General features: G+C 35.8%; 3 protein-coding genes and 1 non-coding gene across 4 annotated transcripts; 2 read left to right on the forward strand and 2 right to left on the reverse strand.

Annotated features, from left to right (window-relative positions):
• Positions 1-1,839: 1,839 nt before the first annotated feature.
• LOC138877612 (uncharacterized) lies at positions 1,840-2,695 on the reverse strand. The gene is made up of 2 exons (XM_070157239.1): positions 2,527-2,695; positions 1,840-2,375 (listed from the first exon to the last, which is right to left on the reverse strand). The coding sequence occupies exons 1-2, from the start codon at positions 2,693-2,695 to the stop codon at positions 1,840-1,842; spliced, it is 705 nt and encodes a 234-aa protein (XP_070013340.1).
• A 1,230-nt stretch (positions 2,696-3,925) lies between these two features.
• LOC138882009 (small nucleolar RNA R71) lies at positions 3,926-4,032 on the forward strand. Its single transcript, XR_011403471.1, has one exon. It is a non-coding gene; the product is annotated as a small nucleolar RNA R71 (small nucleolar RNA).
• Positions 4,033-28,137: 24,105 nt separating this feature from the next.
• On the forward strand, positions 28,138-31,889 carry LOC104246456 (polyol transporter 5-like). Its single transcript, XM_009802266.2, has 3 exons — positions 28,138-28,353; positions 29,186-29,548; positions 30,641-31,889. Exons 1-3 carry the CDS (start codon positions 28,203-28,205, stop codon positions 31,729-31,731), a joined length of 1,605 nt encoding a protein of 534 aa, XP_009800568.1. The 5' UTR covers positions 28,138-28,202; the 3' UTR covers positions 31,732-31,889.
• Positions 31,890-38,160: 6,271 nt separating this feature from the next.
• LOC104246455 (BURP domain protein USPL1) lies at positions 38,161-39,905 on the reverse strand. Its single transcript, XM_009802265.2, has 2 exons — positions 39,735-39,905; positions 38,161-39,170 (listed from the first exon to the last, which is right to left on the reverse strand). The coding sequence occupies exons 1-2, from the start codon at positions 39,786-39,788 to the stop codon at positions 38,376-38,378; spliced, it is 849 nt and encodes a 282-aa protein (XP_009800567.1). The 5' UTR covers positions 39,789-39,905; the 3' UTR covers positions 38,161-38,375.
• Positions 39,906-72,089: the final 32,184 nt, after the last annotated feature.

Below are 72,089 nucleotides of genomic sequence, written 5' to 3' on the forward strand. Positions count from 1 at the left end.
TTGCAGCTTCCACCCATTTGGATACAAAATCTACTGCAACAAGTATGTACTTATTACCGTAAGAACTGACGAAGGGACCCATGAAATTAATTCCCCAGACATCGAACACCTCAACTTGCTGAATTGGATTCATGGGCATCTCATGTCTACGGGATATGTTTCCCATTCTTTGGCATTCGTTGCAGCCCTTTACCCATTGGTGAGCATCCTTAAAGATTGTTGGCAAGTAGAACCCGACCTCTAACACTTTCACTGCTGTCCGAACTCCTCAAAAATGTCTTCCATAAGGTGACGCGTGACAAGCCTGCAAAACAGAACATTTTTCTATCTCGGGGATGCATCTCTGGATCATGTTGTCAATACAAATTTTAAACAAAAGTGGTTCATCCCAGTAGTAGTTTCGGCAATCACGATAAAATCATTTCTTTTGAACATAGGAGAGTTCATATGGTTCAATGCCGCATGCCAAATAGTTTGCAATATCAGCATACCATGGCACATCGTCCACACTTGTGGCTAGCAGCTGCTCGTCTGGAAAGTTTTCCAGAATATCCTCAAACTCAATTGCATTTTCAGCACCTTCAAGGCGTGACAAATGATCAGTGACTTGGTTCTCCGTGCCCCTACGGTCATGAATCTCCAAGTCAAACTCTTGCAGAAGCAGCACCCAACGAATTAGGCACGGCTCCCATTACCTTATTCTTGTGTTGTCCCAACACGGCTCCCATAACGTAGTCACTAGCATCACACATGAGTTCAAACGGTTGCTCCCAGTCGGGAGCAATTATAATTGGTGCTATGACTAGCCGCTTCTTTAGTTCCTCAAAAGCCACCCTGCAATCATCAGAAAACACAAAATGGGTTATCTTTTTTGAGCAGCTTGCAGAAGGGATTGGCGATCTTGGAAAAATCCTTGATGAATCGCTGGTAGAAGCCAGCGTGTCCGAAGAAGCTACGAATAGCCTTGACTGATATGGGAGGTGGAAGTTTTTCTATCACGTCGACTTTGGTTCTGTCAACTTCAATCTCTTTACTCGACACTAAATGTCCCAAGACGATTCCTTCTTGTACCATGAAGTGGCACTTCTCCTAATTCAACATTAGATTCGTCTCGATGCACCTCTTCAGTACACGATTTAAATTTGTTAGGTATTCATCGAACGAATTTCCCACCCCTGAAAAATCATCCATGAAGACCTCCATAATGTCTTCCACCATGTCTGTGAAAATGGCCATCATGCATCGTTGGTATGTTGCAGGTGCATTACAAAGACCAAATGGCATTCTCCTGAAGGCAAACACTCCGTAAAGGCAAGTAAATGAAGTCTTTTACCTATTCTCTGGGGCAATAGAAATCTGGTTGTACCCCGAGTATCCATCCAGAAAACAGAAGTGTGATCTCCCTGCCAATCTATCTAACATCTGATCAATAAAAGGAAGTGGGAAATGGTCCTTCCGGGTGGCTAGATTTAGCTTTCTATAATCCATGCAGATTCTCCAGCCTGTGACGGTTCTTGTAGAGATCAATTCGTTGTTATCATTCTTAACTACCGTCATGCCACCCTTTTTAGGTACACATTGAACTGGGCTAACCCAGCTACTATAAGAAATTGGGGAAATGATTCTCGCATCTAACCACTTGATCACTTCTTTCTTCACCACATCCTTCATATTGGGGTTCAGCCTTCTTTGGTGTTCCCTGGAAGGTTTGTGTCCCTCTTCTAGTAAAATTTTGTGCATACAGTATGCAGGGCTGATCCTCTTTATGTCTGCCATGGTCCACCCAATGGCAGTCTTGCATTCCTTAAGTACCTGCAAGAGTTGTTGAGCCTGCACATCTTACAAACTAGATGAGATAATAACAGGTAATGTGGAGTCAGGTCCAAGAAACTCATACCTGAGATGGGCTGGCAATGGCTTTAACTCCAGCTTTGGTGGTTCTTCGATTGATGGCTTGGTTGGAGGAGTTTCTCTATTTTCCAGGTGCAAGGGCTCAAATTCAAGAGTTCTATCCCAGAACCCTCTACCCTCTAATGCCATCACCCATCCAGCCAGTTCTTCTCCCTTTACCTCATCTAAATTCATTAAACACGCATCAAGGGGGTCTTCAATAGTCAGCAGTTCATCATCGGTCTCTACGATTACATCCACGGCATCAATAAGAGAGCAATTGGTGAATTCACTTGATCGCCTCATAGATTTCTGCACGTTGAATGTTGTCTCTTCATCGTTCAACCTCATCTTTAACTCCCCAGTTTCACAATCAATTAAAGCTCTACCCGTGGCCAGGAATGGTCTTCCCAAAATTATGGGAATCTCTTCTTCCACTTTACAGTCTAAGATTACAAAATCTGCAGGGAACATAAATTTCCTACCTGAATCAATACATCATCCAGAATACCAGAGGGTCACTTTACCGTCCTGTCAGCCAGCTGCAACAACATAGAGGTGGGTCTAGCTCTTCCAATACTCAGCCTCTTATAAATTTCTAGGGGCATAAGATTAATGCTGGCCCCTAGATCACACAGTGCTTTAGCAAAGGCAAATCACCAATAGTGCATGTGATTGTAAAGCTCCCTGGGTCAGACAGCTTTCCCGCAATTGCTCTAGTCACCACTGCACTACAGGTCTGAGTAAGAGTAACTGTGGCCAAGTCTTGGAAATGAAATTTTTGGGACATTAAGTCTTTCATCATTTTTGCATACCCAAGCATCTTTTTCAAAGCATCAATCAAGGGACTATTTACCTGGATTTGTTTTAGCACTCCAATAACTTCTTGTATTGCCCATCTTTTTGGTACTTAGCTAGCCTCTGAGGAAAGGGCGCATGAGGTCTCTTCTTTCCAATCATTTGGCTTCGATCTTTATCAGCTGCCACATCAACCATTGGTTCCTGTGCTATCTCAGCTTCTTTCTCGGTCTCCATTTGAATGCTACTTTCTTCCTGGGCAGGCTGGACTGTCACCTCTGTCAGTTTCGTTGATTCATCCAACTCAATGGGCACTGATATGAGTGTCTCATCCTTCTTGGCTTCTCGAGACCTTTCTTGCTCGACATCCAAATCTCTGCCATTTCATAGGCTCACCGCCATCATCTGCTTCGGTACTTGATCTTTTGGATTTACCTGGGTATCTGCAGGTAGTGTTCCATGAGGGCGATTGTTCAGAGACATCGAAATTTGGCCCATCTGCATTTCAATATTTTTGATCGCTGAATCATGTGCATCTACTCTCTTGCTAATATTTGCATTAGACCCAATAACCCGTTGCATCATTGCTTCCAGTTTAGCAAACCCATCTTTCTGCCTTCCACTATATTGCTGCTGAGGAGGGTGATACCCATGCTGTTGATTCTGATTATTGTATCCATGTGGCCTTGGTTAAGGTGCTATATTGTTGTGGGGCCTCATACCTCCCACATTACCACTGTTGAACTGTGATTGGGATGGCCTATGCTGTTGATTCTGCTGGCCCCAACTCTGACTACCCTGTCTCTGGCCCCCATAATTAGTCACATAGTTCATATCTTCAGGGTAATGCTGATGATCGTGTTCTTCTTTCCACTGGTTACCAATTGGCTGACTAATGCAAGATGTGCACAAGCCCCCATTAGTAGTATCTACAATATGTACCTGCTACTTTTGCCCTGACTCTTCCACCTTTTTGGTGAATATGCTCATCTGTGTCAATAAGGTGGCCATATTTTCAGCCATTGAATTGGATGGATCTAAAGGTACTAAGTGTACCACTGGAGTGATTGGTGCATTTCTGGTTATCCATCCCAAATTCTATGCCATCTTGTCAAGCAGACCTTGACCTTTTCTCCATGTTTTACTCAAAAATGCTCCACCGGCTGAAGCATCAACAATGTTCTTCACGCTATCTAACAATCCTATGTAGAACCGCTGTCCCAACATCAAATCTGGAATGCCATGGTGCAGACATATGACCAGCATCCCTTTAACACGCTCCCATGTTTCATGCAACGGTTCCATTGGTCTCTGTTTAAAACTCAAAATGTCATCAATCTGTTGCGCGGTTTTGTTGGGGGGTGGAACTTGTTCACGAATTGCCTGACTAACTCCTCCCAAGTAGTTATGGAATTTATGGGGGTGAGTTTAACCAGGTCTGAGCAGCTCCTGTCACTGAAAATGGGAATAATAGTAACTTGATTGCTTCTGGAGTTACATTGGACTGCCTTTGGGTTTTGCAGATTGACAGAAAAATTTTCAAATGTTGTTGAGGATATTCGATTTGTGACCCCGAAAATAATCCCTTGTTTTGCAACAAATGCAGCATGTTATTCATGATTTGGAAGGATTCAGCTTGTATCTGCGGGACTAAAATCGAGGTGGCCAGATTTTCAGCTGTGGGCTGTGCCAGTCATAGAGAGCCGCCTCTGGCATAAAAGGTGCCATTGGCGCTATTGGTACAGCTGGGTGTTCTTCGTGATATCCCATTGTTGTTTCTAATGGGTCAGTTGTTTGTTGTTGTTTGTTTTTCCGGTTGGCCCGATTCAAGGCCTTGAAAAATTTCTCGGGATCTGGTAATGCTTCAAATACTTCACCAGTTCTCGATGAGTTTCTAGGCATGCACCTGTGCAACCAAGTCGACAAACGTTAAAATTTCAATGTAAAAGTTGGGTATAGAGAGAACTAACTACACTAAGAATTTTTGTACTTCTTTCAATCGTAATTGATAATACCGTTAAATCCCCGGCAACGGCGCCAAAATTTGATCACGCTCAACTGTGTCTATTAAAAGACTAAGCGGGCATTGCAAATATAATCTGGGGTATTATTCCCCGAGTCGAATCTCACAGGGAATTAACGTATCAAGAGAAGACTTTAAAGTACTAAATTCTTATGAGTCAACCTTCTCAAACTTTGTAAATAACAAGTGGTGTTATGGTCACTACTCCAACTAAAAGAATTGATAAAACGAAGATTAACTACTACGCAGTTATAGACAATTGGAATAAAGGTCTAAGGTAATGGTTTCCCCCGTTGTTGAATTCCTTAGTCGTATGTTTCTTATAGTTATGAATTAGTTGTCTCTATCGATCATGAATTCTTCAGCTATCATAACTCTCTCTCAAGTAATTATGATAATTTACTAGACGAACTCTCTCAAGCTACACTTGCTAGATTCGCATTACAGTTCACTTAGATCGCACCCGAGGTATCGTTATCTCTACTCCAACCTCTAAACCCTCGGTTATGACTCTCTCCTATACTCCGGAAGTGATGTTGTTCAAACAATTACCTAAATATGCACTCTCTCTCAAGAAGTTACATAATAAATAAGAACGGCTAATTGAGGATCCTTTCAACTAACCAAAATCAAAACGTAGTTGAACAAATAGAGATTAACAATCAATTCAAACTATATTAATATAACAACAAGTTCATCCACAACGGGTTCACCCAAAACCTTAGATTAAAAGAGTTAGCTACTCATAACAATGATGTTCATCATAATAATTAAATTCATTACAAATCATAAAAACAAAAGGAAGAAGAGAAAAACTTGATGTAGAATACTCCTCCTTGCCTCTTGCCTTTCCTTTTCTTGCTCTCAGCTATCAAAAGGTGCACACCTACTCCTTGGGCGAGCTTGACCTTCTATAGGTTAAGTGAATTTGCCCCTCAGACTTTCAAATTTATCCCTAGGAATTATTTTCCGGAAATGGGATAGCGCGGCCGCGCTAGTGGGCGCGCTAATGGCCGCGCTAGTAGCCTTACCATTCTGCCTCGACCATCTGGGCTAACGCAGTCGCGCTAGTGGACGTGCTAATGGCCGCGCTAGTCCAGGCGTTCATTTGGTCGATTCTTTTTCTCGTCGTCTCGCTTACTCAGCTCCTAGGGGTCTTTCTTGCTTCAATGCAGCTCCAATCACATCTTTAAGGCCTTATATAAGCTCCTCATTCCTGCAACACAATTTAGAGCTCATTTTTCATCATTTGATTATATTAGAGCATTGAAACATAATCAAGTTGGGGCAAAACAATCGTCAAATGACATAAATCTAGCCTAATATCAGTTCTCCTCTCTTGTTCTGCATTGTTTTAAATTACAAACAAAGCAACTGTAAGTGTGATTTGCTGCCGAACTTTGTGTTCACAGAAACATTGGGGTTTGAAGTACCGCTACACCAATGTGTAATTCGTTCTATCTTGGGAGGAAATAATCCATAACCTTGAGATACTAGGAGGAGATTAAATTCCTTAAGGAAACACTGTGAATTCAATGGGCTCGAATTAGTTACTGTTTCATTTATATTTACGTTTATACGCTAACATTCTTTTCTCCAGAATTATTATTTACAAGTATAACAAAAAAAGATAGCAGAAACCAACACATATCAGTACGAGAATTCAGTTAGATATAACAATTGAATAATTTAACCATTTTCCATTCATATTTAATATTGATTAGTTCACCAACTAATACATAATGGAACTCACTTAGCTTTTATGATTGATATATAAAATAATAGAATTAGAAAATTATCTATTTATTGAATACTAATTTTTTTGTTAGACAAAAGAATAAATATCATTTCTATTCCAAGGTGGGGAATTTTATTTTTCCCATCGACCTATTTACAAAGTTCAATTAGATTATAAATAAATCTAGAAATCTATATTTCCATAGCTATATAAGAATCGTATATAAAAATCTCTGATGTAAGTTAAGAACTCATTGACATGAATTTAAATTTCTTGTTTTTGAACTTAAATTTCTTGTATTCCTTTAATGATTGAAAATAATAAAGAATATTCATCTATAATTTGTAGCACCCCTTTACAAACGAAATTAAACAAGGAGAAAAAAAGGAAACAAGAAAAAGAAAACATAGGCAAATCTCATACGTTGACGTATATTCGTGCATTATTAGTTTTTTAGATCCCACTTGTATAATTAGCCTACTTCTTTAATTTTAAGAAGGTGGGGAGCTGATTAAGTTTAATTTTTCCGACTAAGTAAAGAAGATTCTTTCAGAGTAAAGAAGAAATACTATGGGTTGGCTGATTAAAAAATGTAACCAATATGTACCCAAACTAATTAGACGTGAATGATTGTATACTAATTATAAGATGTATATTATTCCTTATTCAGAGAGAAGTTGCGCTGTTATGAAATGTGGCCAGACACCATTTGATCAAGAGACATTCTTTCTCAGCATCAACTAAAACTGCGATCCAACGCTTCTTGATAATTAAATACTAATTTAAGAAAATTCACGCAAATGCTTCACTCAAGAGATACACTGATTTTGGCCATAGATTAAATAAATAAAAAGGAGAAATCAAGAAATGTCGTTCATCGTGATTGATTCAAAGTATTGCTCGATTTTTATGGAGAAAAAATACATCACGACAACCTACTGTTTGAATATATATTATTGCTTTAGAGCTGACATTATCAAGTGAAAGTTTTTTTTTTTTTTTTTTTGGCTGAAACAGAAATATTATTAAAAGCTAAGAAAGACATGTGGAAGTATCTTTCCTGACATTTGATTTTCATTCACCTAATCTACAAATTCAGTTATTTATTGGTAACTGAAAGGGACTCTTGGGTCCAATATTATTACCTGCAACTACCAAAATTTGAAACATATATGCATTTTTTATTTTGTTTTTTGGAATCAAATACAATTCTTGACCAAAAACTCAAATATATTCCTTTTTACTAAATTTTGGTTTCTCATTTTTGTGCAAATAAAATTTTAAAGAGAAGGGGAATAATGTATCTGAATTTGGACTTTTTCTAAATTTAAAAGGTGACGTTTGGACATGTTTTAAAATGATTTTAGGATAATTTGTTTGGGTGCATATGTCTAGAATAATATTATAAAACCAAAAACATTTTAGATAGTTGTTTTTAAGAAGTTCGCTACGACATTGGAGTTATTAACGGTCACACGTAAACTTAATATAAATAGTTTTTTAGTGGGACTCACACTACAGCACTTAGTGTGACTCACTTTGGTAGAAGCGCTTTCCCCGAATGGACCCTACACGGTGCGAATACGGATATAATTGGGCATCAATATGAGTATCGGACACCGGGTAAAAAACCAAAAAAAACTTAGTGTGACTCACACTACAACACTTAGCTCCTTGTACTATGCCACCGTAAACTTAATATAAATAGTTTCTTTTGGACCCAAAAAAAGAAAAGAAATTTAGATGTACAGCTCCAATTTCATCAACGGGGTTTCTTCCATTTCTTCCCAAATTTACGGCCTCACTCCACCTCCTTCCCCCCTAATATGTAATTTTAAAAAAAGTTTTTTGCTATATTTTTTTTTCAAAAGATGTGCTAAAACAGTTTTAAAGGTTAAAAAAAACTTTTGATTAAATCATAACAAACGCACACTGAATAATACCTGGAAAATTATATAACTTGATCTAACCAACTCGTCGTAATTTTTGTACTGTGTGAGAAAGCCTGTTTCTACGCTTGTACTGAAACAAAAAAAAAAAAAAAAAAAAAAAAAAAACAGAAAACGGAAAAAAAAAAAATTAATTGCCGTCTTTTCCTTTCCTTTTTTATTTTCTGGGCAAGCCCCACATTTTAATCAAGGAATTTTTGAGATTACTACTAACGAACTATAATAAGAAATTGTGTACGGGTAAATCGGGGGTAATGTCTATCCCGATTTCCCGATGAAAGAACGAGAGGGGAAAACGGACCCGTGAAATTGCAATCGGGGCCAGAGATTCATCGAGACTCGGAAAGAATGAACGATGTATTCGACATCGGACGCGGTAAAACAACACACCTCAGACCGAGTATGACTTCTAGACCTCGGGAGACGTGCGATGGACGGTTATTCACGACTGATAGAGGGCCGCAATACTCGCCCTCAACCGGATATCATGGCGCGAATCTCACTCGATGTCGATTATGGATCAACAATTACCGAGAAAAGAAAATTTTTACCCTTTTAGACATGTACTAGGACTGAAACTCTCCTACCATATAAATGAGAAGTTTTTCTTTAGTTTGACACACTGTAACACGCAATTCAAGGCAATAAAAGTCTACTTTTACCTTCTAGCTGCTGTTGTGAATTTTACTTACTTGTTCTGTTATTCATTTACTACTAGGCTTGAACCGAGGGTCGAATCGAGGACGAGGTCACTATTCAATCCAAGATCAGGTTTGTTCATAACATTACAAATGGTTTCATCATTTTTTTCATCTTTAGTTCATTTATCTGTTATTTTAATTATTCGTGTTGAATTAATCCATGTATCCTTTAAAACACGTACAAATTTAATTGTTATCCAATTTTGGGGAAAAGAGTTTGGTGCCCACCGTGGGGCTAAGAATAATAGTGGTGATTTTATACGAATCTCCACAATACACCCTATTTTACGATTGTTCTTTGAAACCTTAATTTTAGGTCAGCCCAAAAATGTCAAATTCTCAGTCTGCTCACTTGAACGTTGACGATGAGTCTGGCCATCATGGCGAAAATTTTTGGTGCCCAGCAACGATGTGCTTCCTGCCGTTCCCAACGGTGTCCCAGCTGCCAACCCGGTTGATGATAACTCACAGGTGTCTATCAACGTTAATTTGCCAACTGGTCTCGAAAATAATGTTCGCGGGGGACCCCGACCAACAACTCGAGAACCGCCAGAAGTCGAAGGTAATAGGGTGAACCTACTGTTGATTTTCAAAATGTTGCAGGCTCAGGAAGTGGCAATAGCACAGCTGCAGAATCAAAGCCACGTCCCCAACAAGGCCGAGCCTGAACGATCCCGAGAAAGCACCCGAAGAGACGAACAAATTACCAAGAGAACGGTGAAGTCGAGCCTAAGGTAAATCCTGAGATAATGAAAATGCTCGAAGCATTGACGAGAAGGGTAGAGTCAAGTGAGAAAAAGAATGAGGCTAATGACAAAAAGGTGAAAACATACAACTCCAGGGTCGATCAGACCCAGAGAGCACCCCGATATTGAAGGGACTAGACTCCAAAAAGTTCATTCAGAATCCTTTTCCTCCGAGCGTGACACCCAAGCCGATCCCAAAGAGGTTTTGTATGCCCGACATCCCAAAATATAATGGGTCCAAAGATCCAAATGAGCATGTGACCTCCTATACATGTACAATCAAGGGGAACGATTTGGAAGATGACGAAATCGAATCAGTGTTGCTAAAGACATTTGGGGAGATCTTGTCCAAGGGATCAATGATATGGTATCACAACTTGCCCCCAAATTCTATTAACTCGTTTGCTATGCTTGCAGATGCTTTCGTAAAGGCCTACGTCGGGGCCATCAAGGTCGAGACCAGAAAGTCATATCTTTTCAAGGTCAAATAGAGGGATAACGAGATGCTTAAGGAGTTCTTGTCAAGGTTCTAGATGGAACGGATAGACCTTCCACCGGTTGCAGATGACCGGGCCGTTCAGGCATTCACTCAGGGGCTCAATCCCAGAAGTTCCTTGGCCAGCTAAAATAGAATTTGGTATAGTACCCAACGGTAACCTTGGCCGACGTCCACAATAGGTATCAGTCGAAGATTAGGGTCGAGGACGACCAATTCGGGGCCCTTCTGGATATGTTTATCCCATCAAGGCCGATGATAGAAGAGAGTCGTTGATCAAGAGCCAAGACCAATCAGAAATCGGTATCAACCATACAGCGCAGACCGAAGGGGAAATGGATTTGGGTCTAGTGGTCTTGGCTCTTGATCAGAAGAGACCAAATGGGTTTGACAGGCCGCTCGAGAGTAGGGAATTACCGAGATTGTCGGAGTACAACTTCAACGTGGACGCTGCGAGCATCGTGTTATCCATAGGGCACATCAAAGAGACCAAATAACCCCTATTTTGTTGCAGTTCGATCCTACCTAGAGAGATCCTATTTTGATGTGTAAATATCACGGAACTCACAGTCACAAGACCGAAGATGGGTGACAGTTAAGAGAAGAAGTTGACCGGTTATTCAACAACGGGCAACTCCGAGAATTCCTGAGTGAGGTAGCCAAAACCCACTTCAAGAACAGGAATGCCAACAAACAGGTCGAACAAGAGGAGCCTCAGCACGTTATCAACATGATCATCGGAGGTGTCGATGTTCCCCAAGGGCCAATGATGAAACGCACTAAAGTATTTATAACAAGGGAAAAATGCACCCAGGATTATATTTCGGAGGGAGCAATCTCGTTTAGTGATAAAGATGTCGAGGGCATTGTACAACCTCACAACGATGCATTGGTAATATCCTTGCTTATTAATAAATCTCGATTTAAACGTGTGTTGATTGATCCATATAGCTCGACCAACATCATCAGATGAAGGATCGTGGAGCAATCAGGGTTACAGGACCAAATTGTACCGGCAGTACGGGTATTGAACAAATTTAACATGGAATGTGAGACCACGAAAGGAGAGATAATCTTGCCAGTAAACAACAGTGGGACAATCCAAGAAACGAAGTTCTACGTGATCAAAGGGGACATGAGGTACAACAATCTATTCGAAAGGCAATGTGTCCACAACATGAGGAAAGTACCCTCGACTTTGCACTAGGCATTGAAATTTCCCACGTGGGAGAGTCAAAACGATCTACGGAGAATAGTCGGTCGTAAAGGAGATGTTTGTCATCGACGAAGTAATCCCGGTGCCCTCGGTTTCGACATCAAGGAACACGGAACCAACCAAAAAGGAAGAGATTAAATAGCAATCATTGATACTGGCCTTGACCAAATCGGAGAAATAGGAAGAACGAGGAGAAGATGAGGAGGACGATTATGGCGTCCCGAGATCATTCATAGCTCCTGATGACACCGAAGCCACTAAAAAACGTATGAAGAATTGGAACAAGTCATATTAATTGAGCATTTGTCGGATCGAAAGGTATACATGGGCATGGGGTCAACCTCCTAGCTTAGAAAAACTTATTATTTTTCTTAAAGCTAATGGCGATTATTTTGCTTGGTCCAATTTTGACTTGACAGGGATCCCGCCGGAGGTAACCATTCACAAGCTAAGTTTGGACCCGAAGTTCTATCTGGTTAAGCAGAAGAGGAGACCACAGTCCGAGATGAAACATGCATTCATCAAGGATGAGGTATCCAAACTAAAAATTGGATACATCTAAAAAGTTAAATACTCGGATTGGCTGGATAACGTAGTGGTAGTACGTAAAAGGGGAAATAAACTAAGGATGTGTATAGATTATAAAGACCTAAACAAAGCGTGACCTAAGGATTCTTTCCCTTCTCTAACATCGATTGAATGATCGACGCAACGGCCGGGCACGAGATACTCAGTTTTCTCGATGCCTATTCCGGGTACAACCAAATTCGGATAGATTCAAATGACCAAGAAAAGACTTCTTTCATAACCAAATTCGGCACCTACTGCTATAATATTTGTCGTTTGGATATGTAATACCCTATATTTTTATGAGGGTATATTGATCATTACAAAATAATAAGAAGAAGAAACTAACTTTAAAAAAAAACAAATCAAAAAAAAAAAAGATAAGTAAAGAAAAGGGCTGAAGCCCCTTTCTCTGGCCAAATCAAAAAGAAAGAAAGGGAAAGGGCTGTTGGCGTAACCAAACCAGAAGCAAAAGGAAAAGGGTTAGAAAAAAAAAAGAAACCCTAGCCAACGCCAAACATCACGGCAGAAGTATCAATAGAGAAAAACGAAAAGGAGGAAGGTTTCTTGTGTTACCTTGTTGATACCCAATTTTATATATATATATTTTCAATATATAAAATACCCTTAAAATGGCATATATATGCATATGTAAGCATATCCAAATATTTTATTAATTTTCATAATTTATAAAGATTTTTAAATCAAATTATTTCCCTCCTTTATCTTTAAAACCCCAATAATTATTTTCAAAATTATTATTTGGTAATTCCTTTATTGGACTTTTATATTTATGTTGAAATATATCTAAGGTAATTTTTTACATATTTTTACAAAATTATTTAGTATTTTAAAGCTAAATTGCATATAATTACAATATTAGCCCTTTTAAGATTAAATTATATTTTATATTTATAAAATTAAGTCCAATATTTTTAAATGGTTAATTATATGTTATAAATCATTTTAGTTCTTTCAATTTATTTCCAGAAATTAATTTACTATTTTTTATAATTTAAAAAATGAAAATTGGCTATTTAAATAATAGCCCAATCTCATTCCAATTATAGCCTAATTTGAACCCCAAATCAGACCCAATTTTCTGGCCCAATTTTATTTAAACCCGATGTCACACCTCCTTTTTCACTACACCCGTAAGGGCGTAAAGGAGTTTTTCCATTTAAAGGACAATCGGAACGGGATTTAGTTATTAATTATTCAGAGTCGCCACTTGGGAGATTAATGGTGTCCCAAGTCACCGGTTGAACCCCGAACCGAGGAAAAATATGACTCTGTTACAGTCTGCGAACCAGAAATCCGATTAAGGAATCCTGTTAGCCCGGGAGAAGGTGTTAGGCATTCCCGAGTTCCGTGGTTCTAGCACGGTCGCTTAACTGTTGTATTTGATTTTATCTGATTTTAATACATGCTAGCTTATGTGCCTTTTATTCGTAAACCGTTTTTCATCATTATTTATTTTAAAAGAATTGCAACGTCGTGAAAACGCGTTTCGAACCACGTCGCAATCAATGCACCCATGGTTATCAACACATTTCGACTTCGTCGAGATTTGGATTTGGGTCGCATCAATGCGCACCCGAGTTTAAGAAGGTAATTTAATTAAAATCGCGCCTAAAGATTCTAACGTAATATTATTTTGGAGAAAGCCGTGAAGTTCGCTAAATGGCCCTCCCAAATTCTAATCATTTTTAATAACCATTTATTGAGGACCCCGCAATTTATTTTATTCGGCGAGGCTTGTCTCATCAATTTTTGTTAAAAGGGCCAACCTAAAAAAAGTGACGACAATTTTCTATTTTTTGGTTTTGTCCCTAAAAGAAAAAGAAAATCCTAATTGATTATTATCCGAACTCGGGCTTCGAATTCAAACTCGGACCCAAATATCCAACACAGAAGGAACGTACAACCGGTCTTGGGCCTCAAAGGGCCCAGCACAATTGGGAAGAAGACTCTTGTGAGTGCAAGCGTTGGGCCTGGAGTGGCCCATAGCAGTTGAGCTCGCTGAGGTCTGGGAATCGATCCCCTGAATTGACAAACCACCAATTTGGACCCATCTCTTAATTAAATCCATATTACATACCCCCCATTGAACTAACATGCTATTATACTACAAATGACGAGCTGCGGGCAACCATTTAACTATTCAATTATTGAGTCACCTTGAGCACTATCAAAATGATAAGTTAAGCCAAATGTAATCCTGAACTTGTCATACTTATTCAAATTATGTCACTAAGGTACTAGAACTCACAAACTAATCATTAACAATTACCTGTTGACATTAACAATTGCAACAGAGACATTGTTTAAAAATACTACTGTTTCTATGCCTCATTTCTTTTTCTGTAAACCATAATATACTATACTGACAGCATTCATTCTAAAACTAAAGTTAACCACCATGATGACTCAGTTACAATACACCATGTCTATATGCCATATATCAACTATACAGTTATACAGCCTAGTTAGATGTCTCGCATATACAATTCAATTAAGACAACTGTGAGTATCAAACAAACGTGGAAATATCTAAACTTAATCCTTTTTGTATTGCAATTCCAGGGCAACAATTGTATTCCATGTTCACATTACAACAAACAGGCTGAGAGCATGTACCTGAGATTTGAAAGGAAACAAAAGAAAAATGGATCAGAAGCTGCAATGCAACAGTGTAGTTCAGGAGCAAATTCAGCAATCCAAACAGAGGAATCAACAACCCAGCAACTCAGAATCCAAAATTTTGACTCAACACTGAATTTTTAAACAACCAGGACACCCCAAACTCGAAAACTCAACAAATGGAACCAAAACAGACTGACTGCAACCCCAATATTACTTGAACCAACCAGAAATTGCTCTAACTACTCAAATCACCAGAAAAGGAACTGAGATTTGTATCTCAGCTACTAAAACCAGAAAATCAATTTCGTAGTCGAATGAAACAGTACATGTTTTTTGAATTTTTATGAATCTATTTGCTTTTTTGGTTGTTGAATTTCTAACTTCTACTTTGCATGTGGAACTAGAAAGGAAAATTTCTGGAAAACTAAACTAGCTATGAAATAGTGAAATTTTTCCTCCAAAAAGAAGACCCCTCCTCAAGGCATTTGATGCCCTTTTATAGGTGCTACCAAGAGGGTTAATCAGATTTTTGGTTTTCTTTTTAGTCCCTCCCCTATTTTCAGTTTAGCCCCTCATTTCTTGACTTGTTTCCCAAGCTAATATCCTAAGTTGGCTGAAATCTACACTAAAATACCCTTCTAGAAGGCCCTAGGATGCTCTTTTACCCCTAAAATACCTATACTACCCTTACCCCTATTTTGAAATTACTATTCCCAAAGAAACCGCACTTTTCTATCCCTAAAATGCCCTTCTACTAGTCTGGAATTTACAGCCCAATGCTAACTGATCCCAATCCTTTTAACCCCAGCTAAAATCTAACTAAAGTTAACTAAAACAAAAGATTTGCTCAGCTATAACCAACCAGGTCCAACTCTAAGGCAGAATATCAAGATTGAATTAAAATACAACTTATCCTAATGCATATTCTAACAATCTATTAATCAAACGAGAGTAGCCGTCAACATTAAACTAACATCTAAACCCAGAATCATTAAACAATCAGAAAAAGAAAAACAGGGCGATCAAAACAGGTATCAGCATGAGCTAACATTAATACTAGCCATTCAAATTAATAACTACTATTATCTATGGACGACATTAAAATATGATCGATAAACAACCAATCCAACTAACCAATTAAGGTAACGATGAGTCAGAGCCTAAATCCTACTGTTAACTAAAGCGGACTTAGAAACAACGACATGAACTAAACTAACATAATGAAATTTAAGCCTGAACCAGTAATAAACCAAAATTGACTATGACTGATTTCCAGAAATCAAACAAACTGAAGGGAGAAGAAGAAGAAGGGAATATGAGACTATATTAAATACAAAACGACTCAGAGAGTTGAAGAAAAACTTACCAATGGAGCTAAACCTCCGATTAATCACTGCTTGTTCAAATCTTTCCAAATTTTTGACTCGTAACATCCCTAACCATGTGTTCTCACAATAAACGCATGGTTAAGGATAGTACGGTCCAAAATCACAAGATTTTGTGTTAGGGTTTTGACCGAAAATTTTCAGATTTGAAGTCCGAGCTACTTCACCAGGATTCGAAGGAAAATGGTCATTGATTTGGGTTGAGGGAAGTCTGAGGATGGTGTGGTATGATTTTGGGCCTGTTTGGATGAACTTGCGACTTGTCCGGAAACTTCAATCGGAGATTCGACGAGCTCCGGCAATATTCGAGGGAAACCAATGGTAGGAATGGAAAGAGGAGAGTGAGGAGGACGAGGGGTGTAAATTTGGGGGTGATTAGCGCCGCCACCGCCACCGGCGATCTAGGGTTTTCAAGGCGGCACGGCTAGGGTTTGTGGGGGTTGAGGAAGACGATGATGAATGGGGTGGGGGGGGACCTTCGGATAGTCTTATAGGACGCCTACCCCGCCTCTGAGCCGTTGATCTTGTTAACCTCGACGGCTTGGATTAATCGACGTCAAATGGCATCGTTTTGATCTTATCGAATTGGACTGGATGGGAAGAGGGTTCTAGGCCTGGGTCGGAGGCTGATTTGGGCTGAAGTTTGGGTTTAAATTTGAGATAAGCCCAATTTGTTCTTGTTTGTTTTCTTCTTTGTAATTTTGTGTTTTTTATTTATTTATTTTTTTGATTTTATACAATTGCAACAATTAAAATAAAGTCCTAATATATTTCAAAACTAAACTAATTAAATTCTAAAATTATTTAAAACCTATTTTACGCCAAATTTACAATTAAAACAATTAAAATGCGAAAGTGAGCTATTTTGTAATTTTTCATGTTTGGTTCTAAAACAAACTAACCCCTAATTGATCCTAAAAATATAAAATTATATCCTAAATGCAAATGCATAATTTTTTTTTTGTATTTTATATGAATCAACATGCACAAATAAAATGCAACCATTATAAGAAAATGATACCAAAATGCACAAAAAATTGTAAAAATAATGAAAAATTATTTTGTTGGAATTTTGGGAATTATTCATATATAAGGCAAAATCATGTGCACCCGACCCCTAACCCAACTAAACTTACCCAAACCTGGATCCCCACTTAACTCCTTTAATCCCAGCCGTTGATCATTTAAATCAATGACCACTATATGCCCTTTCCTTTTTTAACCCCAAACGACCCCTTGCCCTACTTCATTTCTCACCAACTGTCGCCTCTGAATCCCTCTTCTCTCTTAACTCTCTCTGAAACCTCACGAACCCTAGCCGCCTCCATCTATCCCCACCCTACTCTGCCCTAAACCCTACATAATCCATGGCCTGCCATGGCCATTGAAGATGTGTAATGGCCTCCTATGGCTCCTGGGTGTTTGTTTTTATGGTTTCATGGCTAGTCCTTAAAGGAATCTGGTCCAGTCCTTGCTCGATTGCTGTTCATGGCTTTTCTCCGTCCATCCACGACCTTTCTCCGGCCATCCATGGCCTTTCAAGGCAGTTCCTTGACTTTCCTGATTAGATCGGAAACTTTCAAGGCATTTCTCACCTCTTCTGGGTTTTTTGAAACCCTAATCTTTAAGATCTTTTGATTTTCTATCAGACCTACTTTAGATCTGTACTTGCTATGAATGTTTTAAGTGTTTTTCTCGAAAGTTCTTCAACTTTCCTTTCAAAATGACTTTTCGTTAAGGTTTTCCTTTAAGTTTTTCAAAAGATCTCTTCTCCAATTTTTAATGTTGTTTGTGATTTTGCTATGTTTTGCTCATGTTGTTCTTCTATCTGAGTCAGCATGTTGAAAATCCTAATTCTTTTTGGTCTCCTTCGAGCTTCGAAACTGTTTGTTTTGTGTACTAGTTTGATTAAAGTTCCTCATTCTTGTTTGACTTATTTGTTTTACCATATTTTAAACTCAATTATTGTTGAAAACCCTAGGTCTTTGGGTTTGAAATTGTTTGTTTGAATACTTGACTCGATTTAAGACTCTCTTTTTCTTTATGTGATTCATCTGATTCTGAGTTTACTATCTTTTAACTCGACCATTGTTGAAACCCTGATTTCTCGAAAGGTTTCCTCACTTGTTACTGTGAGACCTGTACTTGTTTTGACTCTCTTCTTCACTTTGGATATACGTGTGAGCCCTGACTATCTAACTTTGTTAACTACCGAATCCTATGTTTATTTCTGTTACTATTGTATGTTGTTTCTTTTGCCAATGTCTGATGTTTCTCTTCACTCTATTTATATACTGAAGTACAGAAGCATGTTTCTTCCTTGATTGACCTTGATTTTGTGACTGATTTCAAAAGCTTTTCTCATATGAGACCTGATTCTACTCGCCTGTTTAAAATTAATTGATTCCTTTCCCTTTACTGTGATGTTTTACCTTGCTGAATCCTTTTCAAAAATAAGCATGTTTTTGTAATCAGACTTGATTGCTCACTGCATGCTTTTACTATCCCTTATATAGCAATAATCAAACTGATTTCTTTCCTTATTCGAACCTGTTACTACTCGTTAAACAGTGATTCCTTAATTAAAGGAAATCACTTGTGTAATTGATTCTAACTTGTGATTATTTCTATATTTGTGTTAAGGCATTACTTATTACCTTATTCTTCACCTGTTTTCAGAACTATAAATACCCACTTTCTTTTCTTTCAAAGACGAACCATCTGAATTCAAAACACACACTTCACTCAAAAACTTTCTCTCTTTTCTCTACTACTCCTTGTGCTACTGCTTTGCCTAGCCGGCTGAAAGCCAAGGCTAGGCTGTGGAAATTTGCTCACTTTTTCTTTCTGCATTTTGCTTTTTACTAGTATGTCCTAGTTAATCTTCAAGCATCAACAACAACATGTTTCTTTAATTGTCCCAACTTCTCTTATTCTTATTTACTTTGCTTATGTTTCTGCAATCAAGTTACATTACTAGCATATGAAATATGTTCCCTGCCCCTTTTAATTAATGCTCCCCTATGTGTATGAATCCTAAACCCCACATCCTCTCTTTGTGTTTGTGTTCTCTGGCTGGTTTGTAGGCATGCCGTAATCATTTATTGATGTGCATGTCCAAACCTAACCCTTCCTGGGGTCACGTAAACACTTCTAAGTGTTTGGCCAAGCTTTAAAAAACTGCTTCTAAGTGTATTTTTTCTCAAAAGTACTTCTCAAAAAAGTGCTTTTGGAGAAAATCTACTTTTTCTGCTTCTCCAAAACTGCTTCTGCTTCTCCTCAAAACAGTTTTTTCCTTCCAGAAACTTGGCCAAACACCTCAAGTTTTTACCAAAAGTACTTTTGGCAAAAAAAAAAAGCACTTTTGGCCAAAAATAGGCTTGGCCAAACAGGCTATAAGTGGAAGAATATTTGCTTTTCAGTGGTGGACTTGGGAATAGTAAATTCCTTAATTACCCGGTCTCTCTTGGAAAGAAAGAAACATTGGAAAAACAACAAAGTGTGTTTTGCCCTAATTTTCCTATCTCACCAACCAACTTTCGTCTCTCATAATTTTGACCATACTTTTGCTATATTATATATAGTCCATTTCATTTGGCTCACTCATCATCCCAAACAATTCAACTTCTCTTCCTCATTAGCAAACTTGTGAGTTTTAGGAAATTGATCATTCTTGTAAAAATGGCACTTGTTAATCCCCAAACATTTCTCTTACTTGCAGTATTCTCATGCATGTTTGCTATGGGTTTAGCCAATTAAAGTGTAGTAAACTAGAGAGTAATAAGCGACTAAAATACGTAATCATAGTCTATCATCAATTATATAGACAAACAAGATGGTTGAGGGTGAACCGAGGTGCTTCGGTGTTGTTCACGAAGTATCGGAGGAGGATTACAATCCTCCAAATGGATGGGTGAATCTGCCCAAGGGAGACCTCATACCTTTTTTGCAGAAGTCAATAACTATGGGGTCCACCAGGGTAAGCGTGAAAGGCTAAGTGTAAACACTTAAGTTACCCTACATGTGAGTGGTGAGTCATCATCGAGACAGGGGACAACCACCTCCTTGCCCTCCCAGTTACAATCTACCTGGATTGTAGGCAGTGTTTTCTTAGTAACGGAGCATATGTACCTCCATGCTCATTTGCCTCGGTCAAGGGAGGCTCCTGGTCCACCTTAGGAATGGGCACCTCTGCGTCTGTGGCCAGGTTGAAAGATGAAGGAGCGGTTTGCTGAGGTATGGACTTGTAAGGTTTTGCCATCAGAATCTCAGAAATATAAAGGTTTGAAGAAAAAATATGAAGATTTGAAGATGAGATGAAAATATAAAGGCCTAGGTTGAATATTCAAAGAGATTGTGCGAAGATTGAGGATGGAGATTTGAAGGTATAAATAGTAGTGTATGAAGATTTGAAGGAGTTATAGGCAAGTCGGGAATTCTAGAATCGGAAAGTGGAGAAGTGAAAAAGGGGTCAGAGTTTTTATATGCGGAGAACAATCAATGTGCGGCGTTTCACATTCAAGGACAGTCAACCAACGAATGACGCGTGTCTGAAGTCAGAACGACGTGACTGATGAGACATTTCGTTGACCCAACGACTTGGTCATAACGTACGAAGGAAGAAACTAGGGTTCACTTTTCATTTCCAGTCGTTTCGATAAATCTACCCTCCGGAAAATGAGGGGATTATCTATGTATAGATAAAATCGGGGGTAATACTATCCCGATTCCCGGTGAAAGAACGAGAGAGGAACACGTACTCGCGAGATGGTAATCGGGGCCAGAGATTCGTCGAAGCCCGGGAAGGATGAACGAAGTATCCGACATCGGATGTGGTAAAACAACACACCCTGGACCGAGTATGATTTCTAGACCTTGGGAGATACGATGGACGATTATGCACGACTGGTAGGAAGCCTCAACTCTCACCCTCAACCGAATATCACGACGTGAATCTCGTTCGATGACAATTATGGATCAACAATTACCGGAAAAAGAAGATTTTTACCTTTTTAGACTTGTACTAGGACTGAAAGTCTCCTATTATATAAAGGGAAAGTTTTTCTTTAGTTTGACACATTGTAACACGCAATTCAATGCAACAAAGGTCTATTTTTACCTTCTAGCTACTGTTGTGAATTTTGCTTACTTGTTCTGTTATTCATTCACTGTTGGACTCGAACCGAGGGTCGAATCGAGGACGAGGTCACCATTCAATCCAAGATCAGGCTTGTTCATAACATTACGATTGGTTTCATCATTTATTTCATTTTTAATTCATTTATTTGTTATTCTTAATTATTCGTATTTAATTAATCTACGTATCCTTTAAACCACGTTCAAATTTAATTGTTACCTAATTTTGGGGAAAACACAAACCATTGTATTTAGATGAAAGGATAATCAAAATCTTTGCATTATTGCTTTGCAGGACGATGATTTTAACCAAAGAATTTACGTGGATTATGTTGGGCTCCCATAGCATATTATTCACATTCCAATTGGCAAGCCCGGTCGTGCGGAGCGTATTGAATATCCACACTTCTTTAGGGATGAGATGGTATCTTTATATGCAGAGGTGGACCTAGGATTTTAAGGCGACAAGGATATAATATTTTGCTCAGCCAGTATCCCTAAAGGGTTTTAGTGCTACGTGATTTAAAATAATTATTTTTAAGGTATACACGTCTGTCGAAGTTTACGGGGTCTGGCGACCCCTTAACAGTACACATAAGTCCGCCTATGTTTATATTTATGATTTTCGGCAATTCTCACTTCATAAGCTAGTTTTTGTATTGATTTAGGCCTAACTTCAAAGGTCATTTTTTTAATCATATAATATACTACGTAACAAAAATATCTTTTCCTGGTTTGTAGGCTACAAAATTTGCTCTGATGGTCAAAACTCAGTATGCAACATAGAGAAATTTCCAATTCCCTCTATGTGGATCAGCATTTTCCATGAAAGCTAACTTTGAACAATTGACACATAAGACAACAAGTCCACATTTAGTGAAATACTGATACAGATGACAGACTAGCTAGTTGTAATAATTTATAAACAAAGATATAAAATAGAGATCAGCCCTAGTAATCTTTAAACTTTGAAAAGTCCTATTATGGATTTGTCTCTCTTCATTTATTAATATAACATTTAAAAAACGTCCAATTTAAATAAGTACAATAGCCCAAATACTAGTATCTTCTTGTGGTCAGTGGTCCATATTTGATTTGCAACTCACATTATAACGTGTCTGTCGGGACTCTATCTCTGTCTGTTTATTTATATTTAAAGCAATTATTAAACTTTTGAAGAAAAAAACAATATTAAACTTAAATAATCTGTCAGGTGATTCACCAAACAGCCTAATTGATGAGGGTCAAAGAGAACTAGTAGTGGACACCCTTTAAATCTTATGATAACACACGAAAATCTTGAGATTTTCAATGATAAATCTCGTAAAGATTTTGTGAACTAAATTAAATTGAAATAAAATATCATATTGTACACTCAAGAGGCCAGAGCCCGTTAGCCGTTAGGTGGGTGGAATCAGAGTTCACTAAATAAACTATGTATCATTAAAACGTTGTTTTCGTTCATATTTTTGTTCCACACAAATAATACATTCATAATAAATTATGCGCGAATCTACAGGGTGTATGTAGAGTTCTAACGACGGGTTCAATTGAATTCATAACTTTCAACGTGGAGTAAAAATATATATATAAAAATTTATTAAAATTACAAAAATAATAGATATGAACCCATAACTTTAAAAATATTAATTAATTAAATACTAAAAACCTTAAGTGTTTAACCCATAATTATCCACATAGGCATGAATCTATGTATTTATTTTTTATGCGGAATAGAATATGAGTATTAGTAATATACGGATTATGATCTAAATGACAAAAATACCCTCACATTCTTCAGATTTATATTTTTTTTCCTTAGAAATATTATCTAACAAGAAATAATCATTGCATTACAAATTTCAACGTATATTATAATCCATACATAACTCGTCTTTGAATTATGCCTAAGAGCATTAGCCTAGTGTTTGAGCCTTGGCCCCGAGATATACAATTCAATTGAGTTTCATCCTTATGTATTAGTGAGCTGTTAATCCCGTACGTCAAATCTTCTTTCCAATTATTCATGGTCCAACCTCGATTGAAAGTATTCTTTTAAGTCAAAGGATTGAGTAAATTAGAGGAATCATATACTTGCCATCACAAGCATGCATGTTATGCTAACAAATATACAACAGAAGTACCAATTGATGCACTTGCAACATTTGTATTGCATAGTTGAGTAGCAAGTGGAGAAAATATATATAGAGAGATAAAAAGATATTGTTATAAAAATACTACTAACAAAATGCCAAATTATACCTCGATGTTTGTACTTGGTTATACCAATAATATACATGTTTCATGTGCTGTATGTCATTTATTAAAGGGATTAGTCAACTATATTCATTATTTACTTTTCTTAGCCGGTATAAACGGATTATACATTGATTATATATAGTTATACACATATTATTTATAAATTATTTATATATTATATATCCATCAGTTATTTTAAGTTTAAGAGGTTGCGTAAATAGCTATTTAGGTTAATTCTTCTTTATTTTTAAACAGGTTTACCATTATTAATGTATTTCATGAAATATTGAAACATTACTGAGACAACGATGGAATTCGGACTTTCTGTTGGAACTTATACACATCCATGTGGAATAATACAATTAGACCCTTTATATTATCTTAAATAATTCTTAATTAATAAGTTGTTTTTTGGAATTAAATTTCAATAAAATGCAAGAATGTTACATCAGTGTGAAAGGAAAGAGTCAAAGATTGGAACCAAGACTTTGTAAAGAAATGAGTGTGGGTCCTTTGTTTCGTTTACTAGTACTAGTATGCCAAGCCCATCAGTGTTGACTCCCATATATCAGCAGTTATTAGCTCCCAATACTTTCCAAATTCATTTGATGCACCTCCCCTTTTTTCTTTTTCTATCATTCTGATGCAATCACTAATTTGATTTTATTTGAATTTGGAAAGCAACTCTTTATACGCTCAAAGCCGTGCCGAAGCAAGAAATTTCTCCAAGGATGTTCAAATATTAAAAAAAATTCGATAAAAGGTGTTCAATATATTTTATATACAAACTAAAATTAATATTTTACTTATGTATATAATGTAATTTTTCGTAACATTTAGCAAAAAGATGACTTCGCCCCTGACTCAAATACTTATTTTCTTAAGTACTTTTTTTGGTTTGCGATCTGATTAAATCCAGATTTGCGACAAAAAATCTCACATTGGAGGCGTAAAATGCTCCCTAGCAAAAGTAACTTGCCGCTTCATCATAATCCTTGTTGGTTAATTTTCTCTCTACTAAACATCCTAGAGTGGACCTTTGCTTCATTTTTTAACATTTAGGTCATTGTTCTATTTCTTTTACTATCAAAGAAAACTGGTCTGGTTTTTCACACGATTATTTATTGTATGCATCACAATACGTGAATACGGAACAAAAAGGAATTATCTTACCATTTTCCTACGCATTAATTCTTAGGTGCAATAATAATAATATTATTAATAGCTGTGATATATATAATAATATTCTAGTAATTAACTTTGGCTACTTCATTCAGTTGAACATTTTCTCTAGACCCTTATCAATTATGTTGAAGAAAAAAAGATAAAAAAAGAAAAACAGGAATGCCTTTTAAGATGAAATGCACTCAAATAAAGTGGAAGCAAAATGGATATACGTGATTCATATAATCGACTTTAATTAATTTGAAACTGAGGTATAATTAATTATATAGCACGAAAATTAATGTGGCACATATAGAACAGAGTTAGATCCTTATGTGTTGACTGTAAAAAAATTATTTATGTAATCCGAAGGAAAAAGTAAAAAAAAAAAAACAAGAAGAATTTTGAAACTGAGGCAGAGGCGAACATATGTTATACCGAGAGAGGTCACCAGCACCCATAAAGTGCGGCAAAAATTCTCTCTATATATATGTGTATATATTTTTACAAAGCAGATTTTTGTTGATTCTAAAAGTGCACCCGTCGCCTTTAAATACTGGGTTTGTCTCTGATTACTGAGGTATAATTAATTATATAGCACGAAAAATTAATGTGCAGATATAGAACAGAGTTAGATCTTTATGTGTTGACTGTAAACACAGATTATTTATATATTATCATTACTCCGAAGGAAACAGAAAAAAGAAAAATAAGAAGAATTTTTGTATGTTTTTCTTGTTTCCTGGAAAACCCAAACAAACAAACAAGAATAATGGGACCGAACCAGAAGAAAAAAAAAAAGGAAAGGAAAATACAAACAAAAGCAAATTAATGCCAACTTGTTACGTCTAGATCAATATATTTTTAGTTTTTGTTTTCTCAATATGTTTTTAAGTAATGCAAATTGCAGCTAGAAATCCGCAGAAGTAATACTTTAATTTTATTTTTCTTAACATGCGTAATCCTCTTGTTTTTATGAAATGAAATCATGTGAATAGGTTTGGTATATGGTGCAAGTTATTTTCCTTAACGTCAAAATCATTGGTTTTGATATTGACTATATTATAATAATGGTATATTGCATATCATATTCATGCCAAATATATGGCATTATATTCAAAGATTATTAGAATATGACATGCAAATTCATGTTCGCCAAGCTTTAAAAGCAGTTCCCTTTTTCAGTAAAAACAATTCTAGAACTGGGAAAACTCTAATATACGTGCAAGTAGTCAAGTTTGACAAACATATACTGTTTGCTTTGCCTTTCTCCTTGTGGAAAATAAAGAACTTTATACTTTAGGATTTGCAAATTCCAATTTAAAGATTGCATCATATAGCTTAACTACGTCCTATAATAAGCACATGGATTTGACTGTTTTCTAGTTTAATAGCTTTAGTGCTTACAACATCTAAAGAAACTCCTAAAGAGCTTATGTGTTTTGTGCAATTATTGGGTAATTTTGATTAAGTTAGCCGACAATATAAAATTTAGAAATATCTTGGTTGCGCAGTTCAGTTAATGTTCGGACTCCAAAAAAAATAATTTTCTTCATTAAGAGGCCTTAATTAGTGAGCGCTTGGACATAAGAATGGTAAATTTTCAAAAAAAAAGTGAGAAATTTTTTGTAAGTGAATATGGTATTTGAAAATTAGAGTTGTGTTTGGACATGAATACAATTTTGGGTTGTTTTTTGAATTTTAAGAGTGATCTGAAGTGAAAATTTGGAAATATAGCTTTTTAGATTTTTTTAAATTTTCGAAAAATTCCGAAATTCATCCTCAACTGAAATTGAGAACTTCATGGATAAACATTGATTTGAAAAAAAAGTGAAAAAAATTCGAATTTACCAAACGAGCCCTTAGAATATAATATCGCATCATTCTAAACTACCAAAAATTAATGTTTGATCTAGCGATATATGAGTAATTAACTACAATAATTGACAGAAGGAACCAGCTAACCTAAATGGAGCAACTGGATAGGGTTCATTGGATCCCACAAATTTTTAAATAAAAATGTCCTCCTAGGTATGGCCGATAATCTCGTTGACTTTTCTCATCTAGCAAATGACCAACAGATCAAGGAAAGATTCTTTTTTCCTACTACTCATTAAAAATGGACGTTTGGACATAAGAATTACTCCCTCCGTCCAAAAAAGTAATTTTTTTTGGTTGTTTTAATACAAAATTTATCTTTTAACATTAATTAGTAATGAAATTGACCGTATTAATCTTTATTATCTCTTCAGATAAACACTCCTAACACATACTCCAACATTAATTACTCCAAGGGCAATGTAGGAAAAAATAATTAATTCATTCTTGAAATCTGAAAAAATCACTTATTTTAAACCACAAGAAAAAAGCCAAAAAATCACTTATTTTGGACCGAAGGGAGTATAAAATTTTGAAAAAAAGAGAAAAAATTAACCCTATTTAGTATGAAAATGGTATTTGAAAATTAGAATTGTGCTTGTATATAAATATAATTTTGGGTTATTTTTGAATTTTTGTGAGTGATCTGAGTGAAAATTTTAAAAAATAATTTTTTGGAGTTTTTTTAATTTTCTAAAAATTCTAAAATTCATTTTCAAGTGAAAATTGAAAAGATTTAAAAAAAAGTAAAAAAAAATCGTAAAAAGTGAAAAAATTCATGGCCAAACGGCTCTAAATTTGATTCAATGGTAAATGGTAGGTTCCCATTTGTTTGGATGAGTTCATGTGTTCAATCTTTTCTGAAACAGACTAATTCCTGTAATTATATAGATTCACTTTGTGATCTAATAGTGGGTATTATTATCCGCATCATTTCTATGATAGAAAAAAAAAAATGAGTTTAGTTTGACTAGATCTTTAATTTCTATATTTGAAAAACTTTTGGATAACAATTCTAAAGAGGATTATAAACTTAGCAACCACTGCAAATACACCAAATAAAAGAGCTTTTAGTAGTAGTTCCTAATGCTTCGGAATAAAATATTTACCCATAACGAGTGTGTACATCAACTAAATAAATATATGACACATATATATCCTATCTTATTTTATTAATTACTTAACAATCATAAATTAATATAACTTCTTAGTTTAAAACCCGATGCGATTAAATTTTTACCATAGTTCTTCTGCTCAATGGTAGAAGATAATTAAGTCATGGATTGAGGTAAACTATATGGTATCAAGTTGTACATGGTTAAGTGTATAGTAGCAATAAAACTAGATGTCGGCATCAGAAAAACGAGCAAAAATATGCAATGAGCTAGTTAGAGTTAAATGTGAAAAGAAAATGTCCACATCAGAAAAACGAGTCAAGTAAAGATTCAATAAACAAAATAAAAAAGGACCACCAAAAGCTCCATAATTTATCATATTGGGTCAAATTTAGGGGCCCTTTTCTATATAAAGCTCAGTGATAAACACAAGAAAATTAAACCATACACTCTTGTGTGACTCTCTACTATCTTCTCTCTATCTATTTTTCTCTCATGGCAGAAGAAAAACTAGCCAGTAATAATGGCCAACCTCAGATAGTTACAAGTATTCAGGATTTTGATCCTCCAAAGAAACCAAAAAGAAACAAATATGCAATAGCTTGTTCTTTCTTAGCTTCTTTGGCTTCAATCTTGCTTGGTTATGGTAAGAATTCTCTCCCTTTTCATCTATCTACATCTCTATTTTGTAAGACAAAAACAATTAATTTTCCATTGGACAAAGCTTTCTTTAATTTGTAAGACTAGCATTCTCTTTTATTCTTTTTTAGTTAAAGAAAGTTTTCTAATTCGTTTTCATGCACAAGAGATATTGTGATAAAGCATAAAAAGGAAACGTACAAAATATTGTGAAAACTTTAGTGGCGTTTGGACATAAGAATGGTAAAATTGCGGAAAAAAGTGATTTTTTTTTAAAGTAAAAATAATATTTGAAAGCTAGAATTGTGTTTGGACATGAATATAATTTTTGACTGCTTTTGAATTTTTTATGAGTGATTTGAAGTAGAAGTTTTGAAAAATAGCCTTTTGGAGTTTTTTAATTTTTAAAAAATTTCAAAATTCATCTTTAAGTGAAAATTTCATGGCCAAATGTTAGATTAAAAAAATAGTAATTTTTTTTTTAAAAAAAAGTGAAAAAATCTTTATTGCCAAACGGCCCCTTAAGCTGCTCTCGCAGAAACAAACATTTCAAGCGCGCGCCTTCCTTCCTTGCGGATGCATGTGGCACATAATTAACCAATTCCATTAAATCTAGCATTTTCAACACAGAATATCAATATATATACGCGAAAAATTAGTAAAATACTAAGTATTAAACTTTTAACTTATAAGTTTAAAAAACATGTAATGAACTTTTTTTTTAGAATTTAATTTCATGTAATGAAGTTAATGTTAAAATTTAAAGATTGAAGTTATCAAATTTAAATTTTATAAATATTTGCTTTATGGTTAATTATTTAATGGTTTGGTTCATGTAGATATTGGAGTAATGAGTGGAGCCATAATCTACATTAAGAAAGACCTCCATATCACCGATACCCAAGTAGAGATTCTAGTAGGAATCCTCAATATCTACTCTCTCTTTGGTTCTGCCGCCGCCGGCCGTACATCCGACTGGATTGGCCGCCGGTACACTATGGTGGTTGCTGCCGCAATCTTCTTTGCCGGAGCTCTTCTGATGGGTTTTGCTACCACATATGCATTTCTCATGGTGGGTCGTTTCGTTGCCGGAGTCGGAGTCGGGTACGCACTCATGGTTGCTCCAGTTTACACAGCCGAAGTCTCGCCGGCGTCTTCTCGCGGATTTCTAACCTCCTTCCCGGAAGTTTTCATTAATGGAGGTACGTGGTAATTTTAATTAACTCTCTTGTTTCGTCCCTACCACTTGGGACTTTGAGTTCTACGTTGAAATTGTCGTTTTCTTTCGTCAATAATGACAAACAACAACATGTGTTAATAATAAATGTAACCTGACAGCAGAATCCGGGAAGACAAGAAAAAGATCAGGGAGAGACTAGGGAGGGAGAGATTTCCTCGAATATGCCAGCTTAATTTATTATTCCATTATATTTTAATTCAAAATTATATGTTATAATATCGTAAAAATGATTTGTACTTTATTCAGTTGTAGTAATAGATTACGTGCCATCATCAACTAATATTTTCTATAAATCTGTTTTTTAAATAATTTCATAATGTGAATATAAGAATTAAACTATGTTCATTTTTGCCAAGTTAAGATTGAAATTTCTACTTCTGGTTGGAAACGTAAAGGCGTCATGATAATCTCTGTTAGGAGTGAAATTCAAATGGTCAAATATGAGTGTGACAAGTTAATGTAAGTCTAAATTATTGCGATAGCGATAACCTAAGTTGACAGTATAAACTCAATAAGTTCCTATAAATGAATCAAGTTGTCCCCTGTAAAAAGTTGTCTGAAAAATTACTTTCAGCTAATTAATGGTACCATGTGATTTTATCAGACTTATATATTTTGATAATAGGAAATTATGCAAATGATGAATTGACTAAAGCTTAATATACTACTAAGAATTTAACTATATACACTTACAGTTTATTTACGTTATGCATTATGATTTAATTATAGTATATCATTGGTCTTATTTTCAAGATTATTAGAAATTATATGTAATTACCATTTAGTTGACTATACTGCAAACCTCAAATATTCATTGTACATTTCCTCTTTATTTTGTAAGTGTACTTATGCATTATTTCAAAGACTTTTTCGCGTTTAGCATGTGCCATAAATTATTCATATTTAATAGCCGAAAAAATATATAAAATTTGCATAATTTTTATATATAACATATAGAATATATATGTATAAAAAAAAATTTACTATTATTTTAAAAGCGATTATACAATATTCAACATGCTATTAAAATCGTGCTTAAATTTGTTAATGGCAGGTATATTGCTGGGTTACGTGTCTAACTTCGCGTTTTCAAGACTTCCAACTAACTTGAGTTGGCGATTCATGCTTGGAATCGGAGCAGTCCCATCAGTATTCTTAGCCGTAAGTGTACTCGCCATGCCTGAGTCACCTCGTTGGCTCGTGATGCAGGGTCGACTCGGCGATGCAAGGCGAGTTCTGAACAAAACCTCCGATTCCTTAGAAGAAGCTCAGTTAAGACTCGCCGATATTAAAGCAGCCGCCGGCATACCGGAACACTGCAACGACGACATCGTCGAGGTACCCAAACGCCCTAAAGGCGACAACGTATGGCGCGAATTGATCTTCTCACCAACGCCGGCCGTCCGTCACATACTACTCACCGGCGTCGGAATTCATTTCTTTCAGCAAGCAAGTGGAATCGACGCCGTCGTTTTGTACAGCCCGAGGATTTTTGAAAAAGCAGGGATTAAATCCGATCACGACAAGTTGCTCGCCACCGTAGCCGTCGGATTCGTCAAAACAATTTTCATACTCGTAGCCACATTCATGCTCGACAAATCCGGCCGGCGGCCATTGCTGTTAACCAGTGTCGCCGGAATGGTGTTGTCGTTGTTGCTACTCGCCACCGGACTTACAATCATTGACCAATCTGAACAAAAAGTAGTTTGGGCAATTGCACTTAGTATAACAATGGTGTTGGCTTACGTGGCACTTTTCTCAATCGGGATGGGTCCAATAACGTGGGTTTACAGTTCGGAGATTTTTCCGTTGAGGCTACGGGCAACTGGATGCAGTATAGGTGTGGCGGTAAACAGGGTAACAAGTGGAGTAGTGTCAATGACGTTTTTGTCCCTGGTAAAGTCGATAACAATTGGCGGTGCGTTCTTTTTGTACTTCGGATTGGCGGCGGTGGCGTTTGTGTTTTTCTTTACGTTGATGCCGGAAACACAAGGGAAGACTCTAGAAGAAATGGAGGCATTGTTTGGATCTTTCTGGGACTGGAGAAAAACGGCTAGAGAGCTGAAAGAAGCCAAGATAACGGAGAAGAACAGCAACGATAACGGCCAAATTCAGATGGGTACTGCACCGGCTATTAGCAGTTAAAGTGGGTGATATTGTTAATATGGGTTTTACTTGAGGGGAAAAAAGTTAGCACAACTTTGGTACTTAGTAGATAAAGTACCAATTGGGGAAAGGAAATTGTATGTATTTATTTTGATAAGAGAAATAGCATTATATGAAAGGAGACAGCAATTTCCCAATTTCATGCATGTAAATTCGAAAGTCCTACTGTGCTACTCAATGCTCTTTACTCATTATTTAGAACAAATGAAAAAGTCGCAGGTCTTAATACTACGTCAATCTTTGTGGTAGTTTGGGTAACAAACTACTATAAGTATGATAATTTTTATTCACACTATACGATTATTTTAAAAATACTATCTACAAATTACAGTACGTACTGAAAAGTGGAAGCATGTTACCTGCTACAAATATTTATCAAAACCAATAGAAGTAATAAGTAAACATACCGTCCATTTTGAACTACCAAATATGAAGATTCATACATCTATAAAATATTAGAAAAAATGGGTAAGTTCTCTGTCGGGATAAAACAAAACATGAAAATATAGGTGCAAATTGAATACGCTACTTTTGTCGTTTCTTCATATTTATAGAGAGGAAAATGAGTTTTTTTTTTTTTTTTTTGAAGAGTTGCCCCTTTTTAAGAATAGCCATAACTTTTATGTTAATTCAAAATTTAAATTTTTAAATTAAAAAAAGTTGTTCCAAAATAAAATACGAAAATAAGATCTTTATCTAAATAATTTAGATATATAATTATGTTCAAGTCCAAGTCATTTAGATATGAATACACATATTATTCTAAATATGTCAATTGTTTATTTTATTGAATTTAATGGGCTAAGCTTTATAAAGCCATTGATGTGGGACTCACTACTCTAACATAAAATGCCTCAATGTGATTTAAAGTATTTATTTGTTTTCTTAATAGCTGACAATCTCTGTTTAATATGATAGTTCACGTTGACCTAATGATATGATGAGATGAATGAGCTTTTATTCAGGGATAAATATTACAATATCACTGTATATTTCACGCCGACGTATTATGCTCATGCCGATTTAGGCAAACGTGTCTCTTTGTCAAGTGCGATAAACACATGTTAAGTTGGAATGAAACAGAACTACTAACACTAAATTAAGTCTATAATGATCCTAAACTGCCTTCAAAATCAATCAAGCTTGTCTCATTATCCAAAAGACTAATAAAGTTTTCAAATTAAACTCGACTTAAAATGATATTCACTAGTTTCTCTCAACAAATCAGTTGAACCTACTTTCAAACAAAGAAGATGTAAAGTGGCAAATTATATCTTAAAAATTCTAATTGGTTTACTTAGCAAAACATTCTTCTGATTCAATTACAACTATACAGAAGAGGTAAAGGAAAATCAACATTCTTTTGAACAAATTACCAAACTCAGTAACACATATCAATTCTTTCCTGATTTAATTATCAAGTTTTGTTAATTATCATAGTACTCAATTGCACTAAATAGTTTAGATCCTTTTAAGTTAAAGGGGACACGTTTTCAATTTCTTTGTAAATTTTTTAGGAGAGAAATGACCTTATAAATAAAGGAGTTTCTTTTTTAAAGAGATTTGAATCTTTCACTTAAGTCATGAAGATTAAAACTGCAATGTCATGTACAATTCAGATCTCAACTATCCACATTTCTTCCTCTCAAATCTCAACTATTTGCAATTTTCTTTATTTTTAAATTGCATTATACAGTATAAACCTAAATCAATCGACGCAATAAATTTGGAATACGAGATGGTTAAACGAAAAAAATTGTCTACGTCTTCTCCCACCAAAAGATGTGTAGTCTTTTTCAAGATATAAGAAGAAGAATTTTAGGCCGTAACTATATATTTGTGGAATGTCATTTTGTGCTTGAACTTATATGGGATTCCTAACATATTCTAAAAAGTTATTTTGCCTTCGTGTCATTCTGTTAAATATGAAAGTAGCAGCACACTACTCCAGACAAAAATCTGCTTTGATATGATTGTTGAAATGAATTTTTAACTCGGCAAAGGTTAACACCTTATTTATTTTAAATAAATATCATTTAAAAAAATTATATTCTATAGATACATTTTAAGGTTTATAACAAAATATTTAATTTTGGTTACCTCTTAGCCCTAAGCCACTAAATACGTTAATCAGTTACACTATTTTCTTTTTCTCTCTACTTTGATACATCTCATTCTCTTCCCTCATCCCATTAAAATTTCCGATCTCCTCCTTCTTCCACCGAATTTGTGCAAAGTCCACTTCAAAGATGCTGATTTCGAATTGTTTAGTTCGTATGATACTTTTTCTGAAGTTGCTATTACTATGATTTAAGGGTTTGGGGAGTATAAATTGCCGCATACAATTCGATGTGCATGAAGAAGAGAAAGAAGATGATCGTGAAACGGAAAACAAACAAGAAAGAGATCGACGAAGAAATTGATAGGGAAAATTGGTTTATTACATCCAAGAAACAGAAAACTCATGATGTTTTCGGGGTTCCTCCTCTTAGAGAATTCAGAGATTTTAGCTTTCAATTAAATGTCAAAGAGAGGAAATTTCCTGATTTCCTATCCTCAGTTCAAGATTATCCATTTTCAGTAGAAAGTAAATACCGTATACCAAGTCCAAGATCCCATCTTTTTCCTGAGTACTCATTCAAATTGAGGAAGATCAATGTATGATGCTCGACATTTAATTGATTTTCTGTTAATATATTTCAATGTATTTTCATATATTTTATTGTATTCATTGTCTTTTTTTTCATTGTAATTCAATGTATCTCGTTATATTCCATGTATTTCATTGTATTCATTGTCTTTTTTTCCATTGTATTTCAATCTATCCCGTTGTATTCTATGTATTTCATTATATTCACTGTCTCGCTATGTGCCATGAATGTATTCATATGTTTTTTTTTAATTAATATAATTTATGTATTCAGATGTATTATATAATTTCTCTGAAGATTGCTATATTTTTTGGGTATTTTTCGGTTGAGAATCTTTTTTATAACTGAAAATACAAATTTTGTTTGTTATAATTGAGTTTTTTGAGTTATATAGGAGTTTATTATGTTAATTGATTCACTTTCCGTTTTAAAAATAGTGTAATCCCCTATTTAACGCCGTCAATACAGTCGAATACAATAATCTGTCCGGCTGTAATCCCATGTTTCACTCCATGAATACAGTCGAATACACTCGAATACAACAACTGATTAGCTGGACTTCTCTGATTCACACATATTTTTGTTACTGTATTCATGAATACAATAGCTTAAATACATTAAATATATCTTATAACCACAAAAAAGGTATCTATAATCCGTAATATAGCAAATGGTATCTATAGATGATTAATTACTACTAAATGATAGTGCTTTATGAAAATTTCTGTTCCTGAAAAGGCCCAGGCCTTAAAATTGTTGGTGGTCCTGATCTAGTCCTTTACTCTTGCCATGTGCTTGTATTTTAGCCCAAGTGCTAAAATGTGGCCCAAATTTCATGGTCCAATTACGCTACCCTCTTTGTTTCTCTTTTCTCTTTTTGTTCTTTTTTGGCTAAGCATTAGTAGCAAGTGTATGGCCACTGATTTGAAGGTTGAACGTGATTGAGTGATTGTAAGGAGAGTGCTTTTTTGGTTTTCCCTCGTGAAATTAAGGCCCTCTTTGTGCTTAATTTTTTTTCCCTTTTCTCAAAAAATTTTAAAAATGTGTTCGTCCATGAAATTTTATATTTTTTGGATCTTTTTCAAAAATGAGTTTTTTAAAAATTCAAAATTTTCAAAAGTTTTCTTTTCCATTCACAAAATTATAATATTTTTTCAAGTGAAATACATGTCCAAACATAATTTCAAATTTTAAATATTATTTTTTAACTTAATTTCAAATACTTTTTTTTTCTTCAAAAATTATAATTTTTATGTCCAAACGCCCACTTTGTGTTCTTGAAATGAATTTTCTTCTCACTTTATAGATAATGTTATAGTTATGTGTAAGAGGATCTTCGTAATTTAAATAAGAGCTTATTAGTGATTTTCCTTTCCATTTTACGACAACTTGATTAGCATACAAATTAAAAACGAGCTCGGATTAGCTAAATTCGTGAAAATAGCACTGGCTAGCCAGTTTTCGATAAAATAGTGAGCGTTTGTAGAGTCATTGAAAAATAGTCACTATTTTGTTGTAAAATAGAAAGTTCCGGCATAATATACTAGAGATTGGCGCACCTGTGTATGAACTTCCAGCATACGAAAAGGTCCGGCATAATACACAAGAGATTGGAGTACCGGTGTATGAACTCTAGTATATTATGCTGGAAGTTCATATGTAAAAAATTCGAACTCCAGTATATTATGCTGGAATATTTTTCGAATTTTTAACAGTGTTTTTGTTCATATTTATTTTTATATCAAAAGTGGCTAAATTTCGATTACTTTTAAAACTGTGATTATTTTTCAATTACCATTTGTAGATCTAGCTATTTATGAATTTCGCGCTAAATTCGCCTCGTAGTGCTAGAATTTGGACTAGCAATAACCCCCAACATTAGTACGATCCATATTAGAATCGCATGTGTTTAAGGACTTCAAGATGGCCACATATTTAAATAGCTCAATCTGTTAAATTATCTATGTTTCTTTTGCAAGTTAGATAATAAGATATAATCATTTATTTGGATGATAAGAAAGTTGTTGGTGATGCTATCTTATCATTTATCTTGTGCATGCTATTCTGCAACTTCATCCAAGGGAAACAATATATAGGGAGAAATTCAAAAATAATCAAATTTATAAGTGGTCATTCAAAAATAGTTACAGTTTCAAAAGTAATCGAAATTTAGCCACTTTTCACGTAAAGATAAATCTGAACGAAAACACTGTTCAAAATCCGAAAAAATACTCCAGCATAATATACTAGAGTATTATACTGGAACTCCAGTATAATATACTGGAGCTCCAATATACCGGTCCAACATAATATACTAGAGTTTGGAGCATCGGTGCTCCAGTCTCCAGTATATTATACTGGAGCTAGCAAAGTATATCGCTCCAGCATAATATACTAGAAGTTCATACACAGGTGCACCGAACTCCAGTATATTATACTGGACCGGTCTCTGTTGCAGCAAAATATAGCTATTTCTTAGTGACTTGGCAAACGCTGGCTATTTTTGAATGACCAATCCAAAAACTGATTAGACCGTGCTATTTTAACCAATATATAGGCTCAAAAATTAAGAAAATTTTGGGCTTCTTATGGGTCGTGAGCCCACACCCAATTCTGCCTTTAGCCTTATTTACGCTTCTTAACGCACGCACCATAAAACAAAAGGAAAAATAACACTGTATAACCGCTATAAAAATAATAACCGAATATATATATATATATATATATACACACACACATTCTGTAGTTTTGTTTTTTCTGTATATAAAAAAGTTTTTGGCGTAGGCTAAAAGTGACAATACTCCAAAAAATACGACAACACTCATTCCTTAAGATAAAATTCATAAATAGCCATTATTTGGTCCTGTAATTGTAAATTAGCCATTGTAATGGAGTCTTACATGTGGAATTTGAAAGGAATTATTACATAATAGCGGGCTAGATTTAAAATTTACTTTTTCTAACCGATATACATAGATTATACATAGTTATACATATATTATATATGAATTATGCATATATTATACATTCACCTACTAATTTTAGTTTAAGAGATAAGGTGGTTAATTCTTCAATTTGGGCACTCCATGATGATTACTATTTTTCAAACTATAGAGCTGAAAAAGTGACTACCCGCGCTATTACTACTATTTATAGTTGGAGTTTTTTCTTTTAGGTGTTTGAGTTTCAATTAGAAGGAAAATGCTGACTCGAAATTACTTCTTCGAGGTGATTCCAAAAAATTTAATCGTGTCCAAAAAAAGAGATAGTAACAATTTAAAATCCTCCGAGTCCAGGCCGATCCCTGAGCTTTTGGGCTAATAACAAGATGAGAGGGCCCAAAATCGTAGGATTACTCCAGAAGCAATTTGGGCATTTTCTAGCGTTACAAAATGGGAAAAACTATTTCATTACAAATTTTATGATTCTAACTTCATAGGAGTATTAGTTACTTGTAACTATTATAGTTACTCTTCATCAACATTTTAACACGGTATATCACGTACCGTAGAAACATCCTATTGTAGAAATGCAGGGTAAGGCTGCGTATAATAGATCCTTCTGGTCCGTCCCTTCCCCGGATCCCGCGCATAGCGGGAGCTTAGTGCACTGGGCTGCCCTTTTTAATGGAAACAGCCTCTTGCAGAAATGCAGGTAAGACTGCGTACGATAGATCCTTGTAGTCCGGCCTTTCTCCGGACCTCGCGCATAGCGGGAGCTTGTACACCGAGCTGCCCTTTTTATATCACATACCGTCTTACCAACACATCAAGTGCTTATTACAAATTTCAAACAACTTTATCTAAACACGTAGTAATACTTATTTATAACATTAGTTTAAGCACTTGATACTTATGAAATAGTCTCAATCAGTTAAGCCAAAAGAGCTCTTAACCTGAACAAGAACAGATACAAATCTATATGGATTGTCTTTGATTTAAACAAGAGTACCACAAAATACTAGACAATAATTTACATAGATGAAGATGGAACCCAAACAAGATTATCTGCAGGAAAAAAGTGACAAACAGGAGAACTTCCAGGTTGAACTTTCAATACACGAAAAGCAACATGGTCATGATTCCATTGTTTTGTATCCATATGACAAATTGCAGCTGCTTCAATTCTGTCTCCATTTTCTCCCAACAATGAAATCTTAAATAACTTATTTTCTCCCTTTTGCATATGGCAATAGAATACAGCATAAGGATAAGGCAAAGTGTGACAAGCAACAATTTTAGGTGCTAAAATCTCCTTTGGTTTTTGTAAAATTGTGTAATTTTGTAAAGTAACAGGGGACTTTTTTATAAAATCAGTGGTGTAGACCTTTAATTGAGTGTTATATCCTAAGATTTCTTTAGCCCAATCAAGCATAGATTCTAAGGAAGTAGCACAGAATTTAGATTCTCCTTTCATTGCTGAGATTTCACAGTGGAAAAATGTATCTTCTATTGCTTTTGCTTGTGGTGATTCTTTAGAAAATGAGAAGAATTCAAGAAGATAAGGAAGATTTGTTGAAGAAAATGGGATAGAATCTGCTTCTTCTCTAGAAAGTAATTGAGGAGAAGTTGAAGGATTTTTTATAGCAAAAAAAAGTGGCATCTTTTTTCCAATATTTAAATCTTTAGGAGTGAAGAAAATATTGAGTTGGGGATTTAGAGATTCCATTGGAGAAATTGATGTTTGCTCCTTCTCTTGTATTTTTAGCATCCCATGCATGTTGTCACAGTCTTTGGCTATGTCTCTGGCTCTGCTTTCACTCAAAAACTGCAAAAATACACCATTTTTTTTTCATGTTAGTGTAAATAATAACTCCAACTTGTTTAGAATTGAAGAACAAATAAAATAGGAATTCTCTACAATTATACTGTGTACCAGTATATCGCTTATACTGTAGAGACAAGAAATAGAGGACATCAATTATCTTCATAGACCAAGAATTACGAGATCATTATTCCGAATGAAGTACGAAATCCATCGTTTTGCAAAAGCAGATGCACGGTTCAACTGGATCCAATATTTTTTTTTATAAAATAGAGGTATATATACGAAAAATCACTAAAAAAGCAACAAATATCTAGGTTTGTACTCAAAATTACAAAAGAGGTTTATTGACGAGAACATAGAAGTTACAACAACAACAACAAACCTAGTTTGATCCCATAAATGGGATTTGGGGAGGGTAGTGTATACACAGACCTTAACCCTGCCTCATAGAGATAGAGATGTTATTTCCGATAGACCCTCGGCTCAAGAGACGAGAACATAAAAGTTGAACTGATCAAATTTAAATTATGAATTCACTTCTATTTTCGATGCATGAATTATTACCTGGAACAGGAGAAGTGCATGAAGTAAGATGGAAAGAGTGGGTCTAAACTCCATGATTGATCAGTTCTCTGCTTGAAGCTCCCTCTACTTGATGTCTGATTATCTGTTTCTAAAATAGATAGAAAGTGAAACTATGTACTAAGAAGAGTTCTTTTCTCTTCTGTCATGGTCATCTCTTGGTCATTCTCATTCAGTATATATAAATATAAATTTGTTTTCAAATTCGTTATTTTCCCTTTTACTTTTGGGTTATTTTATTTTAAAAGAGTAAATGAGATTAGTAATTTGAAAGGACAGCCCAGTGCACTAAGCGGCACGAGGTCTGGAAACACGGTTCGAACCCGTAACCTTCTGATCACATGGCAGCAACTTTACCAATTACCCCAAGGCTCCCTTTTAGAATAAAAATATAACCAAATACAATATGTTAACATAAGAAAAAATCTTTGTACGACCAATATATAAGTGTCGGAGTTTATTTCTTATAAAAAAAAAAACTATTGAAAAATAAGCCAATGGGAGGAGGAACATGGCAACTTGAGTCACTTGACAGCAAAACTTGCTAAATACAATAATATAAGTAGTAATCTAAGATTAATGTACCCAATCACATTACTATCCAACAAGTCAGCGTTACGAAGGAAATAATACTATTTCTGAAAACCTACTTTTTTAATTATCAGAGCATAAGGTCAACTGAACAGTTCAGTTTGCAATCATGATGCTGAAATTTTAAAATAAAGATGTGTATCTGCCACTGTTTACTACTACTAGTTCATAAAATTACTATAGGACAAACGAATAGAAAATACTAAAGGACAGAGATCCTCTTTTTTATTTTAGGATATAAATTATAAAAGCTGCGAGATCGGATTAATTCGCATTCGCACCAGGAAATTTTTTTACTTCATGAGTTAAGTCTTTTCTACTAAAACTAATATTTGATTAAGAATAGAGGAATACTTACTACTCGACTACAATCTTTAATGATAATGATAGATTAAATTACATTAATTTGAATTGACAAAAGAACTCATAATTAATCTACCACCACCAGTGGTAGGAGAAATAATTAACTAATAGTACTTATGAAATTGAGAAGAACTTATACATACAGAGTACAGACAATAACCTTTTGAATTATGTCTAGTTGGTACTAAACGACAAGTTGATTAGCTTGTTCATTAAATTTGGAGTAGGGTTTTTTGATGATTTTAGATCATTTAGAAATTTTTATTGCCCATCAATTAATAAAGTTAAGGACAAAGTTTTAGAACTTATCAATCAGATCTTGGCTATAAATCTGTCTTAAATTAGTGAATAACCCCCCACCCCTTTCCCAAGGTCTGATCAATTGCCATTGCCATAATGGTTTCATATTTTTGTTGCTAATCTTTTTTTTCAGTGATAAACTAATAAGTTGACTATACATTCCGTATATATATAATGTAACAGGTATTTTCAAATTATATTTTAGTAGTATTTCTTATCAAATTTATAAATTATAATCCACCGACTTATTAATGTTTAGGTTAGAGCACAATAATACATGTATTGTCTTAACAGAATTAGGAGCACAAGGTGCCACAGTCCACACTTAAAAGGCTAGTTTGGTATGAGGGATAAGAGATAATTAATCTCGAGATTAAATTTGAAATGGTTATCCCGTGTTTGATTGGGATAAAATCGTGGTATAACTAATCTCGTAATTAGTTATCCCGGGATTATAGTATTTTTTTATTCCAGAATAACTAATTCCGAAATAATTAATTATGGGATAACTTGTTTCTCAGGACCCTTATGAATAAATCAATTGTCATTGTTAATGTTTCTACTACTGTCTACTGAAATTATTGACAAATCCAGAAAATCTTGTAATATATTCTCAATTTCTCATAATTTATTGTCTCTCAGCTTGTGCCAGGGTCAAATGGTAAAGTCAACCTTGAGAACCACCTAATGCATCCATTGGACTTCTTAAGCCTTCTATACAGCAATTATTTCTTTTATTTTAATCTTCTTATTTTGTCTTTCCAACAAGATGATTAGCCGACAACCAAGTATAATATATACATAGGTAATATATACAGATTCAATAAATTTCTTAAGATAAATATATTTACACAAAATTACTAGATTTGGCGAACCTGAAAGCTATACTCTAGCTCAACTCCTGCTTCTATATCATCTCTAAACGTATGCTTCTCTAATTATAAAATGTAAGATAAAAAAATAAAAGGGCGATAGCACAGCATACATGGTATGAGTTGTTTTTTTAATAATTTAGTTTTGGATGATCATATGGGTTCGGGATTTCAGGCTTATGGGTTCGAGATTCTAATAAATTCAAGTTATTTGTTCTAAATTAATAATTTATACATATTCATTAAATTTTTAAAACAAATATAGATGTTCGAACAAAAGCTACTGTATTCGACCGAGCTCATTATCGACACTCTAGTTTGGCCCCTATTTGGTGGTCAACGTCCATGTTAATCGTGTTCAACGGCATATATAGTGGTAAGATAGGATAAGATGAAATAGAATTGACATGAAATAATGACTCACTCCTTTTTCCTATTTGGGAACTAAAAAGGAAATTACAAATTCTTTTTTCTTTCTCTTAATTTGTTTTAACGTTTTCACTTTCAAACCATAGGAAAAGAACGTTAGACTATGATAAAACTATCTTATCTTACTCAGGGTGGCCCTACTCTAAAGCAGGTAAAGCCACTATTTTAGGTCCCATATTTATGGGGCTCCATTTTTTATTACACCTAATATATTATATATTTCCTATATTTCAATTTAGATGAGTTAATTTGACTATGCACAGAGTTTAAGAAAGAAAAAAGGAAAACTTTTAAAGCTTGTGTTCTTAAAAGTTTAAGGGGTAAAATAATTTGCAACTGGTATGATTTCTGCTAAGAAAATTGCAGCATAAATGAAAATTAAATCCGAACTTCATAAGAAACGTGTGTAATCACGCCCAACTATACCTTATAAAAAGGACAAGCGGTTGTTGTAAATATAATCAGGGTATTTAGCCCAGAGTCGAATCCCACGGGGAATTAACCTACCAACTACTGTTGTCAGACTCACTGAATTCTCCGTAATCAACTTTCCAGATATTTTGAATAACACTTGGCGATATTTCTACTAACTATAACTAAATAAAATTAAGTAAACTAAGAGCTAACTATGACTGAGTTGTAAACAAATAAGAGAAGGATCTAAGGTTGTGATTTCCCCTATTGATATAATCCCTTCCTATTATGTTTCGCATAGACTTGCCTAATTGTCTCTATCAATCATGAGCACTCTTACTACCGTAAATCTCTCCCGAGTAATTATGACAGTTTACTAGAAGCACTCTCCCGAGTAACGCTAGCTGGCTTTTCTTACAACTCACTTAGATTGCACACAAGATTTCGTTATCCCTAATCCCACCTTTAATTTGGGAGTGATGTTGTTCAACAACTACCCAAATATGTACTCTCTCCCGAGTAATACATATTAAATAGGCACAGCTAATTGAGGATCCTATCAATTAACTACAACAAGAACGTAGTTGAACAAATAGAGATTAAACTGGGTAAACTATATTAACACAATAAGAAGTCCATCCCTCAACAGGTTCCATCAAAACCCTAGACTAAATAATTAACTACTCATAGCATAGCAAGATAAAATCATAAAATTATTCATAATTCGCAAATAATGATAACAAGAAGAAGATTGAAAAACTCTAATGGTGTCTTGATCTTCTCACACTTGTTCTTGCCTCCAATTCAGTCTAAAAACAAGCTTAAACTTTACTTGGGCGAGTTTGTTGAGTTTATATAGGGTTAGGATAAGTTTTCCACGATTTACACTTAAGTCCCTAAATTTCTGGGCAATTCCAAAGTCGACCGCGGCCGCGGCAGAACGCAGCGCGACCACGGTGAGATGCATCAATTCTGCCTCGCGTTTTTGGTCCACCGCGTTCCAGCCTTGGTCGACTGCGGTCGCGGTAGCCTCTTGTCCAGCCATTCTTTGCTTTTTTCTTGCTTATTTTCATTTGGGTTCTTCTTGATTGGCCCCATATCCACATTATTGATTCCAAAACACTCCATAGTCTCTTCCTAACTTGGATTAGTTCCTGCAAAGCAAAAGAATACTAATTAGAGTATCTTGTTATCATTTTGCATTTAAAACAACAATAAAGTATGGTTCATTTAGAGTGTAAATAACGTCTATATAGCTTACTATCAGTATGATATATAGAAAACAACAATTTGATGAGAATATTGATATTGAATTCGTAAAATCTCTCGAAGAGTCCTTCAGAGTTAATTACTTTTTATACATAGTAAACAAAAGTATTTTTCACTTCAAAATAGATTTGAAGAATTCGAAGCATATGAAAATATTTTTTGTTTTCTACGCGTTTAAAACTTAGATCACTAGATAATAGAAATTTAGAAAATTACTATCTTAATCTCGAGTATTCCTTGAAGCATAATAATCAATCTAATATTGATGGTTTAGATTTATTTTCTGAATTAAAAGTATTAAGAAAAATAGTAAAATTGGAAGATAATAGTTTGATATACTCTATCAAATAAAAATATTTGATTCTTTACCAAATACCTATATTGCTTATAGAATAATGTTAATGACTCATGTTACCGTTACTTCAGTAGAAATAAATTTTTCGAAATTAAAATTGATAAAATCTTAACTAAGCTCAATAAAGTCTCAAAGAGATTAAATGGATTAGTTGTATTGTCATTTGAGAAAGAACTATTAGAAAAAATTGATTATACAAAAATTATTAATAACCTTGCATCTAAAAAAAACTAGAAAATTGGTCTTTAAATTAAAAAATTAAGGCCCCTCATAAAATTTGGCTTTAGGTCATAAAATTTGTCGGACCGCCCTGATCTTACTATATCTAAATGTTTTCTTGACTTTTTTCCAAGCCATCACCACTACATCACACTTAGAATTCTAGTAATGCTAGTTGAGGCATATTTATAGACGGTTATGTAGGTTCAATTGAACTAATCATTTTCAATATAAATTACTTAATATATGGACAATATATATATATATATATATATATATATGTATATATCAACTAATTATATATATGTATCACACTCACCCTAAATCAACTAATTCTAAATTTTGAATTCGTTTCTCATTGCTCTAGCTTGTTGGTGCTAGCTAACTGTTAAGCATCGAAATCTTAATGAAGTGCGTTCTGCTTCAGCAGCACTATTTTGTGTAATTTATATGAATAAGTGTTAGCCATGAAATGTTGAAAGTACATTTGGACTTTGATAATTTTCATGATGTAAACTGTAGTAACGAAACAGGTGTACGGCGAGTACCGTTTTCAAATAGTCTAAAAGGATATGCCAATATAGGTCATTAGTGGGTAGATGATAGGCTTTTTGGATGTGCACAAGAAAAAGAAGTCTTCTCAATGTCTCAAGTCCACTATATCATGTTTCTCTTTATTTCACTTTTTCTTAAGGTTTTCTCCTATGGTATTCCAATTATCGTTTTGGAGCTTCGATTAATTGAATTGGTGCTTTGTAAGACTTGAAGGGGAGCCTTAGCGTAACTGATAAAATTGTTGTCATGTGATCAGAAGGTTTCGGGTTCGAGTCGTGGAAATAGTCTCTTGCAGAAATGCTGGGTAAGACTGCATACAATAGATTCTTATGGTCCGGCCCTTCCCCGGACCCCGCACATAGCGGGAGCTTAGTGCACTAGGCTGCTCTTTTTTTGTGCTTTATAAGACTCATTAAAAAGAAAATATTTTCTAAAAAATATTTTTTTATTTTCAAGACTGGAATTCAAAATTATCCTATCAATAACCCTTAGTATTCTGTATCTCACTTTTTATATGCTATGACTTTTGTTATGTCACATAAATAGTTGAACTACAAAACAAAAAAGTTAGTCAAACTATGTGCAGAATCTAATTGAGGACATCTTGCGTTGATGTACATCTTCATAGATGACTTCAGTCTATGACAACAACCTTACCTTCTCCGCTAAGAAATCAAGATATACAAATTTCTTGCTACAAAAATAAAGGCCCAAATCGTCCTTTCTCTATGGGAATTAAAAAGATAAAAACTTAAAAGGAATATTCCTCGAATGGGTATTTTAATTACACTTAGTGGCGATGCAAAGTAGTAGTAGGGGGTGTTAATATAGTTGTTTTCGTTGAGAATTTTTTAAAAATATACTCCCTCCGTTTCAATTTATGTGAACCCATTTGACTGAGCACAGAGTTTAAGAAAAGAGAGAAGACTTTTGAACTTGTGGTGTAAAATGAAGCACATATATTTTGTGTGGCTATAAATCATTGCATAAAAGTAAATTGTTTTCAAATATGGAAAGAGATCATTCTTTTTGGCACGGACTAAAAAGGAAATTGGTTCACATAAATTGAAACGGAGGGAGTATAAGATAATATTATGTTGAGGCTGTCGCATTTTTTACCCTACACTTAAACTTATATTATGATCTGTGAAAAGCCATTTAGGTGAATGAAAATTGAATATTAGAACATTTTTGCTGTTGAAGCTGTCGACTTTCTTATATACTAGTAATGAATAATGACAAATGACAGGAAAAGTAGAGACAATGAATTTAAAAGCTTGTTACTTAATCGTGATTTTGGTGCTTAAAAATATGTTGACATAATTAGGTTCAATCCCCTTGGGACAAAAAGTTTGTGGTTTTAATTTCAGAGTCACTCAAGTCCAAAAGGATTGGGTACAACAAGCATGGAATGGTGCCTAACCTTCAATAGTGGAGCTTTATCAATTATATTCTTCCCTAATAAGTCAAGTCGAATAGTTATTTAATTATTTGTATTTTTTGTTTATTCTCCTTGTATACGATATAAATAATTAAATCGAATATCTATCGCGTAAGGCCAATTAAAGAAACAATATTTCTTTCAGAAATTTTTCTATTTCAAAGGCTCGAATTCAAAAAATTTCGAGTTAAAGAGGAACAGAATCATTTGTCCACAACGTCAACGTTTTCTTTTATTATTTCCAGCTTATCACTACCACAGTGCTATTATATATTTGATCATTTAGTTTTATAAAAAGATTCGACAAAAAGGGAGAAAGATTAGTGGTAGACAGTGCAAAAGTGTTTGTTTATAGATCTTGTCGTCTATAGTTTGTGCGTTTGTACTGTCATTTTAACTCCTAGCCTTAAAAAATTAATTGCATGACAGTATATGGGTACTTTTTCTCGTGTTGATTGGCATAAACCTTTTTTTTTTGGGTCCCAAAAGTTGACCATGATCAAACATTGTTTGCTCCTTATGATCATGACAAAAAATAATTTAAGTTGTTTATACTTGGAGCATAATCTTTTCTGACTTTAAAACAATTCAATCTTTCTAGAAACACCAATCCTACACCTAAGGCAGCTTCCTCTTGTTTGTTAGGATGACTAATTATATTTAAGCATGGTTTGTATACACTATTGATTATACAATAAGAAAATAATTCGTAAATCATCATCACAATGTGTTGATTATTATTAATATCAGCGTATCACAATTTGGGGTTATGAACACAATAGATCTCTGTCCACGTATGTAGATTAAATGATGTTTTGGAGTACCGTGAGGAGATTTTTTCTTACACTTAGATATAAAGTTGGCCGGTAAATTACCATAAGAGAATCTGGTGAGATGAGTAAGATCCTTACACGCTTATCAAAAGTTTTTAATTTGAGCCTTATGAATGGACATTCATAATAGGAAGTACTACCTGTTTAATGAACCTTACACAATGTGTGTTTGAGACATATTGTAATATCTAACTTATTCGGTTATGATTGCGGGGACTTCCACTAAAGAGCAATTCGGTACACAAAATATTCCGTTAAAAAATATAATGTACAAATAACTTAGTCTAATGCAAGCATTATTGGTTGTGACCTAGATCCACTAATCGGCTATAATACGAGGTCAAAAGTTTACTTTTTTGTTTATAACTGTCATAGCCTTTGGGGAAAATCTGAAGAGGAGTCCAAAAGGAGAAAATATTCTACAAGCACATAGTAATTTAACAAAATTTTAGAAATGGCCACACCCAAAACTTCCATTACCTTCCTAGACAAACTCTAAATTTGTGAATGTTGACTTCCATTTTAAATATCTCAAAGGACAGAGGGATATCAAGGAAGCTCCATCTTTTTTTTCTCTTTTTTTTTTTTTTTTGATAATAAGGCCTATTTTTACGTATCTTGACTATTTTGCTGGTATTACTACTTCCCGCTAGCACAAATACTGACGACTCATCCACCAACAACTAGTCAACTAATAACAGGTGCTTTCTGGATTTTTAATAAGAGCCATATATATATATATATATAGTAGATGAGACTTCAAATTGTATATTCTTTGGGGGAAAATAAATTATACATTCGCTTTCAAAATAATAGCCAGGAAACAAAATAATTTTATATATATATATATATATACACACATTCTTTTGTATATTATATACAAAATATATATAACTTTTATATATTTATACAACTATCAAATATAAATAATTTTGACCATGGACTAAAAGTGAATTTTGACTTTCTTTTTCTTTCTTTTCTTGTGGATCTGGTGCCTAACAATTTGCGAAAGGTAAAGGCATGTTAATTATCTTCTGGTTCCAAACTCTACATGTAATAATTTAATTTAAGTCACTTATCATGAATTAGTCATCTTAAAAATAGAGCATGTAACTTGTACCTCCGGTATAAAACTAAAATTCTTTTATTATCCTCCTAAAATTCTATTAAGGGTGACCATATAATGACAGTGGCCTTGCATAAGGAGAAAACCCCTGCATACTATAAGAGGAAATACCAATTATTTTCTCTCTTATTTTATTTATTTCTTATCTCTTTAAATAGAAACTGATCGACAGCTTAGGGATCAGAAGAACTATCAATCATTTTCTTTTACTTTTCTTATTTTTTTTAATCCAACATAAAGTATTATTTTTTCGTCATTATGGACTGTCTATAAATAGGAAGTCAGACATTAGAAAGTCTACAAAATTTGCAAAGCCAAAGAATGTCAAGTGTATACTTCAACATGAGATCTCTCTCTATCTTCTTCCTCCTCTTCTCTCTCACTTGGGTAATTTTTCATATTCTTCTAATTTCTCTTATCTAATCTGCAGATTTTAGTTTCTTCCAATTTTATGCCTTTTGATTCCTTTAACAAAAAAAAAAAGTAGCCCGGTGCATTAAGCTTTCACTATGCACGGGGTCCGAAAAAGGGCCGGACCACAAGGTATATCATGCAACCTTACCTTGCATTTTTGCAAGAGGCTGTTTCTACGGCTCGAACCCGTGACCTCCAGATTTTAGTTTCTTTCAATTTCTACCTTTTAATTCCTTTATAAAAAAAGGCTACCCGGAATACTAAGCTCCCGCTATGCGTGAGGTCCGGGGAAGGGCCAGACCACAAGGGTCTATCGTACGCAGCCCTTACCATAACCCGTGATCTTCTGGTCACATGACAACAACTTTATCAATTACGTCCAGGCTCCCCTTATTTTAATTCCTTTATAATTTTATTTAATTATTACTTTTTTGTGATTCAGTTTGGCTATGCAAGAAGTGATCCAGAGGAATATTGGAAGAGTGTAATGAATGGAGATCCAATGCCTAAAGCACTTACGGACCTTCTTCATAATCAGTACCAAGATTTTCCTGTAGAAAGGAATAAAGACAGATTTCTTCGAGATTTTGATTTGAAGCCTAATATCATTATTTATCATAATGATGTTGATATATATCCTAAGAGACCAAGGCCTACTGCTAAGGATGATATTTTTTCAGAAAATAAAGAGGCAGAAAGGAGAGAACCTGTAAATCCAGGAAATTAATTCTGCTTATGTCCTTTTTTTTTAGTTAGTTACTTATAATATTAAACTTTGTGTTGATTAATCTGTTGTCTAGTTGGTATTTGTGATTATACGGTAATTTTTTTAATGAGGATTTTGAGTGTTAGATGAAAAGGTTACATTTCAAGGGCTGAACATACATATAAATCATCCCAAAATTATTTGGATGACTATTTTTAATTTATTTTTACGGCAAAAAAAAGACACGTGAATTTATTTTACTTGAATTTATATACCAAATGTGTACCTAGAACGATGAATTAAGCAAATTATCATATTTGAAATTTACAAGTTGAATCTGGAACAATGGGTACCTAACTGTTCCAGGCATCAATTTGATAAAATATATAGTTGACTTTCTACAGGCTTTAATTTAATCCTTCACTGTGTTTGTTCATGTACTACTATAATAAAATAAAGTAGTTGAACTTAATGACAGCACGCAAAAAATGAAAAAAAAAATACTGTATTAAATAAATAAATAAACTTAAGGAACACCAGATTGACTTTCAGAGCAAGCTTCGATGATCACTGCTCGAAACATTTTGAACCCTCGTTCCTAAAAATCTAATAACAATGTTTTAAAAAAATTTAAATGGTAATATCACAATACCAAAAAAGAAAAGAAAGTACAGTAAATTTTTATAAATCATTTTAATGTAAAAGATAGCTCAGAGATAAGGCCTACCTTAGTATAGTATACAACTATACAATTTTAACTTTTTAATGTTTAATTAATGTACTGATCGTGTATAGTATATTTCCACAATTCATTTATATATAAGGTAATAAAATTTCATGATAAATATTAAGTGATAAACTGATATAAAATGGTAAGAATAACCCTACATTTTTTAGATGACTATATTCATTTTTCTTATTCCAAAACTCTAATTTTTCATATTGTTTTCTAAATCCCCCCCCCCCCTAAATTACAACAATTGAAAATGTAGTACCAAGCTAAGGTTAGTATATATGAAAATTATCACAAATATATCAATGCTAAATTGATAAAAAAAAATATAAAATTGGGATGAAGCATTTATAGTCAAAAACATTATTTTTGTACATATATTTACTTGACGCGAGGTACACGTGCAACGCACGTACACTAAACTAGTAATACTAAATGTCTTTAATAGTTTATATATACTAATTGTGTAAAAAATTATTCACATTGTCCGTGTATATAACTTAAATCTATAATAAATTTATTTAATCTTTTTGAAAACAATAGATGAATTTTCTTAAGTTTGCAAATTGTAAGATATTTATCATATTTTATTTTTTACTTCGCTTTGATTATATTAACCAAGTAATTAAATTTTTTGTGGAACTAAGTACTATCTTTTTTTTTTTGATTTTCTACCCGGTGCCGATACCCGCATTAGAGCCCGACTATATCCGGATTCGCGCCGCATAGCGCCCCATTCGGGGGGAAGCGCTCTCTACCAAGAATTTTTCCATACCCTGGGCTCGAACCCGAGACCTCTGATTAAGGGAGGAGCAGTCACATCCACCGCACCACATCTTTTGATGGTGGAACTAAGTACTATCGAACAAGTAACAATGACTATTTGGTAATTTACCGCGAATCATTTAGTTGTCTTCTTTGGAGTGTTGTTTTATTAAGCCATCTCCAACCCTCCTCCATTTCCCCGTAATAGGGGCAACTTTTAGCATAATGGAGCTTCAACCCTTCCTCATTTTTGTCCCCAAAATGGGGATGAATAGTGTTCCTCCGAATATGGAGATACTATTCATCTTCCTCATTATTATTCATTTATATTTTATTATTATTTATTATTTAACTCTTTTAATTTACTTATTTATATATACCTAATTATATTAATGTAATATTTTTATAATATTAATTTTACATCTTAACTTTGGCGTATAATTTTGATAAATTAATTTTCGTGCATTTATTATTTTTATGTAAAATTATAAGTTAATTTTATTATAAGTTATAATTGTACAAAAAATATATAATCATCTCTAAAATTGAATGGTGCAAATATAAAATATTAGATGTTGCTAAAATTGAAATGTGTGAGTATAAAATATTAGATGTTTCTAAAATCGAAAAGTGAAAATTGAAAATACATTAAATGAAAAGACATTAAAATTGGAAATACATGAAAATTGAAAATACATTAAATTAAAATACACAAAAATTAAAACTGCGGTAAATAGCATAATAACTTAGTAGGGAGGCATGTCGTTTCCAGATAAACCAAAATCATTTTAGTATTGAGTGAATAGGGTCGAGGATTGTTGTGGTTGTGGTTGTGAATATTGTTGACTTCTTTTATACATTATTCGTTGTTGTTCTTGTCGCATAAATTCACAACGAGTTGGATCGATAATAGAATCCACATCCATCATTAAAACTTTATTTTCTTCTTTCATTTCTTTTCTTCTTAGCTTTTCTTTTTGAACAGTCAAAACTTCTTTTTTTGTCTCGGTTGCATTATTCATCGCCTCTACCATCCGATTATTTACTGATTGGATTGTCTTTATATAATCTTCATCAATTTTTCTCTTTATTTTTGCTTTCTTCACCCCATTAGTCCGTTCTGATAATGTAGAATCACCTGCAACATCCTCATTTAAATTCAGTGAAAATAATGATAAGTTAGGGGATGATAGATAGGGTGAATCAGGGGTAGGATTCTCAGACTCCGATGATATATTAGCATAGCCTTGCTTTCTTGGGTTTTTCCTTCCAAAATCATCATCGTTAAATTTCTCAAAATCCTTCATTATAACCCACAAATGATCAAATTTAAAACCCTTTTTGAAGTTCGGATCTTGCATAAGTAAAGCTTTTGCTTGTGTAAGCTGCAATATTAAAAAAATAGTAAGTAAATATATATACAAATAAAATATAAGCAACTACAAAATAAATACTCACAATATCCTGCTCAGAAGCACCACTAGGAGGCAAATTTTCTACTTGACGTACACATCTGTTTAATTTTCTCACTGCCTTCTCAATCATGGAAATTAAAAAATAAAATTGAAATAAAAAATAATAATATAATATAGAAGAGAGAGAAGAATATAACAAAAATATTCTTTTTTGGAGAAAAACATTAAGGATTAGTAGGAGTAAATTATTCCCAAAATGAGGAATTCCCCTTTTGGGAGATGCCCTTCTGACTTCAAATTTAGATAATGAGTTATCTTTGTTCAACAGGTTAAGAAATTAAATAACCATATTATTATAACTTCGTTGATCATGATTTATTTGAAAGATACACATATCAATATAGTACATTTTGGGAGATCGCGTTTTGATTGATATTAATAAAAATACTGATACGAGTAAATTATTTATGATAATTTTTTATTTTTCTCATTTATTTTACTGTCGAATATTATTAGCTTACATGCTTGACTACTACTTTTTTTCTTTTCTTTTGGTTTTGATTTTTTTTAAATTTATCTATAGGTAAGTCGATAACATAAATTAAAATGAAAATATATCATTATATTAAAGAATAAAAGTAAGAGATAAAAATTATAGAGGGTAAAATAAGTATTTTAAGAAGTCACCTATGATATGAGGAGTAGAATGATAATTGTTCAAAGTTGGAGGTTGAGTTTAATTTTTAAAGTAAATTTGGGGGATGTAAATGATTTTCACCCATATCAATCTTACAGCTGATTTGAATTAGAAGGGATCGATACTGAGAATTTAAATTTAAATATCGATTTAGGTTTTTACAATAATGGAAACTATTTCAAAAATACAATTCTGCTTAGATTTCGAAAAGGAACGGTGGAAACTACAACAAACTTTAGAAGAAATATAGAAAGGAAAGTAGTTTATGCATGTATAAAGATATATTTTTACACTATGAAAAATTGCTTTCCATTTTATTAGGTTGACCAATTAATGTTCGTATTTTGAATCGTGTAACCCAATTATGATTATGGTATGTTTTGATTATAAACCAAAACTATAGGTGTAGGATTAGGGTTGTTCTACCGCGCCGCCGCGCCGCCGCCCACTGATATATATACTTGTTGGGAATAAACCCCCTACCAAAATAATATTCACGGTAATAAAAGCGGAATAATAATGTAGCACCGAGATACGGTAATTAACAAGAATAAAAGAGTAACAATGACACCAAGATTTTTACGTGGAAAACCCTTCTGAATAAGGGAAAAACCACGACCCCAAGAGGAGCAATTGATATCACTATAGTAAGGAATTTACACTTTGTAGGCCCGAGTAAAATACTACAAAGACCACTATAATACTCAAAAGAAATAACTCTCTTTTGATATTTCACCTCACTACAATATCGCTCACACTCTCTATTTTCTTCACAAACTATTTTCTTATATCTTGTCTGTGAAACCTCACTCTTTCTTTCTAGCTCTCAGATATATTTTCCTCTGAGATTGATGATGTTAAAAATGAGAGCCGAAGCTCTCATTTTATAAGCAGAATACAGCCTACCTCATTTGATATTACAGGTTCTGCAGACTGCTTAATTTGACAAAGAAATCGAACGTGGGCTGCTTAGCAGCCATATTTGACAAAAGTTAACAAAGGAAGAGAATTCTTCCATAATTCAAGGGCTGGACCCCACAAATCTCCCCCTCCAGTCACATTCACCCGAAGGAGGTAACATCAGAGGTACTAGTTTGAGTGTATGCCGACAAGTTCTTTGCAAAACTCGAACTTGTCTCTTGGTACTACCTTGGTTAGCATATCCGCAGGATTTTCGCTTGTGTAAATCTTTTTGACCTGTAAAGATTCGTTCTCCACCTGCTCACGAATCCAATGATATCTCACATCTATGTGTTTGGTCCTTGCATGGTGTCACACCTCCTTTTTCCGTACCCGAGAGGGTACAAGGGAGTTTTTTCCAATTAAAGGACAATCGAAACGGGATTGGTTTGTTTATTTCAGAGTCGCCACTTGGGAGTTTTAGGGTGTCCCAAGTCACCAATTTTAATCCCGAATCGAGGAAAAGAATGACTCCATATTACAGTCTGCGTACCAGAAATCCGGATAAGGAATTCTGTTAACCCGGGAGAAGGTGTTAGGCATTCCCGAATTCCGTGGTTCTAGCACGGTCGCTCAACTGTTATATTCGGCTTGATTATCTGATTTTATACAAATATGAACTTATGTGCAAATTTTAACTTTTTACCGCTTTCATAATTGTTATTATTATTTTCTACAAGGAATTGCAACGTTGTGAAAATATATCCCGAACCGCGTTACAATCAATGTACCCGTGGTCGTCGACACATTTTGACTCTATTGAGATTTGGATTTGGGTCACATCAATGTGCACCCGTGTTTAAGAAGGTTAAATTATTAAAGGTGCGCCTAAAGCAACTAGCGTATTGTTATTTTGGGAAGGCCGTAAAATTCGCTAAACGGCCTGTCCCGAATTCTAAGTATTTTAATATATACATTTAGAGGGCCCCGCAGCTTGTGCATTTTTGTTTGTCGAGGCTCGTCTCATTTTTATTTAAAAGGATAAACCTACAGTGACTATATTTTCCTATTAAGTTCGTCTCTAAAATAAAAGAAAATCTCTTAATTAATTACATGCTAAAAACGTAACTTATTAATTATTAGTTTACGGCTAATGCGAATGGAAAATTGCGACCGAGTTTGTACAAAGAAAAACTGCTTTCATTCTATATTCTATTATTCAATAATACTAAAACGTGAGATTGACACACCATAATATCAAAACAGATTAACTATTCTTTGATTAATTTAAACTAACATTATTAGATGAAGAAGTTATACATATGTGACATCGTTACTAATTTAATCAATCAACTACATTTTTATACAAAGAAAAGAAAATTATATTCAACCACAAATCTAAACAGGAGGAATTCAACAGGAACAAAGCCTGATTAATATTTCATTTTTGCTTCAAGCCGAGATTGTACAAATGTGTACCTGGAAACAGCAGTACAAGAACAAAAGAAGGAGAAGTCAGCAGCAGTAATAACACAGCAACAGCAGATTCAGCAACACCGCAAACCAGTACAGTAGGAATAGCAGAAAACCCAGGAGACTATAAACGACTCCAAGTATAGAGAAGAAGTAAAAGGCAGGAAGGTTCTGACTATTTCAGATCTTAAGCGAGGCAATGAAGCAGTAACTATTCTTTTTCAACTTCAAAACTCTCCAAAATGAATTCTGCCCCTGTATATTCAGTGTATCCAGAATGTATATCGGGTGTATACTTCTCACTCCGCCCCCTCTTTTTTTCTTCTCTCTATCTAGTTTTTCCTCTCTTTTTTTCCACCCTTCTTCCTAAATTTTCTCTTCTATTTATAGCAAAATTTTCGAAATTTTCAGATTTGTTTTTTATTATTTTATTATTTTTTTAATTAAAAGAAATCCCACTTACAAATTGCTTTTATTTTTTTAGAAAAAGAAATCTCACCTTTATTTACTTTTATTTTTAAAATTCCAACTTTAATTACTTTATCTTATTTAAAATCCCACTTTTTATTTTTTTAAAAGAGAATCTCACTTTATTTAACTTTTCTTTAAAAAACAAACCACTATCTTTTCTTTTTCTTTCAAAAATGCTACTTTCAATTACTTTAAATTTTTTAAATTTTCAGATACCTTTATATTTATTTTTTAATTCCAATCTTCTTTTACTTTTAAATTTTTTAAAAATTTCCACAAAACTTTTTATTTTTTTAAATTTTCTACATTCTTTTACTTTTTTTTAAAAAAAAGAGAGAATTTCACTATTTTTACTTTTATATTTTTTTTATTCAATACTTCCTTTTTTCTTATTTATATATTTTTAAATCATTCCCGAAATTATTATATATTTTTTTGAAAAAATAAAAATAAAATAAAAAAAATAATAAAAAAAATATATAATATTTTCGGAATTTTTATATATATAAAAAAACAAAAAATAAAACTATTAATAGTGATAATTCACCTTTTATTTTTTATTTTTTTGGTTTTGTTTTGTGTTGGACAAAAATGAAGAAGGGGTGTTGGGTTAATGGAGCGGACCGGGTCGACCCGGTTTGAAGTGGACCGGGTCATGGGGAAAGTTGGGCAATTATTTGGGCCTGTGGTTTGAAATTGAAGAAGTGGCCCAATCCGATTTTTCTTTGTATTTTTGTTCTCTTTTCTTCTTTTATTTTTCTAAAACTAAATTATAAAAGTACTTAAATTATTATTAAGAACTAAATTAAGTTATAAAAGCGCAAATTAACTTCCAATAACAATTAACGCACAATTAAGTAATAATTAAGCATAAAATTGTTCATTTGGACATTAAATGCTAAAAATGCAAAAGATGCCTATTTTTGTAATTTTTAATTTTTGTAAACAAATTTAATTACTAACAATTGTAGAATTAAATCCTACATGCAAAATGCGACATATTTTGTATTTTTTATTAATTTAACAAATAAACATGCATAGACAAACATACAAATAGTTACACAAAATATCACAAAATATCACAAAAATTGCACACCAAGAAAAATTATTTTATTTTTGAATTTTTTGGGAGTAATTCTCATATAGGGCAAAAATCACGTGCTTACAGCTGCCCCTCTTTGCCCGAAGACACGAAGGGTTTTCGTGCAAAGATAAAGCGAGCGATTTTTGCCCATCCGAGTACTCCGTGTGAAGCATTTTTTTTTTGAAAAAGATTTGACCGAACCTTTGCTTCAAAGGTTTCCTACATATCCTGGGCTAAACAGGAATCAGGTCAATGTAGTTCGGGAAGTTTTTGGTAGCTGGGACTACCGTGGGACTGCGATGTTACTGCTGTTGCATGCTGTTATCACTGCTTACCGATCTCCTTGTTACACCGTGCTTAAAAGAAAACAAGAAGCTAGGCTAGACTAAAATTTGTTCTTGTTGCCTTGCTTTCTTGTCGGCTTGTGTTTCCTTCGGTGCTTTTCTTCCTTGAATTTTGGAATGATACTGGCCCTTTGCTTTTCTGAATACCAGTTTTCATCATTTTGCTCGGTCTGCTGGGGACATGGCTTTCTTCATCAAGCTTTTCGGCGGTTCCTCTGGTGGGTACGACTTTCTTCATCAGACTTGTTATGCTGGGCATGATTTAATGTTCACCAGCTGCTTCTTTCAAGATGCGTCCTTTCTTCCTTTTGACTCATGCGCCTGAATTTGTGCTGGGACATCTTGTTGCAACCTTCTGTTTCCCGGTGCTGGGGATTTTTATTGTTTCCTGCTGGGGATTCTTGTTGTAACCCTCTATTTTATTGTTTTCTGACTTGATCTTGAAATGTATGCCTCTATTATATGGGCGGGCTCCCAACTTCAACGCTTGTAATGAAAAAGACTGAATGTATTCCCGCATTATACTGGTGGGCGACCTAGAACATGAATGTATTCCCGCATTTTACTGGTGGGCGACCTAGAACAGAATGTATTCCCGCATTTTACTGGTGGGCGACCTAGAACAGAAAGTATTCCCGCATTTTACTGGTGGGCGACCTAGAACAGAATGAAAGGACAGAAATGTATGCCTCTGTTATATGGGCGGGCTCCCAACTTCAATACTAACTTAGGAGGAAATGCCTCTCCTATGGGTAAAACTAAACTTAGGAGGAAATATCTCTCCTATGGATAAAATAAACTTTAGGAGGAAATGCATCTCCTGTGGGTAAAACTAAACTTTAGGAGGAAATGTGTCTCCTATGGGTAAAACTAAACTTAGGAGGAAATGCATCTCCTATGGGTAAAACTAAACTTAGGAGGAAATGCGTCTCCTATGGGTAAAAGTAAACTTAGGAGGAAATGCATCTCCTATGGGTAAAACTAAACTTAGGAGGAAATGCATCTCCTATGGGTAAAAGTAAACTTAGGAGGAAATGCATCTCCTATGGGTAAAATGAACTTAGGAGGAAATGCGTCTCCTATTGGTAAAGGCGTGGAATGTATTCCCTTGTTATACAGGTGGGCGCCTAAAATATGAAATGGACAGACAAAAAATATTCCTCTCGTTATACAGGTGGGCGCCTGGCTTCAACAACAATTTAGAAAATAAAATCCTATTCGAGGGCGGATGAACCCAAAATATCCTATTCGAGGGCGGATGAACCCAAAATATCCTATTCGAGGGCGGATGAACCCAAAATATCCTATTCGAGGGGGGATGAACCCAAAATATCCTATTCGAGGGCGGGTGAACCCAAAATATCCTATTCGAGGGCGGATGAACCCAAAATATCCTATTCGAGGGCGGATGAACCCAAAATATCCTATTCGAGGGCGGATGAACCCAAAATATCCTATTCGAGGGCGGATGAACCCAAAATATCCTATTCGAGGGCGGATGAACCCAAAATATTCTATTCGAGGGCGGATGAACCCAAAATATCATATTCGAGGGCGGATGAACCCAAAATATCCTAGTCGAGGGCGGATGAGGGCGGATGAACCCAAAATACCCTAGTCGAGGGCGGATGAACCCAAAATATCCTATTCGAGGGCGGATGAACCCAGAATATCCTATTCGAGGGCGGATGAACCCAGAATATCCTATTCGAGGGCGGATGAACCCAGAATATCCTATTCGAGGGCGGATGAACCCATCTTCAAAAACTTGGAATTGTCTTACCTCCGACTGTCTTTCTTAGAATCGTGTTGTCTTGCTATCTCTTAAAACTTGAATTGATTTCCTCGTTCCTTCGAGAAAATTTTCGACAAATGGCAGAAAATTTTCTGCCCCAGTGTTGGTGCTTTTCCTTGTGGCATGTTTTTTCGCCATTAACAAGATTTCCTTTTCCTGCTTCAAATCAAAGAAAATTTGTTAGTTTTAACACATGGTGAGTGGTCGTGCCACTCCTGCTGGGGATGGTTTTTCCCTTTCCCTCTTCCCCGCTCTGTGCTTCATTACGCTATCAAAACTTGCTGGGGATGAATTTTCCTTTTCTTCCTTCCCCACTCTGTGTTTGCGACCAACTTCTTTTCACTTTATCGCCTTATCTTTGGCCTATTGTATTCGCCTTTTGCTTTGCATCATTTTGGCAACTGGTAGTAAACTCTGAAAATCCTTTTCAAAAACAAACTGTTGGGGAGGTAAAATCTTTAAACCAAGAAATGAAAAAGTGAAGAATTTCAAAAATAGAAAAAGAAGAAGTCTTTCTGAACAAAATGTTGGGGAAAAGGAAAGAAAAGAACTTATCTGAATGATATAACTGATCCCAACGATCATGTCACGCATTCCGGATTAATCAACCCAGTCTATTTGTATCAATCAACCCTTCGGACGGCCTCATGTTGTTGGGGATAAACAGGCACTCAACTCTTTGCCAAATGTGGATCCTTCCCGCCAATCTTGTCTTGTCGCCTCATAGTGCCCTTCGAGGGGTTTTCACTAATAAGACTCTCTCATTTCTCTCAACTCCCGTCGCCTTATGGTGCCTGTGAAGGTTTTCACCGATAAGACTCTCTCATTTTATTTTATTTTTCAGCTGGGGATTGGAGTGCTGCCGATATGACTCTCTCTGTTGGGGGATTCTTTCGGCTATCAATTCATTTCTAGCTTATGATCTTCTTCTTTGCTGGGGATCAGAGTGTTATTCCTGACTTCCATTTGCATTGACTTAGCACTTCTCAGTTACTGATCGGGAGGTCTTTTTTGGACATCAATAGGGGTTTTTGTGTATGGCTGAAAGGAGAAAGGGTATCCAAAGTTCAAAAATAATTTTTAGGGGTAAGATAGTACAACTCTTGGAATCAAACTTTCTTGCCAAAATTACAAGCGCCAACTTCTGCCCCAGTTTTTCTTGCTTGGGGATTTTTATTTTGTCACACTATGTTATCTTATGCATACTATGACCGAGCCGTGAGGCGCCTACGTATCCTCTTCGAGGAATCAGGTCAAACGTAGTTCCCAATTCCTTTGTTTTTTTTTCTTGTGACTTTTCTTTTGTCTTTATTATCATTATTTTTTTTTCTTTTGTTCTTTCATTTTCATTACTGATTCCAAAAAGAGGGGTATGAAAGAATAAATAAGGCTCAAAAGGGGAAGCAAAGGTTAAAGTGTTTGGATAGAAGAAAGAATTGCCTCCGTCATTTCATTCTCCGATAAATGCAAAGTATAAACAAACAACAATTACAATTACAAGAAATAATACATAATATCTCTTAACTGCGTCAGAATTGATAGCCATGTCGACGCATTTCCCTTTGATATCTGTTAAACATAAAGCGTCATTGGGCTTGCTCTGTTCAGATTGTGATAATCAACACACACCCGGATTTTTCCATTTTTTTTTTGCACTGGCACCACATTAGCCAACCAATCAGGATATCGAGCGACCCGAATAACCTTAGCATTCAGTTGTTTGGTTACTTCTTCCTTAATCTTCACACTCATGTCGGTTTTGAACTTCCTCAATTTTGCTTGATGAGAGGAAATATCGGGTCAGTGGGCAATTTGTGAACCACTAGATTGGTGCTTAAACCCGGCATGTTGTCGTATGACCATGCAAAACGTTTTCGAATTCAGTAAGTGCTTTGATTAGTTCTTCGCTGATGTTTGGTTCAATGTGGACGCTTATCTTAGCTTCCATGATATCATTTGCATCCCCTAGATTGACGGCTTTAGTGTCATTTGAGTTGGGCTCTTTTTTTTCTTCAAATTGGCTCAACTCTCTGTTAATTTCTTCGAAGGCTTCATCCTCATCGTATTCCGACTTATCATCACAATCTTGTACTATAAGTTCGAAATCAGATTGATTTTTTTAGACTAGGTTGAAGATGGGTCAGTGTTCTAGACAGTGTACCCGAGCAGACAACTCGGGCCGAGGAGGGGCAACTTACCGGGAACCAAAAGGCCGTCCGGCTTCGTAACTTATCCGTCCTCTTTCTTATTTCGGGTATTGACACTAACAGAATAGGGAGTCTCGACCAGCGAGCTTCTCCCCGGAGGTAAGAAGAGAAGGGTTTCGGCACAGTTTATATATACAGTCCAAATAATATCAAAGCAGTAAAAGCAGCATTTAGCACATTAGGCTCAAACACGTAAAAAACCAGATAATAAATAAAGCCAAATAATAACAATTATTTTAAGCTCGAATTCTTAACCCTGAACCAGTGGTTCTGGGTTACATATCCCCAGCAGAGTCGCCAGAGCTGTCACACCTCCTTTTTACGCGCCCGCGGGGGCGCAGGGGAGTTTTTTCCAATTAAAGGACAATCGAAACGGGATTGGTTTAATTATTCAGAGTCGCCACTTGGGAGATTTAGGGTGTCCCAAGTCACCAATTTTAATCCCGAATCGAGGAAAAGAATGACTCTATATTATGGTCTGCGTACCAGAAATCCGGATAAGGAATTCTGTTAACCCGGGAGAAGGTGTTAGGCATTCCCGAGTTCCGTGGTTCTAGCACGGTCGCTCAACTGTTATATTCGGCTTGATTATCTGATTTTATACAAGTGTGAACTTATGTGCAAAATTTAACTTTTAACCGCTTTTATCATTTACTGTTTTTATCAAGAATTGCAACGTTGTGAAAATGTATCTCGAACCGCGTTACAATCAATGTACCCGTGGTCGTCGACACACTTTGACTCCGTTGAGATTTGGATTTGGGTCACATCAATGTGCACCCGAGTTTAAGGAAATTAAATTATTAAAGGCGCGCCTAAAGCGACTAGCGTATTTATTTTGGGTAGGACCGTGGAATTTTACTAAACGGTCCATCCCGAAGCCTAAACAATTTTTAAAGCAATATTTATTGAGGGCCCCGCAATTTGTATTTTTATTTGGCGAGGCTCACCTCGTTCTTTATTTCTAATGAATTTGCAACGTCATGGACATGCATCTCGAACCACGTCACAGTCAATGTACCCGTGATTAGAGAGGCATTTCGAATCCGTCGAGATTTGGATTTGGGTCACATAAATGTGCACCCGAGTTTAAGAAGGTAAAGTTTATTAAAGCGTATCCTAAAGAGACTAACGTGTTGTCATTTTAGGAAGGTTGTGAGATTTGCTAAACAACCCGTCCGGGAAACTAAATGCTTCAATGATTTACATTTAACAAGGGCCCCGCATCTGCGTGTTTTGTTTATTTTCATCGAGGCTCATCTCGTTCTTATTTTAAAAGGATATCCTATAGCAACTACGTTTCTTGTCGTGTTCGTCTCTATCAATTGAAAACGGTAGACAGTCCTAATTAATTACATGATTGCGAGTTTACTTATAACAGGATTTAAAATGCTTTTACAGAATAATAAAATGTGACTGCGATTATGGATAACTAGCCGAAAATTATGGGCCCAAACCTAGCTCATGCGAGATGGCCAGACTTAGGCCCCCTTTTTCGATATGGGCCTAACTGATTTGTTTCGATTTGGGCTCGGCCTTCATGAGATTGAGGCCTAGGACTGATTCTTTGTTCTGTGAAATGAGTTTATCAATTTATATGGGACAATCTGGCAAAAGGAGAAAGAATTTTAACTAAAGTGGATAGTTTTCCTATTTGGCTTACATTAGAGAATATATTACACCCTCAGACTAAGTCTAAAGGTACAACTTATTACACTGGGAATGTTTTTTCACCTAACAGCACACATACATGACTAGCATGCATTAACCTGCATTGATACACTAAGCATGTAGGCTACTTCTATTATCCAAACAAAAATGTAACTACTATATACTACATGACATTTAACACAACAGTCCACGTGTATATAAACAATCTGCAGGTCCTCTCTTTTGCATTTATGTTCGAACTCTCAGTTACATTAGTGGTATCGATTGTGTACCTGGTAAGGAGGACAAAGAAGAAAGGAATGATCAGCTAAGCAATATGCAGTGAATACAGCAACAGCAGATAACACCAACAACACAGCAACAACAACCAGCCACAATGATGAAGCTCACAAGTGGTCGAGCAACAAACAAGCAGTCCCAGAAACAGAATGATGAACCAACAGAAAACCAGAGTATTCAATATAACAGCACCAGCAGTTCAACAATCACAAACAGCTCGGCAAATAACCAACAACAATTAGCAAAGACAGCTTGGCTAACTTGAACTCCTAAGCAGTTTTCAGACAGTGTTTTGTTACAATATTCTGAAATTTTCTTTTTGTTTTTTTTTTTCTTTCTCTCCAGACTCAAAAATGTCCAGCCTAAGACCCTTAAACTTCCGCCCCTGTTTTAGTTATCAAATGGCCTATTTATAGGCCAAATGCACCATTACAGCTGAGCTGCCCTGCCTGCCAATTGGCAGAATGCCCATACTCTTTTAAGCCCATGCTCAGCATGCTTGGTGTCAGCTCCCTTTATTCCCCACGCCTGGTTTTGTTTAATCCAGAATTATGGGCTCATTTGTTTATTCATTTTGAGCCCCCATACCCTTGTGTCTTGTTCCCCCATTGGTATTAGTTTAATCCTAAGTTAGTACCCTTTTTGTCAGCTCACTTAAACTAATTACTTCTGTTCTTTTTAAACACCCCAGAATACCCCCGTTAACCTTGATTATTACTGCCCCTGCCTATTGCAGCATTAGGGCATTTTTGCACTGATGAAAACTCGAACTCAGGACTGCCTAGACTGAACCCTTTTAGTCATTTTTATAATGCCAACAGACCATTTCAAACATTACTAGGTCATCCAGCCAGTGTCCGAGTTTAATTAGTTATGTGAAACTCCTAGCTCCTTCGATCCATTAGTTATAGAAAACTAATCGACGACATTTATCGAGTCGACTATACTAATTATAGCAGGTAATAATCAGTCGCTCATATAAACAACACGTTCGGGGACCTAAAGGGTATCAGACAACTTTTATTAAATTACTGGGCCTATATGAATTAGTTCCTTTGACGATTAATCTAACTGACGATCATGTTTATCACAGAGTGTATTCAGAACAAACAGAAGACAATCGACCAAATAAAGGGTCTTTAACAGAGATGAAAGAAATCTGGAAGAAGTAACAAAATAACAAACAAACACAAAGAGATATGCTGACAACTTATTTGGAAATAAAACAAAAGAACGGAAAACTTACCAAAATGTTTAAACCAAACAGACCCAAATCAAACTCGACTTCGAACCTTTGAGGCCGAACAAACCTTAATCAGGGTGTTCTCACATGAGAACACCTTGGTTAAGGTCTATTAGACCTCAAACCTATGTCAAAACTGGCCGGGTTCCCCAGGTGCATGTGCTTCAGAAGTCTGGATTTCCAGATCTGGATTTTTGGGAGTTGTGGGTGGATTCGGACCAAACCAAGCTTGGTTTGGTCACGAGGAAGGTCAGGAGAGTGTCTAGCATGAAGATGGGGTGGTTTGGCATAGGTCCAGGTTCGACTCAAATCTTCAAACGAAGATTCGAGACGAACGGAAGTGATTCGAGGCTTGTGGTTAGTGGATTCGTGTTCAGGATGGTCGGGTGCATCGGGGGTGTTATTTTGGTGGTCATCGGAACTGTGGTTGCCAGGCTTATGGTGGGAAACCTAGGCTGCTAGGGTTTGAGAGGAAAGGGAGCCTGGGGAAGATGGTGAATAGTGGCCGAGGGGGGGGTGTGGCTTGGGGCGTGGGGTAAGGGGGTTAGGTTTATATATGTATTGAGGGTTTAGATCCTGGCCATTGGATCAATTGAGATCAAGGGCCAGGATCTAACCATTGAGGAGGGACGACGTCGTTCGGGAGATGATAGTGGGTTATGACCGGGTAGGGGATTGGATCGGGTCATGTTGACGGGTTTAGAGGAAGGCCTGGATCCGTTGGATCAATGGGAATGAACGGCCCAGATTAACTTGCCTGAAACGACGTCGTTTCGACTTAGCAGGGGCTGTATTGGACCGTTTGATTGCCATGAATCAACGGCTCAGATTGAGGCGCTGATACGACGTCGTTTGGGACGTGTCCGGGCAGCCTGTGTTTGGACTGGATCTGTGTCCTGGTCTTGGGCCTATTTTGTTTCATTTCTTGGCCCAAACCGATTTTCCCTACTCTTTTGCTTTTGTTTTCTTTCTTATTATTTTTTCTTTTCTTTTAAACAAAATAAAAATAACAAATAATAAGGTAACGGAATTAAACAACAATGCAACATTTTAACACAATTATCACAAAAATATTTACGTAGGTTAGCTAAGAGCCTAGGGCGAACGGTGCACATATTTTTTGAATTTTCTTTTACTGACCGAATTATGGTTTAACCATCCTAATACATATATTTTGTATTTTGTTTGTTAATGATTAAATGCAAAAAAAAAGAATGGACAGATCCACAAGTGACTAACAACACATGAAAACTCGAACAATTGTACAACGAAGCCATTTGTCACTATTTTTATTTTCTTTTGGAGCGAATGTCCGTAAAGCAAAAATCACGTGCTTACAGCTGCCCCTCTTTGCACGGAGACACGAAGGGTTTTCGCGCAAAGATAAAGCGAGCGATTTTTGCCCGTCCGAATACTCCGTGTGAAGCATTTTTGAAAAAGATTTGACCGAACCTTTGCTTCGGAGGTTTCCTACATATCCTGGGCTGAACAGGAATCAGGTCAATGTAGTTCGGGAAATTTTGGTAGCTGGGACTACCATGTGACTGTATTGCTTGCTGTTGTTGTGCGCTGTTGCATGCTGCTGTAGGATGCTACTGCTCAACCGATCTCCCTATTACATTGCTCTAAAAGGAAAAACAAGAAGTTAAGCTAGAGTATGAGGTCTCATCTATCTCCCACTTGTTCTTGTTGTCTTGCTTTCTTGTCGGCTAATGCTTTCCTCTGACGCCTGTATTTTGTGAACTTGGAGATGATGCTGATCCTTCGCTGACGTTTGAATGCCAGTTTTCGTCACTTTGCTTGACCCGCTGGGGATACGACTTTCTTCTTTAAATCTTTCAATGGTTTCCTCAGTGGTATGGCTTTTCATCAGAATTGTTATGTTGGGCATGCCATAGCGTTCCCAAACTGCTCTTTTGAGACGCGTTCCTTCTTCCCTTTGAATGTGCGCTTGCTTTTGCAGTTGTCTGCTTCTTGGTGCTGAGGATTTTATTGTTTCCCGTTTGGGGATCTCTGTCGTAACCTTCCGTCTTCAGGTGGGGTGACTGATTCCAAAATCTAGAGCTGAATGTATTCCCGCATTATACTGGTGGGCGACCTAGAACTTAAATGTATTCCCGCATTATACTGGTGGGCGACCTAGAAAAAGTATTCCCGCATTATACTGGTGGGCGACCTAGAACTTAAATGTATTCCCGCATTATACTGGTGGGCGACCTAGAACTTAAATGTATTCCCGCATTATACTGGTGGGCGACCTAGAACTTAAATGTATTCCCGCATTATACTGGTGGGCGACCTAGAACTTAAAAGTATTCCCGCATTATACTGGTGGGCGACCTAGAACTTAAAAGTATTCCCGCATTATACTGGTGGGCGACCTAGAACTTAAATGTATTCCCGCATTATACTGGTGGGCGACCTAGAACTTAAAAGTATTCCCGCATTATACTGGTGGGAGACCTAGAACTTAAATGTATTCCCGCATTATACTGGTGGGCGACCTAGAACTTAAAAGTATTCCCGCATTATACTGGTGGGCGACCTAGAACTTAAAAGTATTCCCGCATTATACTGGTGGGCGACCTAGAACTTAAAAGTATTCCCGCATTATACTGGTGGGCGACCTAGAACTTAAATGTATTCCCGCATTATACTGGTGGGCGACCTAGAACTTAAAAGTATTCCCGCATTATACTGGTGGGCGACCTAGAACTTAAAAGTATTCCCGCATTATACTGGTGGGCGACCTAGAACTTAAATGTATTCCCGCATTATACTGGTGGGCGACCTAGAACTTAAAAGTATTCCCGCATTATACTGGTGGGCGACCTAGAACTTAAATGTATTCCCGCATTATACTGGTGGGCGACCTAGAACTTAAAAGTATTCCCGCATTATACTGGTGGGCGACCTAGAACTTAAATGTATTCCCGCATTATACTGGTGGGCGACCTAGAACTTAAATGTATTCCCGCATTATACTGGTGGGCGACCTAGAACTTAAAAGTATTCCCGCATTATACTGGTGGGCGACCTAGAACTTAAATGTATTCCCGCATTATACTGGTGGGCGACCTAGAACTTAAAAGTATTCCCGCATTATACTGGTGGGCGACCTAGAACTTAAATGTATTCCCGCATTATACTGGTGGGCGACCTAGAACTTAAAAGTATTCCCGCATTATACTGGTGGGCGACCTAGAACTTAAAAGTATTCCCGCATTATACTGGTGGGCGACCTAGAACTTAAAAGTATTCCCGCATTATACTGGTGGGCGACCTAGAACTTAAAAGTATTCCCGCATTATACTGGTGGGCGACCTAGAACTTAAAAGTATTCCCGCATTATACTGGTGGGCGACCTAGAACTTAAATGTATTCCCGCATTATACTGGTGGGCGACCTAGAACTTAAAAGTATTCCCGCATTATACTGGTGGGCGACCTAGAACTTAAAAGTATTCCCGCATTATACTGGTGGGCGACCTAGAACTTAAAAGTATTCCCGCATTATACTGGTGGGCGACCTAGAACTTAAATGTATTCCCGCATTATACTGGTGGGCGACCTAGAACTTAAAAGTATTCCCGCATTATACTGGTGGGCGACCTAGAACTTAAATGTATTCCCGCATTATACTGGTGGGCGACCTAGAACTTAAAAGTATTCCCGCATTATACTGGTGGGCGACCTAGAACTTAAAAGTATTCCCGCATTATACTGGTGGGCGACCTAGAACTTAAATGTATTCCCGCATTATACTGGTGGGCGACCTAGAACTTAAAAGTATTCCCGCATTATACTGGTGGGCGACCTAGAACTTAAAAGTATTCCCGCATTATACTGGTGGGCGACCTAGAACTTAAAAGTATTCCCGCATTATACTGGTGGGCGACCTAGAACTTAAATGTATTCCCGCATTATACTGGTGGGCGACCTAGAACTTAAAAGTATTCCCGCATTATACTGGTGGGCGACCTAGAACTTAAAAGTATTCCCGCATTATACTGGTGGGCGACCTAGAACTTAAATGTATTCCCGCATTATACTGGTGGGCGACCTAGAACTTAAAAGTATTCCCGCATTATACTGGTGGGCGACCTAGAACTTAAATGTATTCCCGCATTATACTGGTGGGCGACCTAGAACTTAAATGTATTCCCGCATTATACTGGTGGGCGACCTAGAACTTAAATGTATTCCCGCATTATACTGGTGGGCGACCTAGAACTTAAATGTATTCCCGCATTATACTGGTGGGCGACCTAGAGCTTAAATGTATTCCAATTGTTTCCCCGTTCTTCCGAGAAAATTTCGACAATCGGCAGAAAATTTTCTGCCCCGGTTTTTGGTAACTTCCATGGCATTGCATCTTGTTGCCGTCATCAATTCTTTGCTCTCCTGCAAAAGACAAAAGGTTTTAGTCAGTTTTAATCGTGGGGGTAGAGGGTGCCTTTCTGGCGAGCCATTTTTCTCTCTTCCCCTTTTCTTGCTCTTTGTCCCCATAATTGGTTGGCAGGCAAAGTTGCCTGTTGGGGATCTCTAGCCTGCTGGGGATATGGTTTTCAATTTATCCCCTTTTCTGCTTTCTTTTAAAACACATGATGTGGGAGTCTGCTTCTAACTCCCGAAACCACTCCCTTTGGAGCTTACTTCTTCCAACATTTCCGAGCACAGTCCCTGCATCGCCTGGGGCCGGCCTTTTAAGACTGTTTGTATTACCCTGCATTGGGTGAATTTCCCTTCGGTTTCTGGTAGTAAGCTTTGAAAAATCCTTTAAAGAACACTTTTTTAGGAAAAGAAAATAAAGATATGGAAAAGAGAAAATCTTTCTGAACCAATCTTTTGTGGGAGAAGACAATCAAAAGAACTTATCTGGATGACACAACTGGTCCCCGTGATCATGACATGCACCATAGATTCCCGACCCAGTCTATTTGTATCAATTGATTTGTCCGACGGGCTGACTTGCTGGGGATGATAAATGGATGTTCATCTTGTTGCGAATGTGGTAGGTTTCGCTGCTCTATCTTGTCGCCTCATAGTGCCCTTCGAGGGGTTTTCACTAATGAGACTCTCTCTTTTCTCTCATCTCCCGGCGCCTTATGGTGCCTGTGAAGGTTTTCACCAATAAGACTCTCTCATTTCATTTCCCTCATCTTACATCGCCTCTCGGTGCCTGTGAAGGTTTTCACCGATGAGACTCTCTCATTTTATTTCTTTTCGAGGAATCGGGGTGTTGTAGATATGATCCTCTCTTCTGGAGATTCTTTTGACTATCAACTCATTCCCAGTCTTACGATCCTTTTCTTTGCTGGGGATCGGTGTATCATTCTCGGCCTTATTTGCCGGATTTGGCATCTCTCGAACATTGATCGGGAGGTCTTTTGGATGTCGATGTTGGTTTTGGTGTGGGATTGAAGGAAGGCTGAAAACAACTTGGAGGGTGATGTGCTACAACTTTTGGAATCAAACCTTTGTTGGAACTTAAAACATAACTTCTGCCCCAGTTTTCTTGCTTGGGGAATTTATTTATTTTTTACTTTTATGTTGTGCTACGTGCATTACGCACGCTGTGTCTATTATGCATACTATGTACATTATGCATCCTATATTTATTATGATGCATACTATGACCGAGCCGTGAGGCGCCTACGTATCCTCTTTGAGGAATCAGGTCAAACGTAGTTCCCACGGTTTTGTATTTCTTTATGATTTCATCTTCTTTTTCTTCTTCTTTTTCTTTTCTTTTTTTTTTTTTTTTTTTTTTTTCATGTCCTTTCCATTAGTGATTCCAAAAGAGGGGTATGAAAGGATTACTTAAGGCTCAAAGGGGGAAGCAAGGGTTAAACAGTGTTTGGATAGAAGAAAGAATTGCCTCCGTCATCTCATTATCCATCAAATGCCAAATACAAACAAATAAACCAAAAATTGCCATAATTAAAGAAATTACGCATAATATCTCTTGACTGCATCTGAATTGATAGCCATGTCGACACATCTACCTTCGATATCTGTCAAACACAGAGCGCCGTTGGACAATACTCTGGTCACGATATAAGGCCCTTGCCAATTTGGGGCGAATTTGCCTTTTGCTTCGACCTGATGTGGGAGGATCTTCTTTAACACCTGCTGCCCTACCTCAAACTTCCTGGGGCGCACCTTCTTGTTATATGCTCTTGCCATTCTCTTCTGATACAGTTGACCATGGCACACTGCTGCCAATCTTTTCTCATCTATCAGGCTCAACTGTTCCAATCGAGCTTTTACCCATTCATCATCATCAATCCCGGCTTCAGCGACAATTCGGAGGGATGGAATTTCGACCTCCGTTGGTATCACGGCCTCAGTTCCATACACCAACAAATAAGGAGTTGTGCCTATGGAGGTCCGGACGGTAGTGCGGTACCCCAACAAAGCAAAGGGTAATTTCTCGTGCCATTGTCTGGACCCTTCCACCATTTTTCGTAGTATCTTCTTGATATTCTTATTGGCTGCTTCGACTGCTCCATTCGCCTTGGGACGATATGGGGTGGAATTGCGGTGTGTAATCTTGAATTGTTGGCACACCTCTCTCATCAGGCTGCTATTAAGATTCGCGCCGTTATCCGTAATGATCACTTTTGGGATCCCAAATCTGCAGATGATATGGGAGTGAACAAAGTCCACCACCGCCTTCTTGGTTACCGATTTGAAGGTTTTAGCCTCCACCCATTTGGTGAAGTAATCAATGGTCACTAGAATGAACCTATGACCGTTGGACGCTGCTGGCTCGATGGGCCCAATGACATCCATGCCCCATGCTACAAACGGCCAGGGTGCTGACATCGTATGTAACTCTGTTGGCGGAGAATGAATCAAATCTCCATGTATCTGGCACTTATGGCATTTCCTTACGAAAGTGATACAGTCGTGTTCCATGGTTAGCCAATAACACCCTGTTCGAAGGATCTTTCTTGCCAATACATATCCGCTCATGTGTGGCCCACAAACTCCGGCATGTACTTCCGCCATAACCGTCGTTGCCTGCCCGGCATCTATGCATCTCAACAACCCCAAATCCGGGGTTCTTTTGTACAATACTCCTCCACTGAGGAAGAAACCATTCGACAAACGCCGAAGGGCTCTTTTTTGGTCTCCAGAGGCATGTTCTGGATATATCCCCATTTTGAGATATTCCTTGATATCATGAAACCAGGGTTCGCCATCTGCTTCTTCTTCTATGGTATTGCAGTAGGCGTGCTGATCACGGACTTGGATATGCAGAGGATCAACATACATTTTGTCAGGGTGGTGCAGCATTGATGCTAAGGTGGCTAAAGCATCTGCAACCTCATTGTGAACTCTCGGGATGTGTTTGAACTTCACCGA

This window comes from Nicotiana sylvestris, chromosome 1 (genome assembly GCF_000393655.2).
Source record: "Nicotiana sylvestris chromosome 1, ASM39365v2, whole genome shotgun sequence".
Taxonomy (NCBI): domain Eukaryota; kingdom Viridiplantae; phylum Streptophyta; class Magnoliopsida; order Solanales; family Solanaceae; genus Nicotiana; species Nicotiana sylvestris.

Excerpts from the sequence above, each read along its gene's own strand:
- LOC138877612 (XM_070157239.1), bottom strand. The coding sequence starts at position 2,695 with ATGATGAAAGACTTAATGTCCCAAAAATTTCATTTCCAAGACTTGGCC. Across the intron at positions 2,376-2,526 it reads TTTGCCTTTGCTAAAGCACT|GTAGGAAATTTATGTTCCCT; the intron begins GTGTGATCTAGG and ends GTATTGATTCAG.
- LOC104246456 (XM_009802266.2), top strand. The coding sequence starts at position 28,203 with ATGGCAGAAGAAAAACTAGCCAGTAATAATGGCCAACCTCAGATAGTT. Across the intron at positions 28,354-29,185 it reads TTCAATCTTGCTTGGTTATG|ATATTGGAGTAATGAGTGGA; the intron begins GTAAGAATTCTC and ends TGGTTCATGTAG. Across the intron at positions 29,549-30,640 it reads GGAAGTTTTCATTAATGGAG|GTATATTGCTGGGTTACGTG; the intron begins GTACGTGGTAAT and ends TGTTAATGGCAG.
- LOC104246455 (XM_009802265.2), bottom strand. The coding sequence starts at position 39,788 with ATGGAGTTTAGACCCACTCTTTCCATCTTACTTCATGCACTTCTCCTG. Across the intron at positions 39,171-39,734 it reads ATGCACTTCTCCTGTTCCAG|TTTTTGAGTGAAAGCAGAGC; the intron begins GTAATAATTCAT and ends GTATTTTTGCAG.